The sequence below is a fragment of the Folsomia candida genome, unplaced genomic scaffold, assembly GCF_002217175.1.
Source record: "Folsomia candida strain VU population unplaced genomic scaffold, ASM221717v1 Fcan01_Sc016, whole genome shotgun sequence".
In the NCBI taxonomy this organism is placed as follows: domain Eukaryota; kingdom Metazoa; phylum Arthropoda; class Collembola; order Entomobryomorpha; family Isotomidae; genus Folsomia; species Folsomia candida.
The window spans coordinates 2743418-2803550 of NW_019091208.1; the positions used below are offsets into that span (position 1 = coordinate 2743418).

General features: G+C 37.8%; 3 protein-coding genes and 3 long non-coding RNA genes across 11 annotated transcripts; 2 read left to right on the forward strand and 4 right to left on the reverse strand.

Moving 5' to 3' along the window:
• Positions 1-5288: 5288 nt before the first annotated feature.
• LOC110856530 (ATP-binding cassette sub-family A member 3-like) lies at positions 5289-16379 on the reverse strand. Its single transcript, XM_035857198.1, has 29 exons — positions 16095-16379; positions 15345-15519; positions 15042-15251; positions 14848-14951; positions 13997-14152; positions 13748-13788; positions 13478-13677; positions 13269-13412; positions 13097-13132; positions 12842-13023; positions 12508-12769; positions 12295-12449; positions 11832-12198; positions 11485-11749; positions 11350-11423; positions 11030-11286; positions 10345-10966; positions 10156-10281; positions 9839-10084; positions 7079-7393; positions 6885-6992; positions 6788-6816; positions 6482-6722; positions 6338-6392; positions 6223-6275; positions 6065-6167; positions 5764-5989; positions 5571-5702; positions 5289-5475 (listed from the first exon to the last, which is right to left on the reverse strand). Exons 1-29 carry the CDS (start codon positions 16293-16295, stop codon positions 5377-5379), a joined length of 5184 nt encoding a protein of 1727 aa, XP_035713091.1. The 5' UTR covers positions 16296-16379; the 3' UTR covers positions 5289-5376.
• Positions 16380-22760: 6381 nt separating this feature from the next.
• LOC110856611 lies at positions 22761-26138 on the forward strand. Its single transcript, XM_022105104.2, has 4 exons — positions 22761-23169; positions 23736-23838; positions 23902-23996; positions 24548-26138. The coding sequence occupies exons 1-4, from the start codon at positions 22999-23001 to the stop codon at positions 24815-24817; spliced, it is 639 nt and encodes a 212-aa protein (XP_021960796.1). The 5' UTR covers positions 22761-22998; the 3' UTR covers positions 24818-26138.
• Positions 26139-26530: 392 nt separating this feature from the next.
• Positions 26531-32159, forward strand: LOC110856594. Of its 6 annotated transcripts, XR_004836350.1 has the most exons (9): positions 26531-27345; positions 28473-30321; positions 30410-30428; positions 30551-30640; positions 30722-30797; positions 30928-31041; positions 31121-31195; positions 31340-31493; positions 31554-32159. It is a non-coding gene; the product is annotated as an uncharacterized LOC110856594 (long non-coding RNA). The 6 variants fall into 6 exon arrangements; XR_002548579.2 differs by having other exon boundaries at positions 30410-30640; XR_004836347.1 differs by having other exon boundaries at positions 26532-27345; positions 28473-30428.
• A 189-nt stretch (positions 32160-32348) lies between these two features.
• On the reverse strand, positions 32349-32846 carry LOC110856531 (deoxyuridine 5'-triphosphate nucleotidohydrolase). Its single transcript, XM_035857135.1, has 3 exons — positions 32689-32846; positions 32475-32617; positions 32349-32390 (listed from the first exon to the last, which is right to left on the reverse strand). Exons 1-3 carry the CDS (start codon positions 32786-32788, stop codon positions 32364-32366), a joined length of 270 nt encoding a protein of 89 aa, XP_035713028.1. The 5' UTR covers positions 32789-32846; the 3' UTR covers positions 32349-32363.
• A 15549-nt stretch (positions 32847-48395) lies between these two features.
• Positions 48396-49050, reverse strand: LOC118437781. The gene is made up of 3 exons (XR_004836351.1): positions 48940-49050; positions 48687-48876; positions 48396-48621 (listed from the first exon to the last, which is right to left on the reverse strand). It is a non-coding gene; the product is annotated as an uncharacterized LOC118437781 (long non-coding RNA).
• An 88-nt stretch (positions 49051-49138) lies between these two features.
• Positions 49139-49937, reverse strand: LOC118437782. The gene is made up of 3 exons (XR_004836352.1): positions 49823-49937; positions 49503-49603; positions 49139-49276 (listed from the first exon to the last, which is right to left on the reverse strand). It is a non-coding gene; the product is annotated as an uncharacterized LOC118437782 (long non-coding RNA).
• Between the last annotated feature and the right edge of the window lie 10196 nt (positions 49938-60133).

The following is a 60133-nucleotide window of genomic DNA, read 5'->3' on the forward strand; positions in this document are numbered from 1 at the left end:
AAAAGACCTTAAGTATAATGAGTTTGTTGAACTATGCAAGGTATTTTTGGTGAAGAGTAGAGATAATGAATTTATATATTTCTGAGGAATATAGTTTGTAGTTGATTAGTATAGACAGATGTTTATTTGCATAGTGCGTTATAACTTGTAAACCAGTCTGATCGACTGAATGTGACTAACACTTGAATAAAGGTAAATTGAATTGAATGAGGTTGTGTACGGTTTGCCCAGCATGTTGAACATGACGTGGATGAGGATCACACAATCCAAGGCAATAATTGCGAATAAAAACAGAATTGATACTGGAACCTTGTCGTGCGAAGTAATCAAGATGTACCAGGAAACAGTGTCAGCAGCAACGATACAATCACAATCGGCATTGACGGCTGACACCAGCCATTGTTCTGATACGTGGTTAGCAGAGTAAGAATTCGATACAAGTATAAATGTCCATGGCTGTGATCAAGGTCACGTGTCTCATTGCTAGAAAAATGGAAGCAGTTCTTTACAAAACAATTTCATGATATTTTGCAACTTTTCTCTTAAATTCCTCAAGTATTTGAACTCCGTGTAAATTATTTCTGGCATGAATTTCTTGCGTGTATCAATCAAATTTGACTCCGGAAGCTATAAAATCTTGCCAATATCTCCTAGAAATAGTTTCTATTACGTTTTTAAAGACGTTGGACTCATCGTCAGTGAAAAAAATTTTGATGGTAGGTAGGCCTTACTCGTATCATTCGTTTTGGAACTTCCGGATGTTTTGTTAGAATTGAAAATTGAAGAACTGAACCAATTTTTGGACCAATCCCCCACTAAACTATCAAGTGATCAATTACCTAGGACGAGAACCCTATCAAACCTATGTACATACACAAAATTTAAAAAACATATTGGAAAATTGATATGCTTGAATTGATATTGAATTGAAGTGCTTGTTCAACGAAAATTATGCATTGTTATGCACATGGCAACAATACGAACTTTAACTAGGAGCAATTGAAATCCAGCTTTTCATTCTCACATTAACTTACTAAAAGAAGCCCAATCAGAATTATTTTAAGGAACTAACCGACCTGGATGTAGTATTTTCTAAATCAACGGTTAAAAATATTAAATATTCATGCGTGCCTTTCGTCAAACACTTACTGTTTCATGACTTCCAGAATGAACAGCTTGATTTCGACCGGGTATAATAATGGAATGTACAGACCATAAGATAGCGTACTGATGATAACCAGCCAGGTATAATACTCGAAGACTCCAATCCCAAGCCTCGTCAAGAATGACGAATCGCCATCGTCGTCCCAGTCCTTACAGTCCAGAATCATCATGCTGCTCAGCAGGGGAGGCATGCAAGGTTTCACCAAACCCAGCAGTGAAACTGCTAGTGGCAGAGAGACGACCAATGATACCGCCAAGAATCCAAGTATTACAAAATATGGGCGAACACGACTGGTTCCTTGATACAAAGCGCAAACATTTATGCACATGTACATGCAAAATATTTTTCCATGAAACGCTCTACAGCAAGGAGTCTAATAATGCGATGGTGTACAGTGTAACCCTCCGACTTGGCTGAAATTATGTGGTCCCAGTCAATAAAACTAACGTATCTAGAGGAATTTTGTGCGACAGTGCGAATTTGTAAAAACATTTGAGGTCAAAATTAAAAAAATGAACGATTTTTCCTTTCGGAGGGAATGAGAGAGGGATTTGCTTCCGCTTGGTAATAATCGTCTTTTTAAACTTTGACCTCAAATATTTTGACAAATTTCGACCATCGCACAAACTGCCTCAAGAACCCTCGGTTGTGTTGAGGTGGACCACACAATTTTAAAATTTCAGAAAAATCCTGGTATTACACTTCACACCATCGCATTTGTGTAAGAAAAGCCAAGCCAGCAGTGTGCTTGAATGAATATTTAATTCATGCATCATTAAATAAATGAATGCGAACATGGATGGGGCTAACTCATACAATGTAAGTTTCTTAGATACCTTCTCGAATAAGCTTCAGTTCTGTTTCCATGCACGCATTTTGTAATATTACGATTTCTTCCTTTACCCTCTCGACGTGCAGTAATGAAACAAGAGTAATTCCATGAAGGAAGCCGCTGTAACCGACGAGGACTAATTTCCAGTCGATGGAACATTTTTGGATGTGACATTTTAACCACCCCATGTACTTAACTGTGAACGTCTTCGTTCATACGTTGAAGAATATCCGAAGAACTGGTCATTAATTTTGCACCAATGGTACACAGAAGGCTTATAAAATTTGAGTAGTAACTTGAGAAAGTTAGTGGAAAAATTGAGTGCGAGCAACACTATTTATTATTAAATCACTGACCGATTTCTCGGGAGTTGTAGGAATTCGAGAAGTATAATTTACAAATTTTACAAAATACTGCACATACTTAGGAGGGCAAGGGCAAACTGGGGATGGATTTTAGTTATTGCTTTGGTATGGACTGCCACACAATATTAATCAACATTTGGTTTGAAATAATGTATACGTTCCTAATAATTTTTCCTGTGTACATATGTATTTAATTTCTTGCCTTAACCGGATTCATCAGTAAATTCCGATTTTGAGAGCCAAATTCTAAAGTTAGTTGAAGTACCAAATTTCCAATTTCTCATCTATATATTGGGTCGAACTGATAGGAGAAAGCAGAAGACATTAATAAATTAAATATTTAAGTTCAATATGCAATATGATAACCCATCCAATACTGAGAGGCAATGAGGTTAAACAATGTTTAATGTAATATATGTGCGGATTAATCACAATTCATTAAAATAACAAGCCACTGGATGGCAGTATGAAAGGGTGCCACATATGGTGATTTCTTGGATTTTTAAACAAGGTCAACATAGAATTGGATAACATTCTACAGATAATTAGTATTAAATTGAATTTCTGAAGGGTGGATATTTCTTTCCAGGATTTAATCTTTATGAATATTTACAACTAACAGTTTAACTTCTATGTTGATTAAATATATCCTTACGCTATAGAATGTAGTTGCAAAAGGTCTAAGAATTTCCAATTGCCAGCCGCGGGAACCAGAGGTGAGGAATTATAGTTTTACTCGGGTCATACGGGTTTGGGCGGGTTGGGTAAAAAAAATAAGAACTAAGAATTAAGACCGCACTCCATCGGAGTAACATCGTGTTTATTTACGGCCGGAGATTTCCCCTTGTACAGTACTTTAGTTCTGGTGAGAGATTGCCAGCCAAGCGGATTGGAAATTGCTCATCACTAGAATACCGTGTGTATGTAAGGAAAAGCGTTTTCTTCTACATGTAAGGTTGTGCCTCTTGTTATAGTGCGTGACAGGTTACTGCTTACCATAATACATAGCTCCTCCATAAATTTTCAGCTGAATTGATTAATTTCAACTATAATGATTAATGAATTTTTTTGTGATAATTTTTGACAATTAATTGATAACTAAAAAAACAAAGACTTGCAAATTTGTTATAATTTTGCTTGTTAATTACAAGTTTTATTTATTGATGTATGAATGACGTGTATATCCTTTATGTTGGTTGAAGCATAGTTCAAAGGAAGGAAAATAAATTATTAGTTGCAACAGTTGCACAATTTAGGGATATAAATGCGTTCTGAACGACGCAAGTTTTGAGGAGCAGAACGACTCCTGTTCTGCGGTTGGGGAGGTACGGGTGCTGGTGGAGGTGAGTGGAATAGTGGGGAAGCAGGAAGCTGACAGATGTCAATGATATTAGCAGTCGTTTTGATTTTTTCGGCGAACAAAACTCGTCATTCCTAGCAGTGTGGCGGTGGTAAATAGAAGATTGTCGTTGTCTAGATATTGCACAATGAGTCCCGGCTTTAAATTTATTTTTATAGTAGGTTTTCAGCGCATAAAAAGGGTCAGCTCCAAGTGACCTCTAGGACCATCAGACCAAAGGGCGACTGAATAGCATGTACAAGAAGAGATTAAGATGCTCGTGTAAACGGTAGGGAGTTGTGGAAAACCCCAGAACCTATAGCTCTATCCAAGATGAGTAATCCATACTCATCGTCTCCTTGATGAATGAGAGGTAATTTATATAGAAGCGAAAGAAAACGATTATATACCTTGCCGGCTTATTGAGTAGCTGGGAAATGAGGCATAGGTCTGGGATAAAATGATGAGCAATACTTTTGAGACAGTAATTGGAAATTATTACTGACAGTACTGCTCAAACCGACACAAGCTGCGAAGACGAATGTAGATTGAGAGCATTGAACACAAGCTTTAAAATATTAAAAGATTGTTAGATCTTACGACAGTCAAATCAATTATTTCAAACTAGGCAATTATTTCAAACCTTTCCTTAAAATCTCAAATTATGCAACAAACACTCGGATCCAGACATATGTATAAAAAAACTTTAGAAACGAAGGACTACGCGTGATTTTAGGAGCTGGATGGCCACGGGCTTTTATTTTTTAATTTTGAAGATTATTATGGAGTAATAATAAATCAATAACGTAGAGTTGAAAAAATGACCTTCAACCACTTTTGGGGCCAGAAAATCGAAGATCTCGACAGCCTGATTTTTTAAGCGATCCCGGGTAATATTTTCAAAACGGTTGCAAATCGCTGAACACAACCAATTAGGGAAATTAAGCTACTAACATAAGGTCAACAATATATCCATTCCTAATCCATTATCTCATAGGGAAGCAAAATATTTAAATATAGGCCAAATTTGTGTGATTATTTAATTTATTTGTTTATTTATTTTTGAGATTTTTGGTTATGAAACTGTCGAATACCCCAGTGGCTTTTTTATTTCATTCGACCTACACGGATAGTAGGTACACCAGGATGACAATAGTTAAGCCCAAATCGAGTGCAAAGAAATCCGTGAACATACAGAGCCCAAAATCACGCGTTAACGTTTTGAATGATTAACAAACAATAATTTTAGCATGAATTATGTCCCGCAAAATAACCAGATATTTAATTAAAGCTAACGTCGCAGAAGAAGCATTTCAAATTTTCAGATGATGAGCAAATTGACTATATCGTGAAGGGGCACGACCACTCCCACCTACACACGCCCCCACACCTCGATCTCGTCACCAGATTTACAACCTTTGTAGTCAATTACAAAATTTGCAAATGGGTTTTGCAGACAATTTTTTGCACTTTGCCATCAAAACACATTACTGTGTATGCGAAGAGTTAAGTTAGAACTCATATTTGAACTATCATGGAAAAATTATCCCTAGTTAGAGGCGTCAAACAATGACATGTAATTTAAGGTTTGATTTTTAGAGAAATTTATTATTTCTTAAAAGTCCATATATGTAATTATTGTCGAGACAGACTTGAAATTAAGTAAATTCTACAGTTAACATCCGAATACAGATGCAACAAATTTTCTAAATCGTGACGTTTGCTGAACCTCTCTGGGAGCAGTATACTGCTTTCGGGCAAACGATAGGAAAACCTAAAATAAGATAATATATCAGTAATCCAGAAGTGGGTCATATTTGGACCAAAATTATTTTAAGCAATAATTGACTTCAAATAAATAAACTGTACCTCCTCAAGCGTCGTTTGTTGGACTGAATAATCTTCGATGTAATCCACAAAGCGATTTTTAATTTGCTCCATTCTCTCAAAAACTTCGTCTAACCGGAATGCCGTTGATTGAATGTGAAATTGTACCACGTTCTTCAGAAAGCAATTAAATAATATAATAACCATAAAGAAAATAAATCACGTATTTACACACCTGATGATGATCTTTTAAAATACATGGGGAAAATTCTGAAGTGACTTGATCGACTAAGCGGCGGACAAATCCATCCAATTGCATTTGGTCTCCAGGCTTGATTTGCATAGTGAGGGTATAACCCTGAGCAAATTTATTCTTCAAGTGCTGCACCCTGCCCATGCACTGGTATTCCCCGTTTACCATAATGCCCAAACGTTCACATAAAAATTCGCATTCCTCCATACTTAAAGGGTCATGAATAATAATTAAATTACTTATAATTTTCTTAGGTTTTTCTTAGTGTGCAGATTGTATATACCTATGAGATGTCAATATAATAGATTTTCCCATAGATTTCAATTTTGAAATTATATTCCAAAAGTTTTTGCGAGACACAGGGTCAACTCCGCTCGTGGGCTCGTCTATCATGTTATTTTTAATTAATTTGTGAGCTAAAACTATATTATATGATTTTACCTAGAAGCAAAATTGGTGGATCACCAACCATCGCCATTGCTGCAGTCAACCGTCTATCGCAGTAATATGAAAGATGAAATTAGGTGAGTCTTTAAACTAATCGCATTTAACATACCTTTTCATCCCTCCAGAGTATTTATGACACTGCACTTTACCGCTATCAAGTAGACCTTTTTAAAAATTATAAAAAATCTACATATCTAAGTCGTAGTCCACAATATATATATGTATGTTTCGTTCCAAATATATTATTTTATACCAAAACGATCCAACCAAGTCGCGCAATCCGAATCGATATTTGAGCTCTTCACCCCTCTCAATCTTGCAAACAGCTGGAGCATCTGGAAACCGGAAAGCACGCCAATGATCCCGTCAAATTGAGGACAGTACGCGATCTTAGATAAAAACTCTTTCCTATCACTTTGTAAGGAAAGATTTTGCAGCCAAGCGTCTCCAAAAGATATTATTTCGTCGCCAGTAAGCATTTTGAATGTAGTTGTCTAAGGATTAAAATTAAAGTCCTGAAGTAAGAAATAGGATCAGAATAATAAAATCTAGATTTTACCTTTCCGGCTCCATTAACTCCGAGCAAACCTAAACACAAATGAGAAACACAAATGTAGAACTATTGACATAAAAATTTAAAATGATTCTAAGCAAACCAAAGCATTCGCCGTGATGCACCCCAAAACTTAGTTTTGAGACAGCACAAAAGTTTCCATAACTTTTTGAAATATTTCCAACCACGAGTGCATCTTCTGCAGTTTTCCCTATTTCATTTCAAGGAATAAAAGTAATTAGTAAATAATTAATCATTTACCTTAAGTTCAAATGGTTATAATCTTCATTCACTTACCTCGTTCAATTAGACTTTTAACTCTTGCATTCTCCTCCAGTACATCGTTATCAACCGTATTGGATATAAAGTCCATAGCATTTTGTTTCCACACCTTATTGAGAAGCCTCTTCATCCACCCATACTCTACAAGCATAAGTATGCTTGTGTAAATGACAGCCATGAGCCCCATGAAAATCAACTCCTGTCCAATTCCAGGCAGACTTGGTGGAACATACACATAGTACCCAGATTCGTAAATAGTTCCATCGGTGTACGACCAAACTAAATGCGGGATCGGCTTAAAACAGGGCACATCAAGTTCCACACAGTTATCTAGTTAATAGATTAAAATATTTAGCTTCTGCATACCCTTATGGTGCATCTTAAAAGTATTGAGCATCGGCCAACGTTAATAAATCCAAAAGGCTAAATGGCCGACCTCTCCATAAGCTATAACATGTAAAGTTTCGAAATTAATTGCACGGTCATTTCCTGATGGATTTTAATAATGCCGCCCTTTTTTGAAAACCTTGGACCTTGGGGAGAAATATATATTTTCAGATTTTTCAAATTCTGCCCCACCCCCTCGAAATCTAGGTCACAAGGTCAAAAAACAAGTAACATTTCTTTATCGGATTTTAAAATTTTACGATTTTACGATATCAATTTTCTCAGCTCGCCAAGGGGATTTCAGTGACGTAGTTAAAATTTAGTAAACCACACCCCCTGGGGGCGTGGCCATTGGTATGCAGTGAATCAACATAAACCTGGTCGTGTGACATATCAAACTTCTTAGGACGTTAAGTAGATTTCAGTGGTATAGTTAAAATGTAAAAAGCCACACCCCCTGCCGGTGTGGCTATCCGTATCCAGGGAATCTACTTCAAGTGGGCCATGCGGCATATCAGGTTTGTCAGCTTGCCAAGGTTGGCGAAACAAGTCATCACGCCGCGTGTAAATTTCCCAAGCTCGTTACGGCGATCAAAGTTATGTAATTCAATCAAAGTCACGCCTCCAATTGGGCTGGACTGTTCAACTTCTACAAAACCAAACGATGTGAAAAGCTATTTTTTAAATATTTATTGCAGCATCTCCATCATTTTGCAGAATAATTAAAATTCGCGAACTGCGTCCCGGTGTGTTGACGGCAACGACTTTTCGAGATTGTCGAAGCCATTTCAGATGACTCATAATAAAGCGTCATTTTTATACATCCATGGTCATCACTTTCAAGAAAACTTAAAATGGAAACCACACCACCAGGGGTTGTGGTCGTCGTACTTGGGTGGTTACCTTAGCGATGAATTCCATGCTACTGATTATTTCGCAATTCGCATTATCTGGTTTCCAAGATTTGCACATATGTTTAAACCACACCCATTTTGGGCGTGGTATTTTAAGTTTGAATTACGTAACTTTGATCGACCTGAGGTGGTGGGAAAATTTGCAGATCACATGACATTGTTTCGCAAAATCCACCGGAAGCCAACAACCACACCCACAGGGGGCGTGGTTTAGCATTTATTAAGCCTTCCGTCGTGGTCGCCTTGGCGAGCTGAGACAACAGCCATGAGGAGGTTTAGGTAGATTCACCGAATACTTATAACCACACCCACAGGGGGCGTGTCTTTTTAAACTTAAACTACGTCAATGAAATCTACTTGACGTCCTAAGAAGATTGATATGTTGCAAGACCAGGTTTAAGTTGATTCACTGCATACCAACGGCCACACCCGCAGGGGGTGTGGTTTACTAAATTTTCACTACGTCAGTGATATTCCACCAGGCGAGCTGAGAAAATTGATATGTCACATGACCAGGTTTAGTTAGATTCACCGAATACTTATAACCCCACCCACAGGGGGTGTGGCTTTTTAAATTTTAACTATACCACTGAAATCTAGCTAACGTCCTAAGAAGATTGATATGTTGCAAGACCAGGTTTAAGTTGATTCACTGCATACCAACGGCCACGCCCCCAGGGGGTGTGGTTTACTAAATTTTAACTACGTCACTGAAATCCCCTTGGCGAGCTGAGAAAATTGATATGTCACATGACCAGGTTTAAATTTATCCATTGGATACCGATAGCCACACCCACAGGGGGTGTGGCATATTGAAATTTGAAATACGCCACTGAAATCTCCTTACCCGCCTGAGAAAAATTATATGTCGCATGGCGTGCATTCGTAAGGTATTGGCAGAAGCGCCGATAACCACACCCCCTGTCGCCATGGGGTCTACGACAATGGAATGTCGTTCACATAGGGGGCCTTGGTAAGATTACGTGTATTGGCGACGTTGAATTTCGGAAACTACGGTGGGGGGAAATTTTTTTACTAAATTAAGTGTGTTGATTTGACATTTTACCACCCCCACAATGACTCCAAAGCAGGGGGTGCGGCCTACTAGTCGCTGAATATGATGATCTGACTATTTTCGCCAAGAATTTATCCCCAGGTCCGTCGAATCCAGTCGTAAAATTTTAAAATCCGATAAAGAAATGTTACTTGTTTTTTGACCTTGTGTCCAGGATTTCGAGGGGGTGGGGCCGAATTTGAAAAAATTGAAAATATATATTTCGCGCAAGGATCCAAGGTCTCCAAAATGTGCGCCATTTTGAAAATCCATCTAGAACTGACCGTGCTATTAATTTCGAAAGTTTACATGTTATAGCTTATGGAGAGGTCGGCCATTTAGCCTCCCGAGAATTCCCTTGCTCAGTACTTTCTGGATGAACGATAATTCTTTAACATAGTTCCAACTAATATTACTCACCGCAACACGCTTTGTAATCATCGGGTAGGTAATAATTGTCGCCGGTTGATTTACAAAGAATATTTTTAATATCGTCAGTAATTACGCTGCATCTGCTATTTTTTGTGGATATTCTTGCATAAACCATCAGGGATTTTGCCACACCAAACGTAGGAAAAATTCGGCCTAGCCATCCAATTATTTTTGACGTGTTTACCAAAGAAATGTCATCTTGTAAGACAAAGACTCCAATAGCAAATCCCGTTCCTGAAAAATATTATTAAATAAATTGGTATACATTGTATTTTCCTGCTTAGCATAATAATGTACTTTATTACCAGTGATAATATGTAGTATCGTTAAAAGTGCAAAACCGCCGGCGGGAGTTTGTGACAGTAGAGAAAGAAGATACGAAAATGAAATTGACCCAACCCCGTAAACGGCCATAATTAGGAAAGCAGCTCCTAAATATAGGATAAAATTAGAAATATATCCACGCCCAAGAACTTTTAAAACAAAATATCTACCAGCTCCTCCGTGGTTGGTGAATGCACGATAATCTTCGAAAATGAAGAGACATGCAACCATGACCGAGATGCAGATAAGCGTCTGAAAATAATCCCAAGTAAATGCTGATCCCCAGAAGACAAATGGATTGACCCCAGTCATTAACTGTAGTTGTTTGCACTTGCTTTTCCTCTCTTCAATGGGCATAACGACGAAGCTCGCAGCTAGCAAAGCTAAACCTATGGACACCAACACGCCAACTACAAAAGGGGCCACCTCGGAAAAGAAAGGGTCAGGCGATGCTGCATCGTAAATTTCCTGCATCCCAGAAGTCAAGGGGTGGTTGATAACTTCAATCCTTTTGGTTCCACCGCCACCGCTCAAAAAGTCCAGCATGGAATTTGTAATCAAATTGACAGAAAGAGGCTGGACGTGGCTAGGAATACTAGAGTACATTGCATTTAGGGATTCCACAGAATTTAATTCTGCTCCCACCAGGTGTCTTTGAAAATACGATTCCTCTTCATCTCGACCTAATCGCAAGAATTCAGAAGTCAGATTTACTCCTTCGGGTATTGGATAAGACTCCACGCCTTTTGACGAATCTGTAACTACAACTTTCGCATAACGTTCTCCCAAATCCTGGAAACGTTCAACAATTTGTTGTCAGTTTAATTTTATTTAAATTTATAAAATATTAAATACCTTGGAGTTTTGGTTCCCGGATATTGAAAATCTTGCAATTTGATTGTAATACGAATTTAAACTGATTACAAGCGCCGGAGTACGGTCGTTTGTGGCATAGGTTAAGTTGGTAATGAGCACAGCAGCAATAATAACCGCAATTGGAATAACCATTTGACACACGGTTAACTTCCATCGGCGAAAGGAATACATGATTTTCTTCAGCATGAGGCCCCAAAACTGTTGAAACAATAATGCCACTCCAGTTGACCTTCCTCCTGAAAGGTTATAATTAGCCAGTCAATATTTAGCAAGTACTGTTAAGGGTAAATCTTATCAACCTGAGGTTTTGAACGTTGACGGATCAAATCCTACTACATTTTCGGTTTCTGACGAATGACTCAATTCTTCGACTCTATACATGGAAAACTATATGGTCACTGAAAACATAAATATTTAGGTATAACAAGTATTACTTTATAAACACGTCATCCATGGTAGTTAAAGATATTGCCACATCAAGAATTTCCAATCCGTCTTGCTGAGATAGCAGTTGGCGAAACATTGTAGGGAACTGCGAGGTGGTAACTGCCGATGGCAAACTAATTTCTAAAACGGTCACGCCCTCGTTCAGTGCATTTGACTTTATAAATGCATCTGGAATATGTTGTTGAACAATTTGCAGGATAGTGTTGACAGTTCGGTCCGAACCTAACCCTAACGATAGCGTGTAACCGGTCCCTATGAAGTGGAATAAAATTAAAAATTGGCCTGAATATTCGTAATTTATTAACGTTGTTGTATGTCAAAACATTTCAAGTACCGTAGTATTTTTTGAGAAACTGCGGACTCCCACAACATTTCACCTGCCCGGATGCCATAATCCCTATTCTGTTTGCAAGACAGTCAGCCTCCTCAAGGAAATGTGTTGTTAAGATAATCGTTCGTCCATTCCTTATATCGAGAAGCAAGTCCCAAATGAATCTGCGTGCTTCGGGGTCCAAACCACTGCTGCACTCGTCGATAAACAAAACTTTGGAATCTCCAATAATAGCGCCACCTAGAGACAAGCGTCTTTTCTGCCCTCCGGATAAAGACATAGCCAGGGCATTGGTTTTTTCCACTAGTTGCAGTTTCTCGATTAATGGAGGAATTTGGCCTTCTGCTTGAGAGCTAGTTAATCCTTTTGCCTAAATAAAGTGAATTAGTAATGAATGCAAATAAATTCAAGAAATTTGAGTTCAATCTTTAATGACACCCAATCTTAAAAATAATTAAGAGGTTACCATTCCGAAAAATTTCAGTGTTTCCTTCACCGTTAATTTACTAAACAGCAGGTTGTGCTGAGGGCAAAGTCCAAGTGTCTGACGAATTTCGTCCATTTCTGTTTTTATATCTTTCCCATTAATCAATGCCGTACCTCCAGTCGCACTCAGGAGTCCTACATATAATGCCTTCTTTATTAATGAACTCATTGTAGAAAAACAGTTGTAAATTACCCGTAAGAACCGACATGGTGGTGGTTTTTCCTGCACCATTGTGTCCCAATAAGCAAAATATTTGCCCCTCATAAGCTTTAAAGGAGACGTCGTCCACCGCCAGCTTTTCTTGAAATTGTTTTCTCAATTTCAGTACCTCCACCCCTACCTTGAGATCTGGATTCGCTTTTTCAAAACTTTCTCCTTCTGAGGAGGATGTTTCTGATCGCAACGTCGCCACATCTTGATGCATCTTATCTTTTCTAAAACCCCATGTTGATGGCTGCATTGGAAAGGTTTTTAAATTATTTAGTAGTATTTAGACGAAACAAAAACATTTCCATAGACTTTTTACCATGAAGATAAAGTACCAAGGCTTGCGAACTCCGTACTTTGTGGGAAGGATACTTTCCAAATACATTGCAAGAAAGATATAAAGTATGGAAGCTATCAAAAGCATCAGCAAGACATGGCCAAGGGCCAGGGAATCTATGGAACTAGCAGATTTTCCAATATTTTTCCATTGCGCGCCAATCCCTTAATTGAATAAATTGTGTATGACAATACGGTAAGAAAACACCTTAGTAACAGTTATCATTGTATAGTATACCTTTCTTTGCCTCAAATGCAGAAAGAACTTTCAGTCCTATTAAAGAAAGATGTTTCAATCAACGAGTAGTTAGATATCCGAGTTAACCAGATTCGATCCAATCCAATCCTATCTAACCCAACAAAATTGGATCGATTCGGATTAGATTTTGTTGCAATAAATAATTTCGAACCATAATGCAGTCCCATATTTGGGCTGAGGCAAAGAAGCATTTTAACTGCTAAAGAGAGCCTTGAGTATCTTGATTCTAGGGGGAGAGAAACCCCATAGTAGGTCACAATCCAAACCACAATTCCTATCGTCGTAGCTAGAGTGGCTAAATAATTAAAAAATAATGTAATTATATTATACTATTTATAAATTTTTCCTTTTTTTCCATACGTCTTTCAAATATGGATGAAATCAAGAAGCAGTACGATGTCGCCCAGATGGCGTAGCAGAATAGAAAGAACCACCAAATGGTGGGGTCACTATTTTTTAACACGCCTCCAGTACTAGAGTTGAATGGAATGTACAGCAAAATGATGACCAAAGTAATGCTAATGATCAGCACAAGGAGGGAGTTGATCATCCAGCCAACCCTGCAACATAAAATGCTTATGAATTTAAAAGGAAGAAAGGTTCAGCACAAAATATTGTCGAAATAATAACCAATGCATCCAGTTCGGTATCCCCGTCATTTTCATCAGCTCCTAAGTATTTATATTGCAAATTTTAAATTACTTAAGTATTTAGTGAACCGCTATAAAAACAAAGTTCTAGGCCACACGGAACTGCCTTTCGGAAATTCGAATTTCGACGCCATCTTGCACTCTCCACCTCCCACTATTTTCTACAAAGGGTTACCATCGCCCCTTACATACGTCGTAGTTCGCCCTTAACAAATAAATATAGACTTGCCTTGATTCCAGTCTCTTTTTCAGAAACAATCCCCCGTACGATGGACGGGACGATGAAGATAAACCCAATAATCATAAGTTGAGGCATGAAGAGAAAGTAAAGTTGATTAAAATCAAACCCATCACTTGGAGGGCATGGCATTTGATTTGTGGAAACCTAAATAAATAAGTAGTTAAGTAGTTAACTGGTGCAGGGCTAATTTTTGTATTAGTATATTTAAATAAGCTGTTTCGAACACAATGCAGCAAAGGGACGAAGCGATATGGTAATGGCATTTGAAAACTATGTAGATGTCAGAATCAGAAATCCCCCCAAAACTTCATGTATCCAAAACCGTGGAGACAATAAATTCGACATCTGGGACCGTTGGTCACATCCCCGTGGCCCATATGCCTAATGACCTACTACGCCCATTTTCGAACTCATCCGTACTTGAAAAGTTAGGGACAAGTTGGCGAAACCAGCATGTCGAAATTAGAATCCGTTCTAAAGTTATCCTGGATTCAGACAGACAGATGACGGACAGATATACGGACGGACGGATAGACCGATGACGGTGGGACGGATGGACGGAGAGATGACGGACGCACAGACGACGGACGGACGGACGGACGGACGGATAGACAGACGACGGGCGGACGGAAGGACAGATGACGCACAGACGGGCAGAGAGAGGCACAGCTCAACAGACAGATAGATGGACACATAGATCGACAGATAGGCCGACGGAAAGTCAGATCGACAGACGGATCGATAGACATACAGACGGACAGACAAGACCTTTCCATAAAGCGATCTCGCATCGCTTCACCCCTTCCTAATGTAAGTACTTATATAATTGATTTACATACGTTATATTTGGGGAACGTTCCAGTTATCATTTCCGTAAGAATTTTATCAACCATAATTTGTACACCGATAAACCCAGAATATTCGTAATTGCTCCCTCCCATACCTAAGCAAACAATTTGTGCAAAAATAACACAGAAAATATAAAGAAATTGTTTACTATGTTCAAATATTCCCCTGTTTTAGTTAAAATTACCACAATCGGTGCTAAATACAATCCAGGGCATGAGATCAGTCGTTTCATAAAACCGATCAAGGAACCTCAGTTTGTAAGAAATTTTCTCTAATTTATCGAGGCCGTTGATAACCACGGCAAATTTTAACTTGTCAGGGTAATAAGTTTGAGATTGTTCTGCGACATAAGCCTCCAGTTCTTTCTCGGTATCAAATCCCAGCCAGTTAACTTCTAAGAAAAAAATTAAAATACAATTTCGAGAAAATACCTACATATATTTTATTAGAAGGGGATAGTATTTCAAAACTGTTTGTCAGTACTTACTAATAATTATGTTTTCATTGTCTGTCATATTTGTAAAAAGCTGTGTTTCAAGTTTTCCCGTGAAATCCTTCACTACCTGAGTGTTTGGAGAATATCCAAAATCGATCGTCCTATTGTAGAAATAATCGCCGCCAGAATAACCCAATAACTCGCTTTGTGCTCGGACCACGTGTTGCTAAGGCATTTAAATATAGGTGGAAATATTAAATTTTGCTTTTATCGAATGTAGCGAATGAGTGAAACCGACCACTTTATAACATTTTGCGAGGTGACATATGTACATATCAAATTTTACATTTGGTGTTAGTTATCAATTGACAAATAGGTATCTAGAAATTTCGTGATATGTGAGGTCAAAATGAAGGTCGTAATTTAATTGACAAATTGACATATATATGTATCAAGTTTAATAGTTGGTGACCTTTCGTGACCTATAAGGTCAAAAACGAGGTCATCATTGAATTCGGGATTAAATTTCAATTCAAATTGACATATCTGATTTGACGTTTAGTGACCTCTTGACCTTGATCTGTGTGACATACAGTATTTATCTTCGAACTAGACCGTAGTTTTTATAAGTATTTATGTTCCAAATTTAAAGTCAATGTTAAACGGACAGACGGAAGGACGGACATATCAATCTTATAAAGAGGTTTCACCGCTTAATAACTTTTCGTTCAAGTAAAAAAAATGAAATTTTAATTTTTAATTAATTTTAATTTAAGTTTGATAATTAATTAATTAACTAACCTCCTCAGTTACAGGTGGGAACACATTTTCCCTGATCGTACCGCTGGGATCACTTCGAAGTCTGGCTCGCATATAAGCCATAAGAATTGCGAATAAAGTGGGCAGAATTATTTCCAATGCGGTCACGATGTATTGGCGTTTCCGAAGAATTAGGTTTTTCCATACGAGAAGCCATAATCGACGAAAAACACTCTGCCCCATCTTCGCCAAAGTTTGGGAAAATTTCCCAAAGATTTAAGAGCAAATTTGTATGTAGCGAAAAATATATGTATGTACAGTGTCGGACAGATGTCTACGTCCACATAGTCGCGTCAATTTCATTTTCAAATTGTCACTGAACTACTGAACCAATTTTCATCATTGATATATAAAATTCTCACAAATTTAACGTAATTTCATAGCACATTATTAGTTTTCCGCTAAAAAATTTATTTTAGGCCAGAGATGTATTTTAATTCAAAATGAAAACAATTGGATGGACAAAAATCAACGTCCAGTCAGAGAAAACATACAAAAAAAACTGTAATTTATAAGGAATGTTATAACAATTAATTTTTAATATTTGGTTGGGCCTCCGTTCGCTTTAAGGACGGCTTCAAGGCGTCGAGTCATAGAGTTTACCAAATTCTTGGTCACATCTTCAGAAATGGTTTCCCAAACTTCACGAATTCTGGATTTTAGGCCCGGAATTCCTGAAAAAGATTTTTTTCTTATTTCTCTTTCAATGTGGTCCCACAGATGCTCAATGGGATTCAAGTCTGGAGATTGGGGAGGCCATTCTAGCTTCGGAATTTTTTTTTCTTGAAGTATTCCATGGTGGACGTGGCAGAGTGTTTCGGATCGTTGTCTTGTTGGAAGGCAAATCGTCGTCCAAGTCCAAGTTTTCGAACAGATTCCTGGATATTACGGTCAAGTATTCCCTGGTACTTGTATTGGTCCATAATTCCGTCAACAAATTCCATTTTTCCTGCCCCACTTGAAGCCATGCATCCCCACACCATTACCGACCCGCCGCCGTGCTTAACTGTGGGGTTGAGATTTTTTGGATTCAAAGCTTCTTTTGGATATCTCCACACTCTACGACGCCCATCTGACCCAAAGACATTGAACTTTGACTCGTCAGTCCATAAAATATGTCCCAGAATGTTTGTGGCTTGGAAATGTGGTCTCTGGCAAACTTCACTCGTTTGGTTGCATTCCTCGGTACAATAAGAGGCTTCCGGACTGCTCTGTGGGATTTCAAATTTCCCTTATTCAGTGTTCTTTGGATGGTCATAGGACTAACCTGTTTGCCGAACATCTCCTTGATCTCGGTAGATAGCTTTGGAGCACTAAGTGAGGGTGTAACGTTGACTTTGTTGAGCACGTGGCGTACTTCTCGGTGAGCCAAAATCGGTTTTCGACCACTTCTGACCTTGTTTTGGACTGAACCATTAGCTCTAAAGTTCTTAATGATTGTCTGGATGGTTGTTCTTGCTAATTTATACTTGGTCCCTATTTGTCTCTGCGACAGCCCCCCTTTTTGTCCACCCTTCCAGTCCTGAATGACAAGATCTCGAATAGCGATAGGAATTTCCTTGCGTGTCGACGCCATCATATTTTTCTGGAAGAAAATTATTTAAAAATTAATGCGGCATATGTTATTGATAGATTTATTAAGTTACCTGATTTTATAAATTGGAGAGATTTTTGTTGTTGACAATTAAAGTGAAGTGGACGTAGACTTTTGTCCGCTCAAATTTCATCCTCTCTCGCTCTGCACTATGATTCTCAGTTTTCCCAGAATTTTCAGAAATAACTCATATGTTTTATGAAATTACGTTAAATTTGTGAGAATTTGATATATCAATGATGAAAATTGGTTCAGTAGTTCAGTGACAATTTGAAAATGAAATTGACGCGACTATGTGGACGTAGACATCTGTCCGACACTGTATGGATCGGAGATTTCTGAAGTGGGAATGAATCATTTGCTGAGTAACGGGTAATTAATATGTGGCAAATTGTCTGTAAGTGGAAAAGGTTGCGATTACGGGGTGTGTTATCTGCATAAGTGTGTTATCTATGTACGTATGTACGTATATATATTACTTTTTTATCTGAAACATGAACAAGGCACATATTTCATTTAATTGACGTGGTTGCAACCAAGGTTCGCTACTAGGGTTTTGTGGGTTGGAGTTTTAATGGTTTTTGTGGGTTTTCTAGGGGTCATATCTCCGAGAAAACAATCTAATTCTTAATCGGGTTTGTGTGGATTTTACCAGCATTTTTGAAAAACTATTGGAAAGAATGAGACAAAATTATTTAAACTACAATTTACATCAAAATATATATGTATGAACATCTGATTTTCCGATTCAGTATGAAATTTTGAGCATTTTATAAGTGACTTAAATTTCCAAGTATTATTACATGTTCCCTATTTCGTTTACGTGTGAAACATGAACTTTTGACTTAAAAGTCCAGGTCTATAAAAACATTTAGTATACTTAGCATGCCAAATTTGAATATTTATGTAGTTAGGTAGTCTTACTTCCATTTTACTTTAATTTTAGAAAATTTCCTTCAACCCGCCCCAAAATCTAATGAATCCCATAAATACCACGGAAAGAAAACAGGGGTTGTGTTTTTTCTAGAAAATCCCGATGTTTTCGGAACCCTTGTTTGAACACAGTCATTTGAAAGTACCTCGTAAAATTTGCGGATGTACCTATATTTGCCAGATTAATTGAATCCATTGGGTAGATAATTATTGTACAATAACCCACAATGTGTATGGCTCAAGTGTATTTTAAATTATAAACGAACTTATTAGTTGAAGAGTATTATATATTCATCATTTTAAAGTAAATGATGCGTAATTTTTGCCAAATTTGTTCCTATAATTTGACTCATATTAGATATAGCCTAAAGGGTGTTGAATAAATTCGCCAACATTTCTTACTTCAAAGAAAATGCTCGCTTTTGAAAAGTAAAGGTATGACTAAAGCCAACTTGTTTTGAGAGAAACCTTAGTAATTGGTCATTAAACAATGGACTTTAATAATGCCCTCAACTCTTCGAGTCAGGCTCTGTGCAGCTTAATATTAGCTGCGCACAAAACCCACATACTACCACAACTTCAATATTAAACTTCATGATCCTCATTAATGATTGACCGGATTTTTTTGCTGTTCTATATCCTCTATTTTGTTAGTGTAATTTTGGATATAACGTAATTTGAGATTCATCCGTGCAAAGGATGTGACGAGGAAATTCTTTAGGTCGTCGAATACACACTTTTTTAAAGAGCTTATGCGAATGCCGTACGGTCAGCATTATTTTTGGAGGACGAATGATTTTTTTTGGTTAGTCTGCAAGTTCTGTGACAACATTACGCAGATCCGACGACAATTTTCACTATAATGAACTATTCATATTTGATTTTCGTTTAATCCGTTTTCCGTTTTTCCACTGCCTTGCACCATTTGGACAAGAACTTCTAGTTTTCGGATAAATTTCAGCATATCCTTTGTTTTCTTGGTAGATCGAACCAACTCGGGTTGTTCATGCTGTTTTTTATCCTTGAAAAAGTTTTGTTCGCGCATTACCACGAACTTTTACCAGTGCATCCGAATTTTGGTGGAATTTGTATTTATTTGAATCTCCCGCTCCTAAGCATGGCATGCCAAATGTTAAGATGCTTATAATTAGGACTTGTCTTGCCTCCAACCATGGTAAAAATTTCAAAGAGAAATATTAAAGGGATCCATAATTATAGCCGTTTTGTTCCGAGCCCGGGCCGAAAAATTGATGTTTGCGAATTAAATCAACACCCTTTAAAATGAGGTTTGGTCTAGTAAAAATCATTTCAATAGAGTTTTTCATAGATGGGAATTTTTTGTGATATTAAATATCTCAATTTCACATTTCTGACCATTTGGTGCTTTATGTAAACTTTCGCAAATTGCGAAATATTTTAAACCTTTCTGAAAATCGTCTGGTGGTCAGATTTTTGCGAAATCCAGTCACCTACAAAATAATGTTTTAATGTATCATCCTGTATTCGCCCAGTTGGGAACGTCCATAGTTTACGTCATCATTTTAGCGTGTGGGTGGTTCAGTTCTTCCAATCCTCTCTGTTAAAATTACGTATCCCATAATGTATGCATATCTACATTCGGCGGGTGATTGTTAAAATCGAGAATTTTTGATGACGTGATATATGAATGGCCCCATTCGCAGTTTGTGCTACATATCTGACTGCCTTCTCTTCGCTGACTTGGTTATTATAACTGATAAGCTAGTTGTAGGTTATCTTTCACACTCGTAAAATGGTTAGTCATACATAACTCATGCATGTTTATGTCATGCATACTTGTCCATGTGGTATCCCTTCCCGTGTAACATGGAGCATATACACAGGTCCCCTGAGGAGGATGGGGGTTAAAATTCTCCGAACATCGAACACACCATATCCATGTTATAATTAACATGGGAAGGATAGGATGCCTTGCCCCCCACCCTTCCCCCACTCAAACGGATCACATGCTTCCTGCACAGTCCCTATCTTGCATTTCATTAGTCACTCATATTAAATTGGTATTCAGTCCAAAGTGCAACATTCCACCAGAAGGCAAAATAGCTGAGTAGAAAATTCTTAGAAATGTTTTAAAGCTAAGGGGTCGTGCACACGGCTTTAGAGGAATTTTGACCCTTACCTCACACGGTGCGACGATACATATTTTCAATGTCGTAATTACAGAATAATATGCGAAGGATAGGTTGCCTTGACCCATAGCATTACTCGAAACGATCACATACTTTCTGCACAGTCCCTGAAACTGGGGACCCGAAAAGAGACAAACTCGTAATTAAACAATCTTATCTCGTAACTTTTATGCAGTCCAGACCATTGAATGGCAGAGTAATCTCAACCTCACTCATTATCAAATTTCTGTTATCAAACTTCTTAACAAATGCAGGACTGTGCTTCAGTGAAGTGTGGACAGTTAATCATATCATGGAGACATCGGTACGGGAACGTTCATATATTACGTCATCATTTTAGTGGGCTTCGGTCTTCTTATCTTTCCCATGTTAAATTTCTATATCTCTTAACCTTTTAAGCATTTTGACCATGTATGTCATGGCGAACAATTTTACACGAAGTGCCGGACGAAAACACAACAATTAAAAAGATCCGTCCTTAGTTACATATATCAATTTTTTACGAAATTTATTAAGTAATTATTGTCGACTTTTAATCACATCGCAACGTTAAAATATTCGGATTACATCCAAAGACTGACTTTTTCTCGAGTCGTGATTTTTAGCCCGAACCAGGGCTTATGTAATTGTCATGTCAGTCGAACTGTCGAACGAGTTAACCAATTTTGACCAAATTTGGTGCAGACATGTATCTGGGCAATGCAACGACCGAGTTAGAAGATGGGTTCGATCAGAAAAGTTTTGAACCGGTGGGGGTCATATAAGTGGGTAGGGTATTTTGCACCAAAATTTCAAAATTGTTGTAGAGAGCTGAAATATGATACAGAGGTTGCTAATGGCTCCTAATAGAAAAAAATAACTTCAGGTTGGAAAAATTTTAATCTTGAGGGACCCTGTGGGGTGACCCATACTGATTTTTAGAAATTACTTTAAAAAGATGAAATCCGGCACAATGGTACTTAATGGCTTCTAATTAAAGAATATGAAGTTAAAAGTGAGTAAAGTGCAACCAGAGTGACCCTATGGGGTGACCCATACTGATTTTTCAAAATCATTATATCGAGCTGAAATTTGATATGGAGGCTGAAAACCACTGCTGGATAGCACATACATACAGCTTAGAGCTTCAGGATGTTAAAGAAGCCCACTGGTCATGGTGGTCAAGACACATGATCTGTAACTTGCTCAAAAATTTGGGACCAAATAATAGAAACTATCTAACAAACTTTTAACCATCCACAACACGGAAGTTGGTGATATTATGTTGGTCAATTCGGAAAAAAATTTAGAAGCGGGCTCTGACTTATTGAGTCAGGGACTATGTTCCTGACTCGGGCTATATGGAGTCTGCACTGTAGGTTTTATCTATTAGGAGCCATTAGCAACCTCTGTGCCAAATTTCAGCTTTCTACGACAATTTTGAAATTTTGGTGCATAAGACCCCACCCACTCAGATGACCCCCACCGGGTAACCAGTTAACCGATTTCGCCCATCTTCGAACTCGATTCCTAACTTTGTCCAATATGCACATGGTAAAAATTTCAAGTCGGTAGCTTGTGTTTAAAGAGAGTTATCCTGTTTACGGACGGACGGACGGACGGACATGACGGTTCCATAAGCCCTGACTCGGGCTAAAAAGCTGTGGAAATTATTATTTTCGACTTCCATGTATGTCATGGTCAAAGTATTTTCTTGCAAAAACAATCGCCATGACTTTGATGGTATTGGTCCTGCAATGCAAATTTTTGCGACCATGACTAACATGGTTTTGGTCTTTCGATGTGTAAAAAATATGACATGAACACCATGGTTTAGGAAACTTGGTGTAAAATTTTTCTCCATGACATTCATGGTTAAAGTTCATTCCCCATTTTCGACTATAAAATGTAAATGCTTAAAAGGTTAATATCTATGTTTAACGAGTGGTTGCTAAAATCAATAATTTTTGATCACGTAGTATATGGATGGCCCCAATAAGCAGAGACGTCAATCCTGACACGTAGACATATCAAATCCCTTCCGTGTTTAAAACTTAGTCACATCACAAAGTCAAAACTAATCTATAAATTCTCACTTCGTTCCAAACCTTCCACCAGTTACAGCATCAAAAAATATTTTGGAATAATACTCACCTCAAACTCTTAGAAATTATAAACTAAAAAGATTTATACTTATAAAAAATTTGTTAAAATGTCCCAAGCACAATTATTATCCGTCCCCCGGCCCCCCGCCGAGGTCAAGAGGACGGCTGTAGGGTCAACCCGCAATCCGGAGACTTTATTCAGACATTTCGTCCGAGAATATTCCGAATGCGGTATTTCTCTCAAAGCTGCAGCTTGTTGCGTCGCCATTTTGGAAATTGTAAGAAAAATCGGGATTTTTTTGGATTTTTTAAATAAAAGTAGTCGCATTTCCAAAATATGATACAGCTTTCTTTCAACACAAGTCGCCGAGCTGGGAAAATCTTGATTAAAGTGATTAAGTTTAGGATTAATTAATCTTAATCCATAATCTTAATCAAAACATTTTGTCATTTTAGTAAATACTTTTATGTAATCTTAATTTTGTACGCCGACTCAATTAAGTCTAACTTTTAATTTCAATACCCCACTTCAATCCGAATATGTAAATTTATATAAAACCAATTTACCACAAAAAACTCTAAAAACAGGAAAAATTGAATCCATAGAAACTAACATTATTAATCTAGATTAATGAATTTCCAATTTTTAGTCTTAATCCAAGTCATCATAATAAATTAATCTTCATAATTTAATTTAGCAGCTGTCGGATAATTAAATCTTAATCTCTGATTCGGGAATTTTTACTCTCAAATCTTACATAATTGCCAATTTCGAAATAGATTAGATTAATTTCCCAGCTCTGACATACATAATTTTTAATTTGTATCCATATAATTTTTTCAGCTCTTCTTCGCCTGTATTATGCTGACTACGTCGTACTTCTACATTTTTGGTGAACGTCACGCACGTCTCAATGCGATCGTTATTGAGAAGGAAAAAAATTCTGGTTAAAGTTCATATAAAATGCTTACTCAGACAACTCCTTAATCAACTTTCGCATTTTTTCCAGTCTCGACCATCTCCGAGGGTCTCGTGATTTTTGGATTTGTCGTCGCTGTGATCCTGGGTTTAATCCATCTCAGACTTTTGACTGGAATATACCAGGTGAAATTTCCCTTGTATTTGAATGTTTAGTTCAAGACTGGTGACTGAAATTTGCGGGGACGTCGTCCATATTCTACGTCGTCATTTTATTGGACGGGTAGTTCACTTAGGTTTTCTTATCGTTCCCATGTTGAATTTCCCTATCCCCTAACGTTTACGTTGGGTGGGTAGGTGCTAAAATCAAGAATTTTTGATAATGTAATATACGGATGGCCCCACAATAAGATGATTTAGAGATTTAAAGAAATTCCTATTCTGAGACGAAATAATAATTCATCTTATTAATATGGGATAGATAGAATTTTCTACGTGTGAGGGTCAACTGTAGAGTTAAAGATCAAACAAAATTGCTTCTAAAATGAGGCGAAATGTATGGATGGTCCCAGAACAAATTAAGTGGAAATTTCAAGAAATTAATATTCTAAAACAAAAAAATATCTGGGATAGATATTTAGAATTTTCTGATTTTCTTGGTGTGAGGATCAACTGTATTTAGGGTTAAAAATAAAATAAAAATGGTTTCATAACACTTTTTTAACATTTAATTTCAGGCAAACTTCGAGGCTATCACGGGCTGCTGGGCAGCTATGGTCGCCTTCTTCATCGCTTTTTTTGGATTCATGATTCTTGCACATATTAATGAAGGTAAAAATCTCCACATTCCGAAAGAAGAAGTTTTCATAACGTTGTCCAGTTTCTACGCAATTTGGCTCGTGGGTTGCTTCCGAGTTGAAATGAAGGTCAAGATGGAAGCCAAGAAATCCAACAACGCTGACAACCTTGATACTCTTAGGATGATTGAACTTATTTTATTGAACTGACATCAAACTGATAATTGGACTCATTTATTTTTGTCAATTTACAGTACGATGGTGTCAAGTGTAATCCTCCGATTTGGGTCAAATTTTTAAATTATCTACATACGTGGCCCGTCAAGTTAATCAACGTTTATTGAGGTAGTATCTGCTATGGTTCGAATTTCCCTAAACTATTTGAGGTCAAATTTGAAAAATTGACCAAACGCCGGAAGCAAACCCCACTCTAATTCCCTTAGTAGAGAAAAATCACCCATTTTTTTAACTTTGCCGTCAAATATTTTGCCTAATTCCCGTCATCGAACAATCCGCCTGAAGAAACGTTGCTCGAATTTACTTGGACCACGTAATTTTAAAATTTTAACTAAATCAGAGGGTTGAACTTCACACCATCGCATTGCTAATGGAAGGTTGTAGTTCCTGGCCCGTAAGTCTTTATTCAGTTAAATTTAAATATAGGAAAAGTGAAAGGATAAGGGCTCACTTGTAGTACTTAGAGGGGCCGGATTAGGCCTTTTTGTCAACGTTTCGACCTCAAAGGGTCTTCTTCAGGACGACGAAGAGGATTCTTGAAGAAGATTCTTGAGGATTCTTGAGGTTGAATCCTCTTCGTCGTCCTGAAGAAGACCCTTTGAGGTCGAAACGTTGACAAAAAGGCCTAATCCGGCCCCTCTAAGTACTACAAGTGAGCCCTTATCCTTTCACTTTTCCTATTATATTCTCACTGCACAATTTACATATTAAATTTAAATATATACAATCAAATAATTTACATATTTATGTATACACATATTATTATTGTAACTTAAATTCCATACAAAAATGTACTTTAATCCTGCATATTAGATGTTTTCATTTAACTTTTTTAATTTGTTACTCGTCATAAAAATTCTAAAATCTTTGTGAAATGAAATGTTAGTTAGAAAAATATGTTTCTCTTGTCAAAGTTGTAAACATTTTTCAATAATACTTAAAATTAACTTTGACATATTTTATTATAGTAGTAGTAGTATCATTATTTAGTATAAGTTAATTTAGGTATAGCCCAGCTTATGTGTAATTCTATCTTCATCCACCTTCAAAAACGTGTGCCCTTTACGTATAAAGTATTGATTCTAAAGGTCATAATTTCGTGTCCTAACTTCATAATTTACAAAGTATTTCATTATTCATTTTGTACAAAAATCAGGTCTACACAAGATTTTTCCAACATTTCAAAAAAGTGTTCTTAGTTATCACTTAAAATTGATTAGTGTAATTATGGCTTGCTTATAAAGTGGAAGGAGATACTCAATAAAATTTTTCAATAAATAAGGGATTAAATTGATTTTATTTTGGTGTTTGGAAATTACTCACAAGGGGGGTCTCCCAACGTATGCTCACAGATTCGGATCAAATTAGTGTTAATCGATCACAAATATATGCAATTAGTATGAAATTTGTAAATGAATTATCTGCGAATGCGCAGGTTTGGCAGAGATATTTGCATCCAAAGCAGGAAAAAATGCTTAGCAAATTTGGAAGTTCAAACTTCTGCCAACCCTGGAGGGTTCTTCTCTTGTTATGCAAATATCTCCGTTAAACTTGAGCTTTTGCAGATAGTGGCATTTGAAAATTTCATACTAATTGCATATATTTTTTGATCGATTAACACTAGTTTGGCCTAAATCTGTGAGCATACGTTGGGAGACCTCCATTGTAATCAAGTATGCTGGAGGTTTATGTACATAAACCGTGAAATTGGCCACTGCATGTTACCACATTTTTTCGCTATCAGGAATTCTGGAGCTTATCATGCAACAATTTCAAGCTTCCATATCTTATCTTGTTGCTAACCTAAATACACCATGACGATGTCAAGTAAATGCGCAGTTTACTGCAATTATATTCAGTCCTCACACCCACTCACTCAACTTTATAGAACGTAATAAAACTAGTTTAAAATATTGGACTTCATAGAAATGGATCCTGACGTTCCTGCAGAATCACTTACATCTTGGTTCGATTATCTTAAGCCTAGTACTCAGGACGAATGTTCACGCGGAATTTCATCGTGCTTAAATTCTGTTAAATTTTTCGCTGGAGAGAAATTCGTAAGCGGGCAGAAAATACCATTATTCCACGTATATTTCGCTCAATTTTCACTCGTAGGTACTCAGGTCATTTGAGCTGAAAAACAGGTTTCATTTTGCCCCATTTTAAATTAACCGCCTTGCCATTGAGTTGAAACTGAGATTTTGAGGTTGCTCCGCCCTCTTATTTTGAACTCAGAGGGCCGCGAGTCACTTTCCGCTCACATTTCACGTGAAAGAATTGCCTCGATTTAACGGAAACTTTGAGCTTACATTGAGCGTAAACTGCTCGCGCGGAAAATTCCGCACAAGTTTCACGCGAAGACCTGAGTACCACTCGGGCTTAAATTGAGCAGAATTTCTGCAAAAGTCGTTTTCCGCGCGTAAAGTCCATCGTGAGTACTAAGCTTTACGTTGGAATCTTTTCTTGGATCTGGGTCATATGGCTACGTTTTCAAAGCGGTAATTTTAAGTTTCTATTTGAAGTGTTTAGTATATATGTACATATATACATATGCATATCGTCGTTGAAGCTGCCAAAAGGGCCATCTACATTTTGTGTCAATTGCCAAAATGGCCTTCTCCCAAAACGAAATTTTTCAGGAGAGCATAAAAACAAAAAATACCTATAAAACGCAATATTGCTATAATTACGCACATATAGACAACTTTTATCCACTCAAATAAATTGTTAACAACAAATGAGTGTATTTACAACTATTTATCAGTTTATTTACTAATTTTTACGAGACAAATCGTCATGAGATGCATGTAACTCAATAGCAATAACAGATTTTTAAATTTTGTTCTCCGATTTTGATGCCCTTTGCATATGTTGTAGTACTGGGGGAGTGTAGGAAAAGTGAAGGAGGGTTTGCCTCCATGGCCCCGTTTGCGCCCCCTCAAAGAGTCAAATAAACCTGTTTTCGCTGGTTTAAATCTTCACCAAAAATTCAGTTTTTCTCATATTTCGAAAATTCTGGTACTATTGTAGTCCCAAATAGTTACTTTATCATGCACAGTATCAAATTTAACTTCTTTGATATTCTGATTTTTTTAGAAAATAAAATTTCGAAAATCTTTCGAAAATTTAAAAGATAGAATTTGATATCGAATAGGATAACACAACTATCCAGGACTAAGGAAATGTAGGAAATGTCAGAATCTGAAGAAAATAGGATTTTTGGTGAACAATTAGGCGAGCGAAAACAGCGTTTTCTTGCTTTTTGAGGGGGTGTAACAGGCGCAAATGGGGTCATTAAGGGAAACCTTCCTTCACTTTTCCTGCACTTACCTAGAATTACCACATACCAAAAAATCTTCGGAATCAGAGATTCATACAATAAGGTGTCATATGCACCTCAATTACTCTCGCTTCCAACGCTAATTTAGGAAGTTCCCTTTCTAAGATTCGTTGGTTGGACTTATCTTGTTCAGAAAATTCTGTAGAATTCATTGACCCTAAAATCTCAGTACCCCCCAAAAGTGGACTTGGCCCCTTTGCCTATTGACACAAAATGGAGAAGGCCCTTTTGGCAGCTTCAACGACGATATTGAGCTACAAAAATTATTTTTCAAGTAATATTTAGACACGAAATCGTAAACGTTATCTTAAATTTGGAATAGAGCTGCACCGAGTAGTGAAAAATGAGACTCGGCCGATTACCGAGTACTCGGCCATTCTTGAAACGAGTACTCGGCCCAGCACCGAGTAGTTCATATAAATTGAGCAAAATTTAATAACAATGAATATCTCCCAGCGTAATCTACCTAATTTTGATGGTATTAGTGTCGTTACAATTATTTAGACAGGCTAGGCGGAGATATTTGCATACAAAGAGGTGAAAATGCGTCACAAAGTTAACAAATGGTGCAGTTTTCAAATTCAGTCTCCTATTCAGATACAAATAACTATCCGGATACAAACATAAACGTAATTCACCTACGTATAAAGAATCTAAATTTGTAGCTGCAGTGGCACGATCCTGTTTAGTTGCGAATTTATGTGTTCGGAAACTAAACGCAAACCACGAGCTACATCATGTCGTAAGACGATGACTACCTAACCTGACCGAGTTGTGTTCTGCATGATGGATTCCTTTGGTCGTCTCAGCCCACATTTGCTTGGCATAAAATGTAGGGGCAGATTCGGAAGGACCTGAAAAAAAATTAAAAATTTTAGCTCCAAAAAAACCAGCAACTGCAGCGCCAATAGCTAGTTGTCGTTTAGAACGCGCAGGGGGAGAAATTGTCCCATTAGGAATTATGGTCCTCGTTTCGCGTCGACCTTTCGTTGGAGAAAACAAGTTGCCGACGTCTGACGAAGTGATGTTGGTTGTCACTTCTGGCAGTGGGTTCTCTTCTTCCGAGCTTTCTTCATCGATGGGTGGGGTGGGGGGAACTTACGGGGGAGATGGGCGTCGACGAATGTTGTTATCGTCGTTATTGGTGTTAGTGTTGTTGACCCGTTGGGGTTGGGAGGCTGGGTTGTGCTCCTCTAACGTGAAATTAAGAGGATCTGTGGGTTGGTGAATTTTAACAGCGCCACCGGTCACCGAAGATATCATTCTATTTAGATGATCAATTAAGGAAGCAATGTTAGTTGTTAAAAGTGGTTTAAATACGCAAGGAGCGTGCCATTTCACGGAGCTCGAGCAGTGCGTCGACATTGAATTTGAATAATAAGAGTGCTGGGGGTAAAGGAAAGGTGCAATTGAAAGTAGATGGGAGTGGTTTCGGAGTACACAGTGACAGAGTCAGGAGTCATGCGTATGTAGGCGCCTGATACGATGTGCGTTCGTGGAGAAAGCATGACATCTCCTCCCGTTCCGCTAGTAGGCAAGTCCGTAAGGTAAGAGGATGGAAGAGTAGATAATAACCCCAAGAGGAGTGAAAGTTCTGAAAATTCCATTTCTAGGGAAAGTAGAAAAGCATTTAATTAGTTTGGTGAGAACCGAACTACTGGCTTAACTAAGCGACCATAGCGCGTTCTCGGGTGGTCACTGTACGCTGGTGTTGGTGTTGTGGCTAATACTCGAGGCGGAGGGAGTGAAGATGAATGATTGGGTGGGATAAAGGTGGAGGTATCATCAGCGATGGATTCAGATATTATTGGGATCTCGTCATTGAAAGAAACAGAATTGGCTCGTGTAAGTGGAGTATTAGTCTCGGTGGGGATTATGGTGCATCCAGTGAATACAGATCACTTAAAGAAGGATGAAGATATGGTTATTGTTTCAGTATAGGGAAATGGGGTTCCAAATGCTGTGATTGGCTGACGGTTTTTATGGGCATCCGCCCATAAAAACCGGGCCGTGGCACAACTCAATTTTTCCCAATCTCAATTTCCCCATTACTTGGAAATCTCACTCCTTTCTTGGCACCAAAATCAGGTGTCTCCTTTACCATCATTCTTGCTGCCAAACTCGGAAAAGCTGAGTAATTAAAAGATTATTTAATATCCTACAAATTAATTTTCTGACATCCACTCAACTACATAAATCGCTTCAACTCACCACAAGTTCAGCTCTAAACTTCAACTCTAGGTAAGTAGTAAAGTAATTACTATTTTCTTTTAGCAATGAACGGTGGGGACGCAAATATGGTGGTGACACGTTCATTTTTACGAGTGATTTCGATGTTAATTTATTGTGGTTTATTGGTATAGGTAACTGCTAACGACAATTTTTCATCGATTAATTTTGCGACCTCTCTGCCGTGCCCTCACCAGAAATCTGTGTCATATCCGGCCAAACTGGTAAATGCAAACTTTAACTCTCCAAAAATAAGGACCAAGGAATTTGTATTTTGTAATGCACTATATTTTGTTTAATTATAGACTCAATTACCATGAGATGTTGCTCGTGACCTGGTAACAGTGTGAAATTGTCGGAAACTTCTTTAAAGTTTACCAGGTTCGGCCATAATATTAAACAATAACTTATATAATGAACGGTGGAAACACATACATATACATAATGTATGGTGAAAACACGCTCATGGCTGGAAATGAATTGCCACCAAATTTATTTTTGTGAATTGCAGATATAACATTTGTGCAGATTGTTTCCCAATTTTGTGATCTTTTACCCCTGCATCCACCAGAAATCCGTGTCTTCGCCGGTCAATTTATCCAATCTATCAGTGTGTGTTTACAATGTAAATTCAAATTATTCACAGCCACTCTTTCGTTACCAATGTGTAGTCTATAACTAAAACGTGTTCAATTTTATTACAGATTCGCCTTGTCGGCCAAAGAATGGTACTTAAATGAATGGAACTTTGTCAAGAACATTAAAAAACTTCGTTTAAGGTAAATTTTATTTTGATGTTAATAATAGTTTCTATCTAGAACTAAGACAATAATGAACGGTGGAGACACATAAATATGGTGGATACACGTTCATATATGTTGCAAGCAGGCTTTAAATTAATATTCGCTTGTTATTTTTCGCAGGCTACCAAGATGGTCAGAATATTTATTTGGATGTAACAAATCATCTTTTCAACATGGTCCGAAATAAAAAATGCTGCGTTCCTAACTGTCATAATTCATTAAATGAAGAAGATCACAATTCGTCCTTTTTCAGTCTGCCAAAGTGCCCGAAGAGGTATAGTTTCCCATGCAAAATAACTTATTCGTCTCATCGTTAATTTGAGTATTTTTAAAGGTGTCAGGAGTGGTGTGACATTCTCGACATCGATAAGGAAAACGTGTCACCTAAAACGATTGTATGCAGCAAACATTTTCATCCACCTCCAAAACATTGCAGACTTGTTAAAGGAGCTTTGCCGATTGCTCCACCTCCCTTCGTGTCCTCACCGATGGGGGGTGGGGTGAATCATCAGAAGCTTTCCCCCGAGGTGAAGAAGAAGATTAAGAGTATAAGAAATAAGCTTTACTACAGGAGGAAGAAGAAGGACCAGAACCTTATTAAACTCCAGCCAGAGCGGTGAAGACGCAGCTTGAGGAATGGTGGCCAACAGTACGCCATCGTCAGACTTTGATTTCTTCGCGTCCTGGTCGCGTTGACGGGCCCTCCTTCTAGTTTTGTGATGCAAAACCGTTTTCACATTCTCCAGCTCGTCAAGGTCACAAATGTGGAGCAGGCGTTTGATGAGGCCGACTCTTTCTTCTCCTCGTGCAGTCGATGCCCAAGCCACCGCCTCATCTTGTACCGTCCAGTCTCCCATGATTTCGACAAGGTGGTTGGTCAAGGCTTAAAAAATAATTACAATTAATTTAAGCAATTAATAAAAAATACCATTGCAAAGGAGGACAAAATTTGACCCATAATTTTTTAAAATGTATCGAATGAAAAAATACCGATAGAAAATGTGAAATCGGATATTTCGGCGTTCTGGCAGAAATTCATGTGCTTTAATTACCGTTAGCGACGGCCCAAATAATTAGCGCTTCAAAAATGAAGGTTTTTGAAGCTCTCGAAGCAATTGTCGTAACCTTGTATTATGATAAATTGTCAAACAATCTTGGTCTCGTCCAAACTCTGTAACAATCAAAATTTAAGGATTATAAGCCGTTCTTAAAATGCATTTTGTTGTTATTTTAAACGTATTGAATTATATATTACCTCCAACTCTACAATTTCAGGGTAGATCTTCTCACAGATCAATTGTGCCACGCGATCACCTTCATTAATTTCGAAATCGGCGTCCCCAAAATTGAACAAGATTACTCCCACATTTCCACGGTAGTCTTCATCAATCACTCCAGCTAGTAGATGAAATAAATTTAGTTGCTAACACTCCTTTAATCAACCTATCATTCATCAACTTGATTATTACCTCCAACATCAAGCTTGTTCTTTAAAGCAAGGCCTGATCGTGGTGCGACTCGACCATAATATCCGGACGGAAGTTTAATTTGAATGTCCGTCTTGACCATACAGGAACCACGGGCAGGTACAGTGTATTTGTAAGCACTGCAAAAATAAAAATGTATTATGATAAATTGTCAAACAATCTTGCCTCCAACCAACTCACCTAATAACAACGATGATGACGGTGGTGATGCTTGGTTTGGTGTGACCTTATCACTGTCGTTAAACTTAATTTCGCAACGTCAATTAAAATATTATTGGGAGAAAAGATGTTGAAGAATGGAGTGAGATGTAGGGCAGCTGACGACGTGGAGTAAGTGGCTACGGCTTCACCTGCGCGGTTTCACAAATACATGAGGATATTTGAACTGTGAACCAGCCAATCCCATCATTCCAGCCCCGTCCTATACTGAATAACTAACATTGGAACTGTTTATCTCTATAGGATACCATGATCATTGTCGTGCATCTAGAAAGTATTGAGCATTGGCCACTGTTAATAAATCCAAAAGGCTAAATGGCCGACCTCTCCATAAGCTATAACATGTAAAGTTTCGAAATTAATTGCACGGTCACTTGTTGATGGATTTTCAAAATGGCGCCCGTTTTGGAAACCTTGGACCTTGGGGAGAAATATATATTTTCAGATTTTTCAAATTCGGCCCCACCCCCTCGAAATTTAGGTCACAAAGTCAAAAAACAAGTAACACTTCTTTGTCGGATTTTAAAATTTTACGACTGGATTTGATGGACCTGGGGGAAAATTCTTGGCGGAAATAGGCAGGTCATCATATTCAGCGGCTAGTGGGCCGAACCCCCTGCATTGGAGTCATTGTGGGGGTGGTCAAATGTAAAATCAACACACTTAATGTAGTAAAAAATTCCCCTCCACCGTAGTTTCCGAAGTTCAACGTCGCCAATACCCGTAATTTTACCAAGGCCCCATACGTGAACTACATTCCATTGTCGTAGACCCCATGGCGACAGGGGGTGTGGTTATCGGCGCTTCTGCCAATACCCTGCCAATGCACGCCATGCGACATATCATTTTTCTCAGGCCGGTAAAGAGATTTCAGTGGCATCTTTCAAACTTTAATATGCCACACCCCTTGTGGGTGTGACTACGGGTATCCAATAGGTAAATTTAAACCTGGTCATGTGACATATTATTTTTCTCAGCTCGCCAAGGGGATTTCAGTGACGCAATTAAAATTTAGTAAACCACGCCCCCTGTGGGTGTGGCCGTCGCTATCCAGTGAATCAACTTAAACCTGGTCATGTGACATATCAATTTTCTTCGTACGTTAAGTGGATATCATTGACGTAGTTAAAATTTTAAAAGGCACGCCCCCTGTGGGTGTGGTTATAAGTATTTGGCGAATCTAACCAAACCTGGTCATGTAACATATCAATTTTCTCAGCTCGCCGGGGGGATTTAACTGACAGTTAAAATTTAGTAAACCACACCCCCTGTGGGTGTGGCCGTTGGTATACAGTGAATAAACTTAAACCTGGTCATGTGACATATCAATTTTCTTCGGACGTTAAGTGGATTTCATTGACGTAGTTTAAATTTAAAAAGCCACACCCCCGGTGGGTGTGGCTACCCTCGCCCTGTTGGGTTTCCGAATTTCAATTTTTCTACTAGAATTTTCTGATCAATCTATGAAAAATGATCTGTTTCATCGTTTGTTTTCATTTAATTCAAAAAGTGGCTGACAACCACACCCACAAGGGGTGTGGCTTTTCATGGTTGATTTACACCACTGAAATCCCCCTTGAGTTGCTGGGAAAATTGATATGTCGCATGACCCTGGTTACGTAGATTAGCCGAATCATAACAACCAAACCCACAAGGGGTGTGGCTTTTTAAGTTTGAATTACACCACTGAAATCCGCTTGAGTTGCTGAGAAAATTGATATGTCGCATGACCCTGGTTACTCAGATTGGGCGAATGCTAACAACCACGCCCACAGGGGGTGTGACTTATTAAATTCTAACTATACCACGGAAATCCCCTTGACGTACTGAGAAAATTGATATGCCGCATGACCAGGCTTACGTAGTTTCACTGGATAGGGACAGCCACACCCACAGGGGTGTGGTTTACCAAACTTTAAGTGCATCACGGAAATCCCCTTGGGCAGCTGAGAAAATTGATATGTCACATGACTAGGTTTAAGTAGATTCACTGGATAGTGACGGGCCCACCCACAGGGGGTGTGGCATATTTAAATTTGAAATATGCCACTGAAATTTCCTTACCCGCCTGAGAAAAATGATATGTCGCATGGGGTGCCTTGGTAAAGTATTGGCAGAAGCGTCGATAACCACACCCCCTGTCGCCATGTGGTCTATTACAATGGGATGTCGTTCACACAGGGGGCCTTGGTAAGACTACGTGTATTGGCGACATTGAATTTCAAAAACTACGGTGCGGGACAATTTTTTGCTACAATAAATGTGCTGATTTGACATTTGACCACCCCCACAATGACACCAGCGCAGGGGGTGCGGTCGATTAGTCGCCCAATATGATAACCTGACTATTGCCGCCAAGAATTTACCCCCAGGTCCGTCGAATCCAGTCGTAGAATTTTCAAATTCGATGAAGAAGTGTTACTTGTTTTTTGACCTTGTGACCTAGATCTCAAGGGGGTGGGGCCGAATTTGAAAAATCTGAAAATAGATATTTTTCCCAAGGGTCCAGGGTTTCCAAAACGGGTGCCATCTTGAAAATCCATCAACAACCTACCGTGCAATTAATTTCGAAACTTTACATGTTATTACTTATGGAGAGGTCGGCCATTTCACCTCCCGAGAATTCCCTTGCTCAGTACTTTCTGGATGAACGATAGGTCAGCCGGTCGCTCACTAATTTTACGCAATCGTTTGATATGCACTATTTGAGATGTGAATGGAGAGGAAAGGTGAGCAATTTCATAATTCTGGGCTGAAAGTTTTCTAATAACTTTGTACGGACCAAGAAAGCGATTCGAAGGTTTCGAGGACGTACCAAAATCAGGCTTGATCTTATGTAGTGAGCATCACAAAATCCCCCAATATTAAATTCAATGGAAAATGATGTTTATTATATTTTGCGCGATGAGTCTCTTGTTTACCTAAGATAGAATATTGAGCAGCTATTCGAGCAGCTTGTAAGTCAAGTAAATATGTAGGAGGTAAACCTTCCATATCTAATCCATTTTCATATGGTAATAACGGATGCGTACCATGACATAAATAGAATGGTGAAAGTCCGGTAGTTTCATTAATCGCATCGTTAAGACTGAACACTATGCTATGGAGAAAAATCTCCATTTAGAGTTATTCTCATTCACATAACATGTGAGTGCTTGAGTAATTGTACGATGCGATCTCCCAACTTCACTCGCAGTTGAGGAATATGGTGTATAAATATAAATATAAATATGGTGTAAATAGCCGTGATATTTAATTGGCGAAAGAATGTTTTCGTATAATTAGCATGATCGGCAGAGAAGTTGTCCAAAGTGAGCCGACGCACCAAAACGACAAATCACTGACTTTAGCAGAAATGACGCGACCGTATTTTCTATATAATTGGCAAAACTTTCTGCAACTATGAATTTGGTAAGCTGACATACACAGACGAAAACATATTTATGCTTACCCGGGCGGCTCGGAATAAATTGGCAATGTCAGAAGATGGAGGTTGGAATTTCATGGGATTTATTTATGCCAGGCACTAACGTGTTTGTACTCTTAGCTTTGGCACAAATAATACAAGATTTAATATACTCGGCAATGTCTCGCAATGTGATGCTGACTCAAAAAGTAAGTCATCAAAATTCGTGGGATAGTGAACTGCTCTCTTAGGCCTTTGTTTGGGAATTGGTTTATATCGTGGGTGTGGCTTCGGGACAGAAGGGGAAGGAATTATGTCGGGTTGTGGTAAACCAGAAGACGTTGGGACCGGTGATTTGATTGGGATATGAAAATTAAAAGCTGGAATAGCTATAACAGGTAAGGGGCTTTTGGGGGTTGGTGGCAAGAGGTTACGCTTATACAGTCAATGGAAAAAGTATTGGCAACCCCCACGCCAGCTAAATGAAATGGGTTCTAACCAGTGGCGGATAAATAGGGTATGTGGGGTAGGTGTGACATAGGGGCCCCCGGGTGCGGAGTGGTGTATATACATATTACTATACTCAAGTTTGGTCAACGAGTTTCGAAAAATAAATTTACTGATACTTCGGATAAATTAGTATTAGGTTAGTTGCTATTAAGAACTCACATAACTATTAGTTTTGGAAAACTACAAGTAGGTGGTTAGGTATTTATGTATATATTTTGAAGGTACATACATAATTCGGTTACAATTATTTATTGCCGATTTGGAATAATTTCTCACCGGTCTGTTATAAATTCATAACGGGTCAGTGGTAGACTCAAATATATATCTTCGATTCGATTCTGCATGTCACTGCAACCAAGTTATTTCCAGTGTGTAGGTAGAGTATGTAATCCTGGTAGTTGCTTTTTTTTGGTTTTGGACATTTTTTGCAAGCGAGTCCGCAAAATTTTCGCAAACTTTAGTGGCCTAATAATAAATGTGGGGGCCCCTCAACAGAGTGGAGACATTTTTTCGCCAAAAACTGATTTTTTGTATTCTTGAAATATAACGAATATGTCCCAAAAATTATATTTCAAGAAAATTTGGCGATAATAAAGTTTCATATCTGTCAAGTGGTCCCAAAAATTTATTATCAAGCCTAAAGTGTGCGAAAATTTCAGAGGTGGGCAAGATCAAAGTTTTCGGGGATCAACAAAAAAGGTCAAGATCAATTTTTGATCCTCGCAAGATAAAGATCAAGATAAAGATAAGTCTGTCGAATACTAAAGATCAAGATCAAATGCCACATCAAGATTATAAGATCAAATCATACAGTATGCACGGAAATTGAAGTCACCATTACGTATTTTTAATTGCGATATGATCCTGTCAACTTAGATCTACTTACAACAGCATATATTCAATGTTTATATGGTTTTGTATATTGCAATTGTTTGAATTTCGCCACGGTCACGATTTTAGCCCTCAAAACCGTTTTTGGCGAAAAATTCCTGTGGGCGTCACAAAAATTGTACACGGTCGTACGATAGCTCATTTTCTTCGTGAGGCCTTGCCGCAGCCAATAAAAAATATTACAAAGACCAGAAAAAATCATCCATGAAGTTTTCGTTTTGGCCTCTCATTTTCAAGTGGTAAAAAATTACGACCTTTGACCTGTCGATGACCTTAAAAATCGGCGACTCGGAAATAATCGGCTATGAGTTTATACAACTGCGTGCGAAGTTTCTAAGATCTAAGTTGATAGGATCATATCGCAATTAAAAATACGTCATGGTGCCTTCAATTTCCGTGCATACTGTATGTAAATTCCAACTATGTTGCAGATATTTTATATATATAAACCGATAAATACATACAACTGCGTGTAATGTACATTGTACATACGTGTAGTGTGTACACTACAAATACTAGATAACCAAAATTAGTTTTCTAACTAATTTTAGTTATTCAAAGCTGACAGCGTGGACGCTATTATAATTTTGTCTGGTTATATCTATTGGTTAACAGAACGTTTACCGTGATTTTCTAAGTTGCCTTTATACTTCATTAATCATTTCTTTAAAAATTAAGCAATAGTTGAAGTATCAAATTGTCGCAAATTGTTGACGAGCTAATAATATTCGCATGTAGGAAATAGATCGTCGTTTGAAGAACTGGTTCCATTAATCAGTAAAAAAAAAACTAAACCTCGTATTTTTCGTTTCCTTGAATATACTTTAATGTAATGGATAAAGAAAATAAGAAATTTTACAAAATTTATGCTTTAGAATGCTACTTTTCATATTTTTAATTTTGAGTTTGAACTTTGATCTTTGATCAAGATCGAAGATCTTACAGAGCAAGATCAAGATTAAAAGCGAGATCCGAATATCATAAATCATGATATTATCTAGATCTTTGATCTTTATCTGATATCTGAAATAATGATCTTGCCCACCTCTGGAAAATTTTGCGGAATCGCAAGCAAAAATGGTAAAATAAGAATGATGTTCCCCTCTATATATTAATCGGTGTCTTAATCTAGCTCGCATAATTGACGCCAAATTCCCCACGGGTCTAGAGAAATTTCATAGCAAGTTAATATTCCCCGCCTATTTTGATCTTTGAATTGGGAATTATTGAGACGATAGTTCATCAGTAGTTCGGATTAAAAGTAAAGACAAATAATTTAAGTTCGCTAATAACTTCGGTCATTTGTAAAGCGATACGGTCTGGCTTAATTTTATCTTTTGGAGCGGTGCAACGTAGTGTAGACTGAATGTTTTCTTTAAGAAGTTAAAATAGTTCGATTACACTACCACTATCAAAAAATGTCGGCAATCGGAGTTCTTTGTAAGAAAAATCATTTTCCCTATCAAGTCAGCGAGAATAATTTAGTTAAATCGACAAAATGTTCTTGCTGAACATAGTACACAAATTAACAGAAACAAAATATTATAAAATCAAACATAGTTAAAAATTTTAAATATCACAAAAATCTCCCACCTAGGGGCCCCGAGTTGGCTTTATCCGCCACTAACTATAACCTTGGAATGCACTATACAATTAGCATGAAAATTTGTACGCATTTAGAAAATATAAAGTAGTTTTCGATTATAATCATGTTTTATTGATTAAAATTAGATGAGCACAGTTTTTAAATAATTTGTTGGAAAATTTGCAAAATTAACCCGCAAAAAGTATAGGCACCCTCTAACTTAAAAAAATTATAAATCAAAGAAACGCCAATTTTATTGCGTCAAACTGCTTCTAGTAATGCATATCATATCCCCTCGACGTAGTACGAGCAGAAATACGCATTGGAATTGATTCGAAAAGTCTTTTAATAACAAGTTTTGACATGGCTGCCTAATATTCTTTCGAAATTTTGGCCAGCTCGTTTTTCGACGAGTGGTTTACCACCAGTCTTTCTTTTCTGAACCCGGACAATCAGATTCACATCGGGAGACTGTGCAACCAACGAAAGAAGCTTAACCTCTTAGGTCTCCAAAAACTATCACCGTTAATTGGGGTAGCTGTTTTGGGTCACTGCATTTTTAGAATATTAAATTCCTCACATGTCAGGTTTTTGCCAAATAATTTCACATTATCGCTTGGAATAATTATTTAGACCTCATTGGTCATAATTTCATTGATAATGACCAGCTAACTACGCAACGACCTAGTCATTTAACCCCAAACCATAATCGATCCTATTATGTGCTCGACTCCCAGACGGCAGCATTCATTTTTGAGAGCCTCATTTTGCATCCTCCAAACTCTAACCATCCAACCCGCACCGAATAAGTTAAATTTACTTATGTGAGACCTCTAGACCCTTCTCCATCCATTGGAAGTCCATTTAGGGTGATATTTAGCTGATTTAAATATCTTGAGTTGGTTCGTTTTGGGGGCCTACTCTTCTATCGGGCTACTGGACCCTGAAACCCCATGGTAAGATTTTTGATTGATCACAATATTGTATAAATATCGACTCCATAATTTGTTCTCAAATTCTAATTGGTTTTGGGTGTTGAAATCTTCCGATTTCAAGTAGTTTGTTTCTTGATTCATCAGCTGCTTTTGGGCGTAGGTGATTTTTTTTCTTTCCCATAATGGAGAAGTAGAAATTAAAATTGTCATTTTATATTTATTGGGTACATTTCAAACAGTAAATATGGAAAAGTATGTTTTCTCTTTGATTTTTCGATATCAAGGTTTTTTGCCAACAAGAATTGATTATTTCTCGCCGCGCCTAATATAACTCGTTTGGTGTCGCCATTTTGGTTCCAGACAACACAACTGCGGACTTAAAATGTAGCTAACGTCATATTTTGTCGCCTAATTAACTTACCGTAATGAGTTGTGGTAGATGGTTACGAAAATTGTTTCGCGTAATTAATTTGGCCACATGTTGCCAATACTTTTTGCGGGTTAATTTTGCAAATTTTCCAACAAATTATTTAAAAACTGTGTTCATCTAATTTTAATCAATAAAACATGATTATAATCGAAAACTACATTATATTTGCTAAATGCGTACAAATTTTCATGCTAATTGTATAATGCATTCCAAGGTTATAGCCCATTTTATTTAGCTGGCGTGGGGGTTGCCAATACTTTTTCCATTGACTGTATAACTCTGTTCCCGGAGGGGAAGTAAAAGCTACCGCTGTTGCAGCGTGATCAGTTAATTGATGGAAAATTGAGAGTGGGGCTGGTATTTTCTCCGTCGGTGCAGGTGTACCAAAGAAGTTTACTGTGACTTGTGGCGGACTACTGGTGCGTGGTAATGTTGATGGAGGGAGGATGCTGTGAATGCGTTGTCGTTGTTGTACAGTCGGAGAATGGTGAGGAGGCCGACTTTCACTTTCTGCTCTTGTGCGCTTTGTGGTGCATGGAGATAATTGTTGAATAACAGCAGTGAGAGTAGGACTTGCTAATCGTCCCGGAGGTTTAGGGATTGGAGAAGGAGTCTCATCCTCTGCGATCGGAGGAATCGACAAATGAGGGGGTGGGGTGTGACAACAGGAGAAACGGATGACGGTGGGGGTGATGCTGAAGAAGATGGCTTAGCTGATGGTGGAATAATTCCGATCAATCTACCTGCAGCATATAATGACCAACGGAGCAGCGTCTTTTTTTGTCTTAATTGCTTTGCATAGGCATTAACATCACGTACAGAGAAAAGTTGATCGTCCGGATGGACTTTTGAACGCGTGGACTCTGCAGGAGTCCTTGAAATATCGGGTTGCTCAGGGGAGAATTCTGGGCCGCTTGCAGGCGCGGCGGAAGATGATTTTGGCCGGGGGGACAACCTCAAAAGTTTCCCCAGCCGCACGCGCCTTCGGCGCTCGCGAAATTTCCCGCGCGAAAATACGGTCAAATTATAATTTGTATTTGGCACTTACATAAATACAGTATACATACCTATGTATAAAAAGGCTGTCTTTTTGCCAGTTGTGATTCCTTAATTCCTGTAAATTCCCTTTCGCAGTTTTTATACATTTTTGGTGTCTTTTTGCCAGATAGCATGAGTATTTGAAAGCCTTTTACCTATTAGGATCATGTTGTTATTTACAGGGTGTTAATAAAGTCCGATCCCATTTTTCCTGTAAAAAAGTGAAGGCTAGTATAAAAAAAACTACCCGTGATACTTACAAAAAATGTTCGACATATTTACCTTAGTATTTGGTCTTGTTACCATTTACTTTAACCATGCCCTCAACTCTTTGTTTAAGGCTCTGTGCTAATTTTTCCAATGTGCCTCTGGAAATCGAATTCCATACATCTTGAACTTTTTTTTACTAGCTCTTCCCTCGTCCGGGGTTGTGGCTCTTTGTATACATTTTCCTTAAGTATGGACCACTGGTTCTTCAGGGGATTCAAATCTGGGCCGTTAGCGGCCCACACCCCCTTGCTCCAGACCGTTGAAACTTGCGTCTTGATGAGACTCAAACTCGCTTTTGCTGTATGGGCTATAGCACCATCCTGCATGAAAACTATTTTTCTTTCATTCGGAAATATTTCCTTGTTCCCCATGCTATCGAAATAGATAGGTAATATTTTTTCCATATAATGCTTTGCATTGACTGATTGGCCTTTTGGTATGATATGTAGAGGGGTCACGCAACGTGCACAAAATCCACCCGCTACCATAACTTTAAGCCCGAATTTTGGGATCGCTCTTGATGGTACATCCGATTTGTTTTCTGTCCTGTAACGAACATTTTGTTGGTTCAATTTTGGATATAGTTCAATAATAGATTCGTCAGTCCAAAGGATGTGACTGCGCAATTCTTCACCAAGTCTTTTTTCACTCAAATGGGCACTTTTCTGAAGGAGTTCTTCAAATTTCAGACGGTCATCGATATATTTTTGTGACATGAGAGGTTTTTTTGGTTAGTTTGTAAGCTGTGTGACCCCACTTCGTAGTTTTCACAAATTTTTGCACGGTCACACAGTTAATTTGCTTCTTCTTCTCTTTATAGCGTTTTGAGTCATTTAACTCCCTTGCTCAATTACGTAATGAACTACCGGTTTTCTTGCAAAGTCTGTTTTTAATCATTCTTTTTGTGGTAGGTGACACCTTTCTGGGTCGCCCTGGTCGCTTTTTGTCGTGGACAAAATTTTTATTCTTCCATTTCCAAACAGTTCTGCGGCTGCAGCCCAATTTTTGCACAATTTCTGTAGGTTTAAGCCCCTGCTGATGCAATGTTTGTATCTCAACTCTAAGATGCTCATGACTTACACGTTTAGTTGTTCCTCCCATGGTAAAAATTTGAAATAAATAACTTCACTGGTTCAAAAGTTCCAGCTGAATTTGTAACAACCACGCTCCAAAAAATGCATGGGATCGGACTTTATTAACACCCTTTATGTACTAGCCTATGAGCCCGCCTAAGAGACGGGCCACATTTACAGTTTTTAATAACTATATTAAACGAATTAAAGAAAGGCAGAACATAACCGGAGCAATATACAAATATCCATCTAAATTAAAATTCCAGAATAAATCAACAGCAAATATAATTCAGAAACGGTATCATAACGGTATTTTTATTGAGCAATTGAAAAATGATGAATTTTTTTGTTTACCCAAATGGTTCTGAAAAACTGCAACATGTTGTCTTTGCCGAGCTATCATTTTGCCAACTTGGGTTACTAAAAATTTCTTGGAAAGCGTAGGACATAACAAATGGCGACACTAGGTATTTGCAAACATTTTGAAGTTCAAAATCTTTTTCAGATTGACAAAGAAGCCGTTGGGCAACTGGGGAGTTTCCAAGTTGTTATGTATCTCTTATTGTTAGTTCAAAGATTTTAACCAAATTCGTCAACAAAATTAAGGAAATAAATGGCAAAAGTTTAAACTCAAAATAATAAAACCGAAAAAGATTTTTGAGATATTTATTACAATCTACGCGAATTTTACCACAGCTTCATATCAGTTCCTTGAAATCGAAAATAATTTGTGAAGAAGTTTTTCATTATTTCAATACATAAAAAAATATTTTTTGCTTTCTCAACGAATAAATTCTTATGAATATAATGTGATCTTAATCTCAATTTTTTTCGGGGGGACATTACCATTACTTGTCCCCCCGGCAAATTTTCTGGGGGGACATTGTCCCCCTGTCCCCCTGCTTCCGCCGCCACTGGCCGCTTGTCTCTTTATCCTCGTCTGAAGCGGAGGCGTCAGGGACTTGGGTGACGGCTTGGGGTAAAGCGCGTTGGTATTTTCGAGGAGGTTGGCTCATAAAATAGTAAGTTTGAGTACAAGGACTAACACAGTGGTAAGCATTATAATGATAATAGCGTTCATGCAAAAAAGAATCTGATTAGTATTGAAAAGTACGCTGGAATAAACCGTAGTAACGTTAGAAGTAGCTCACCCTGTAATATACCTGGCACCTTTGCACCTTGGCTGCAAAATTATAGTAGTTCAACAAAATAGATCAATAATTTTTAAGCAATTATGCACCAGTGGTGCATAAAAACGAAGCATAAAATAGATCAATAATTATTATGCAATTATGCATCAATGGTGCAGAAAAACGAGGAAGATGACAAAGTATTTTGCACCACTGTTGGAGATTAACCGTGGTGGGTCAAATAAAATTTCAAAAAATTTGTGTCAAAATTATATAATAAATTCTCCCGGCTATTCTGTACCATTGGTGCGTTTTGCATCAATTAACCCAATTGTTTCGCATCATTTTGTGTTACCGATTGTTAGATACCAACGGTGCTATTAATTTATTAAAAAATGGACCTGATCCATTCTAGTGAGTATCAATTGATGCTCATCCAATTGTTTCGCATCAGCTTGGATAACCAACTGTTCAATACGAACGGTGCTACCTATTCCAAAATTGTAGTGCTTCCTCGATCCATTTGCACAATTAATTCGCACCATTTGCGCCACCGATTGTTCTATACCAATGGTGCGCCTAATTTATTCTATAATGGTCAGAGGGATTATTAATTAGCATCAATTGATGCAAAAAACTCGTTAACACACAGACAGACGGACGGACGGACAATAGGAATTCAATAGCTCTCGTGCTACGCAGGGTGAGCTAATAAACCGTAGTAACGTTAGAAGTAGCTCGCCCTGTAATACTTCAGTGACAACATAAGTTGGTATATAAAATTCTGCACCAATGGTGCAAAATAAATGGACACAAAAATGCACGATTTTGATGGAATTTTATACCAGTGGTAGAAAATAAGCGGACAAAATAGATGCATAATTTTCGTTGGGTTTTGCACCAATGGTGGAGAATAAGCGGGGAAAATACACCCAGAAATTTGACATGATTTCGACTTTTTTAGCCTCCGTCGTGGGGATGTATATCTGTCGATTATTCTGCACTTTTGCTGCGTGTTGAATCAATTCTCCCAATTGTTTGTCACCATTTTATGTTATCGCCTGTTCGATACGAATGGTGCTATTAATTTCCTAAAAATTGGACATGGGCCTATTTAATTAGCATCAATTGATGCAAAAAACTCATTAACAGACAGACGGACAGACGGACAGACGGACAGGAGGAATTCAATAGCTCTCATGCTACGCAGGACGAGCTAATAATCAAGCGGGGTGGACCTGAAGACATGAGCAGCGTGCATGTTACATCGCAACGAAGGCTCAGAGTTGAAGGTCACGGGTGGACGGGAATAATTATTTGAAACTGGTTTAGGATTACGAAATCTCATATATGGGCGTCTTGGAGTGGGAGTGGGAGTAGGAGAATTATTTTTGGGACGGGGATGCGCCATGACTATTATGTATGAATTGTATCCAACAAGTTGGGCTTTTATGCCTGAGGGTTATTTTCAAGGTGAAGAGTCTCCACGTGCAAGTGATCACGATTCGGAGATTTCACTTTTTTTGTGTACGTTTGGAAGGTCACCCTGCATTTAATCAGACCCATGCAATGTCATGCAACGCCATGCACCAAACCTGTTTCCATACGATTAATGCAAAACTGTTGCTATGCACTGATGTGCACCAAGGAGGATGAAATGGAATGCGCCTCGATAAAAAGTGGCGTCCTTTTTTTGTCCTTATGCAATTGTGGCGTAGCAACAACACCAAAGACACTCAATTACCAAGTGATATACTCATATCCGAATATGCTTCATATATGCTTAAATATGCTTATCACTCTGATTTTCGCTACATCTCGTAAATCTCGGTAACCCTCAAAAATGCGCAATAATTATGAGGAAGTCTCAGTCTCAGTATCAAACAGAAATACGTTCCGGAGTCATTGTGAAATCGTACTAGAGAAATAAAGGTTTCACCATACCTCAGACGTTGAAACGGGCGTCCCCAATTCGCGGTCCGGATCGACGTGCAGAGGGGTGGGGGGGGGGCGGTTGAGGAACAATGGGCGTTGTTAGAAAGATGTTCTTCGGTATCCTGGCAAGGTCGCCAAATTTTGTTCCCGAATATTTACGTGTTTAAAGCTGTGGATGGGTTGGATGCAGAAATGAGTCGATGTATGGAGAAGAGATGTTGTGAAACGGAAAGTGTATTTATTACGAGTTGAACAATAAATGAGGATGCTGATGCATCCTCACAGCTTACATTACTACATACATTCGCTTAAGGGCATAAGATCCAGTTCTCGTCTCCCAGAACTGGATATTATCTCCTATTCAGTTAATACATTTCATGCATTACTATATTACATATGTATATCAGGCTCTCTCATTATTCCGTCGTACTGGAACAATGCTAATAAGAAATATTTCCTGGAGCGACTTGAATAACTACTGTTTTAATCATATGAAAAAACATCCCGCATAAGTATGGGAACGTCTATGTATTGCGTCATCATTTTAGTGGGTGGGTAGTTTAGTTCTTCCCGTCTTTCCCATGTTAAAATTCCGTGTGGCTTAATGTTTTCGTTGGGTGGGTGGGTGCTAAAATCGAGAATTTTTGATGACGTAATGTATTAATGGCTCCAAGAAGTAACCACCTCAATCCTGCCACGTACACATATCAAATCCCTTCCGTGTTTAAAGTTTACGAATCTCACAAAGTCAAAACCAAGCTAAAAATTCTCATTTCGTCCTATCCAAACCTTCCCCCTGTAACAAGATCAACTCTTTCGGAATATGCACATTTTTAACATTAATAATTAATATACGTACATACATACATATATCGCAAATTTTTGTAACTACTTAATAACTACAGAAATTAATTCACCGTATTTTATTTTAGGTCAGTGGAAACGTCAACTTTTCCGCCGTGAAATTAATATTCACCGACATGTTAGGAAACACGTCAGACGACGGAGCCGAGAAACTACGCCTCTCCCGAGAATACCAGTTAATGAATGGAAAGAAACACGAAAATTTAGTCGAAATCCTGAAATCCACCGACACGCCTTTCACCCTAGAAGATATCAACGTCTTGCTAAATATTCCCTGTGTCCTGAGAAACGACGACGTTACGGAACACCTTGAGAGTTTATCTCTCCGGGCAAAACGAAGAACGCACATTCCGACGTTATGCATTCAAATGGAGTTATGCGGTAAGACGTTTTGATAAACATTTCAGAGATGGATTTGATTTCCAGGGGGATGTCAGTCTCATAGGAGCGTCGTTATAAAGGGATAAGAAAGGGCTTCATTTATCTTTCTGGAAGGTTCTTGAAAAAAGTCAAAGGATCTGAAATGGGGCGTGAAGAGACGGTCACGGCAACGTCGTAATTTGGTATCTATAATGTGACCAGACACACTCCAACCAAAACCACAGGCCATTATTGGGACCTCGTCCTACGCTGTAGGGTTTCATCATCATCGAAGAAATAAACTCCATTCAGAGCCCAGTAGTAAAAAAAAGTTCAATAATAACGATGGTCTAACTTCTGGTTGAAAAATAGATATCTCTGTGCTGATAAGAATCATACATACACCGCATAGTTTTCTTTGACATACGTGTACAAGGAACGGCTTAGAGAAGGAATTAGAAGCACAAGCTGGTCAATAAATATATATATAATTATATTGGCTCGGTACGTGATGCGAGTTTTCAATAAAATCATTCCACGAAGTAAGAGGGTTACCAATTGAGGTTGCGGTCTTGTTATTTAGAAAAAGCAGGATTCTCCGTTATAAAGGGATAAGAACGGTATTCTTTTGTTCTCGCTGGGGAATAAAAAAATACATATCAGGAAATTCAACAATGTGGGCAAAAGCCTCCATCCTACAGGTTTTTAGGGTTTATGTACATATTTATGTGATTTCGCCTTAGTTTCGTTGCTTTGAAAGATTATGTAAGATCAAAACCCAGATTGGGGTTGAAAAATTGTCAACCGTGAAAACCACTAAGATCCAACCATCCCCGGCAAATTAAACCCGTTTCGAATTGAAACTCGTCTTTTTTTACCATACCTGAAATAGATTGCCTCCGCGCCGCCAGCTTTTTTCGGACGAAGAACAAAACGGCGGATGTAATCAGGGCTGCGACTATTAAAACCGGCGCGATGTACGAAATCATATTATCGTCCGGAGCGGGTGACTCAGTAAGTGATAAATCGTCCATCTCGTTGAAATATAGCTCGTCCTCGCCACCTTCACAATCCACTACGCCGTCCTTGACTTTCTCCATAGGAATGCATTTATCACCACACTGGAATTGCCCTGCTTCACAATTGTATAGCTGAGCACAGAATATTTCGTTTTCGTCATTTCCCCCAACACAATCCACTACCCTGTTGCACAGTCTTGTGAGTGGGATACAGTCTCCTTTCCCACATGCGAAGTTATTTGGACCGCAACTAAATAATACCCAGATATTGATTAGGAATTGTACATTTGTATGAATTTCCTAATTTTTTAATACCGATCACTGTCACGAATCCAGGCTAGCGTATCGTCCGTCCAAAGCGAAAAGTAGTACACATCACCAGGGTGACATCTTCCAGACTTGTTTCTGCTAAAATAATTATTGGCGTACCCCAATAGATAGTATCTTCCATATATCCAACTGGCAGGCCCAAAGTCTCGCCAGACGCATTTCATTACAGCATTACCTAAAATAGCATGAATTCAGGGTAATCGACAAGTTTCAGAGAAATCATTTCATCGAGTCAAACCTTCATCCACAGTTGCACAGAACCTGTTTTCGTAAACGTTATTAATTTTGAATCCCACCCACCGACGAAGACATTTATCGTGACGCTGAACGGTAAGATTTTGGTAAACCACGACATTCTTTGGGGAGCCCTTCTGCAAACCAGCATATAAGACAGAGCGATCACTGCTCTCAAATATTTCAACTTTATTGAAACGTTCCGCAGAGAGTGGGAGACAAACTGGCTGAATATTTTCCGAAATTTTTATTGGATGTTTGAGGTGGTACAAGACTGCATTGTGGTCTGCATTGGTCCAGTGTCGCTCGGTAAATTTGGGATGGATTGATATATGACTGATCTAAACGGAATAAATATATTTTAATTTAATAAATTTAGGATGAAATAATTTGGTTGAAGATCTCCGTTAGGGAGGGTCCACACATTGCGTCATGATTTTAGTGGGTGGATGGCATATTTCCCATGTTAAAATGTCCCTTAGTGTGTACGTTGGACGGGTAGATGTTAAAAATCAAGAATTTTTATGACGTAATATATGGATGGCCCATGAATAGGCAGTCACTTACAGGGATAACAGTCCTAGTAATACCCAGCACTGCATGGTAGTTTCGGAACGGAAATATCGTCAAATTATTATCATTGTTAGGAGCAACAATCCCCAGTGTACCTTCGGAATAGATTCAAAATGTTAACTATGTAACAATCAAACGAATTAATGTCTGAGGGTTTTCTAGTCAATTAGTCAATCTAATTAATTATCTAATTAAATAGCATGCGTAAACAAGGCGACGCGTAATTAACAAAATTTTTCGTTGCTTAATAAATTCGGCATAAGTAACGAATCTGGTATCTATTTATGTATGTATAAGTAAAGAAAACGACATACTCGACATTACAATCGTTGTGCAGAGATGATGCTCCCCGAAATATCTGTTTCAATCTCCCGTCCCTCATCATCCGTCACCCTGATAATGGCTGACCAAGGAAGAGAAATCCTCTGCTGCTGGCCAGAAAGGGTTTTTTGGTGAAAAGTGAATTTTCCACAGGACGTGTCCAAATACTAAAAAAGCATAAACCATTATTAACAGAGGGTGGATATGTATGTATGTAAATTCCGCAAAATATGCATGTACTAAATATATGCTTAAAAAACGTGAAAATATGCCCACAAAAAATGTTTTTCAACTTAAATTTTCTACTATCTTTATGAAAATATAATTTTGGAAAAACCTTATTTTCTGAATTAAGAAACATATTTTGACATAAAAACTTCGAAATGTCTTCTAAAAATAATCATATTTAGAAAAATAGTCGAAATATACAGGAAAACTTGTATATATACCCAAAATACTCACAATATGTATGAAAATATGTGATATGTACGAAAACCCTAAAATATGTCAAATATGGAAAACTATATTTGAATTTTTTTCGATCATGCTTAGATGTAATTTCAGTATAGGATGTTTTAATACGATCCGATTTGGTATAAAAAAAGTTTTAAATACATACATAGCCGCCATCTGATTATTAAACGTGATATATAGTACTTGCCTGTGACCCAGTCAGCCCCATCAAACAAGGGACCAAATAGAAGAAGAGCGCATGCCCATTTCCCATTTCTCGTGCCCTTATTTATTCCTCATGGATATTAAATCTCAATAATTCAATCGAAATGTGAATACCACTTAACTTTCACAATGAGAAATATTACGCTCCTACGCTCCAAACGCAGATTTCGCTTGTCGTTACTTGTCAGCAGAGTATCCTATGTGAAACTAAATTTGAGCCAGCAATGGTTATAAAGGGGAGTCACTACACTCTAAGAAATTGGGTGAAAGGCGTTACCACCGGAAAGAGCGAGGATCACCGTAATGGTGATACAACTATCACCAAAATCTATCACCATTGGTGGTGATAGCCGTTACCACCAACTATGGTGGTGGTTCCTATGCTCTATAATCCATCTGGTACATAATTGACGATTATAATCGCCGGTTATACTTCACAAAATTTGCTGATAGTACGACGGAATCAGTAAATCAATTTGTAGAAAGATTGTCGGTAAAGCAATTATCTCTAATATTTTGATCAATCTACATAAATCAAACTTTAATTAATATCAAACTTTAATTACTTTCAGTCAGTGTCCTATCTCATGACTGAAAACTATTCGCAACTTTAATTGCTGGTGCAATTCCACAATGACGAGCAGCATAGGTTTTACATATATACGTATATAAATACATACATGTTAAGTATCTCTTAAAGCATTTAAATGAAGCAATAAATTGTGAAAAATGCGACATTTTTGTATGAAGTAGCGAAATTATTTTTATTTATTCATCACCAGACAGTGAGAAATATGATGGTGGTATATCACTGAGCGGTGATAGAAAATTTCGACCATTCTACAATCACAATTGCGGTAGAGTCACATATAGTCACCGCTCGGTGACAGAATACTGGTAAAATTTCTTAGAGTGTATCAGCAAAAATAAAACTATGTGGTCAGTGGTATTTTAACTTAAAAGATTTCCCACATTTAAAATGAAAGGGTATGCGTGGCGAAACAATCGTTCCTAAAATGTGCATCGTGTACGAAGCGATCCGTGGAAAAAAATGGCAAGGTGGTTGGGCTGTGCAAGTTATTTGTACCAGGAGGAAGGCTGGGCATACTTATCCGTGTTGTAATTACGCATGTATGTATTGAGCATCACCAATAACTGCCAGACTTTCGACTTAGGTTGCTATCAATGCAATGTGGCACTGCGAAAGATTCAGTGGCGGATTAATAGTGTTGGTGACCTAGGGGCCCCCGTGCAAAGGGGGCCCCCGGGTGCGATGTAGTTAACAACGAAGTTATCCCATCAAAATTGACGAATGCTACAGAAATTGAAATACTGTAGTTATGTAAGTATTATGTATCCATTTCACAATTTGTTTGTGAAATTCTGAGCAGAATATTACATAGATAATTTGGAGATATTAATTCTCTTTACTTTTTTGATGTGTTGACAATTTTCGCATATAATTTTTGCATATAATTTTCGCATATAATTTTCGCATATAAGTTTTAGTAGACTAATAAAATTTGGGGCCCTTATAATTTTTAGATTTTTGCCTAGGGGCCCCGTGAAGGCTTAATCCGCCACTGCGTAAGATGAGAATGTACATATTCTCAACCAGGCAAATGCCAGACAGCTAAAAAAATCAGGAACAGGGAGCAGGCTTAGGTTAATTATTTATTATTAATTATTTCCGATTTTTACCCGACTAATTTCAAATTTTTCACGCACAAAAATAAGCGAATAGAAAATTTCGAGCGTGCCGGAATTTTCAAATAAATTTTCTACTAAAATCAGAATTTTTAAATACGATCTAACGCTTTGAATTTCCGACGGTTGTGGTTGTGCAGAATACATAATAGCGGCACAAATTTTCTGCAGGAGTATGTATGTCGATAAAACAAAAATATGCAGGTATGCAGAATTGAATATGCCTTGTGAATTTCTGTCGGGAAAATTTATCCTTCGTTTAATTTACTGATAATGGAGGTCTCCCAACGTATGCTCACAGATTTGGACCAAACTAGCGTCAATCGATCATACATAAATATAATTAGTATGAAATTCGCAAATGGAACTATTTGCCACTGCTCAAGTTTAGAGGAAATATTTGCATAAAAAGAGGAGAAAACGCACCAAAAGGTTGGCATATTTTTAATTTTCCAAATTTCCTGCGCATCTTTTCTGTTTTGAATGCAAATATCTCCGCCAAACCTGCGCATTGGCAGATATTTAGTTCCATTGGCAAATTTGATACTAATCATATTTGTGATCGATAGACGCTAGTTTGCTCCAAATCTGTGAGCATACGTTGGAAGCATACGCATTTGGAGCATACATACGTTTGGAATACCTCCATTGTAAGTGCTTTGACTTTTCAAAAAAGTCAAAATTATTTTTAACAGCACAACCATACCTCACACATTCCTTACTGCACGCATAAAAGTGTATGTACATACACCTTCATTATTATCAACAGCACACAAACTACACGAGTATTTAAATCCGTATTTTATTATTCAAATGCATGTGTGTAGCATACTCATGAGCAATGAGTTTGCTGGTATTGTATTATGAGTTATCATTGACTTCGTCTTGTTTAAAACTCCTTCGCCGTCATCGTGGTCGACTCTTCTTTCTTCTTTATCACTCGCCTCACAAGTGATTGACAATCAATTATTCTATTTTACTCGTGCTTGTGGTAGTTGATGTATGTACTTGCGCAACGACTGACGTCCAGTTTCCCAGAAATACATTCAGAATTCTGCTATTTCTTATGTACTTACGTAGATACACACTCTTAAGAATGGGGTTAAAATTATAACCAAATAGTAAATGTACATATGTAAGTCTACCGCAGTGCTTATAAATAAAGTTGTCACAGAGTGGTTATGAAGTTTCATCTACTTGGTATCAAATTGTAAAAAGAGCTAATATTTATGAAGGGCTGAGCTAAGTAATATGAATGATACATGTGGCGCCGTGTAACATGAGGCATATTCATAGATAGGTCACATGGGTCAAAGCTCTCTCAACATGGACCACACACTGTGTGCATGGCCCCTTATCAAGCGATACTTCTACACATGAAGGACCAATTCGTCCGTAGAATTTTGTAAATGGTTAATACAAATATCCAGATTTCTTTATCATGTCATTGTGCATATTTATTTAATGCGGATGCGTACCTATTAGGGCATCCAGAATCGGAAAATTTTGAAAACCGGTTTTCGATTTTGCCGATTTTGGAAAACTTTTGTAAAACCGGTTTTCGATTTTTCCGGTTTTTTAAATTTTCGCAAAACCGGTTATTTTCTCTCAATTTTTAGCGAAAATTAGTTATCGAGAATGTGCGAAAAATGTATTCGTGGAGAATTTCACCCAAAATCCTAAGTTAAGCATGATTTTGTATGAAACTATGTGACATTGTTGTTATACAAAATTAGATTACTGTACTCTTATTTTTGTTTGTATCGGAACAAAAAAAGTTGTTTATTTTTGGGGGCTTTTCTACTCTAGATATTATTATTAAATGACGATTTCCATCGGCTATCGCCGGTAAAAAAGGTCGTATTTTATTTTCTGCAGTTTTAGCTCAAAAACCTGCTCAGAGGGTCCGAACTATTCAATTTAGACAGTTTTTAAAATTTCCACGTCCTCCTGTGTGTAATGGTATGGGTGAAAGCACTACCTTTTTCGACAAAACTTGACAACTTTCTCCTTCGAATGTGACGCAACCAGTAGGCCCACAGCGGTCAAACTTCGCATGGACAATCCCCTGGGTAAGCTTTCGGGTCATCCTGAAGCGCTAGGCCCTACCCGTACTCCTTGACCTCAAAATGACATTAGCTCAAGTTACAAATTTGGTTCATCCATCACTATTTTTTAAATAGCTCGCATTTCAAGAATCCCCAATCGATTTTCTTCATATTTGGTAAAAAATGATTCGAATAATTTGTGCTATTATATTCGTTAAGAATTTTTAATTTTTCTCTAAGGTCAACACATTTTTTCAAAAGGTCAACAGGTCAAGTCTCACATAACCCCATAAGTGGGGTATCGTTGGACAGGTCTTGGCGGGAAGATTCAGAATATATATACTTTATGGGGTCTGGGACCACCCTCCAGTTTTCTAGAGACTGATATTTATTATTGAGCTTGGGTTTTCCGTGCATGCTGACGGTAACACAGGAGCAGGTTAAGAGCTAACATAGCGATAGATTGAGGAAAACTCGATATTGCTCATCGGTCTCTAAAAAACTAGAGGGTGGTCCCAGACCCCATAAGGTATATATATTCTGAATCCTCCCGCCAAGACCTGTCCAACGATACCCCACTTATGGGGTTATGTGAGACTTGACCTATTGACCTTTTGAAAAATTTGTTGACCTTAGAGAAAAATTAAAAATTCTTAACGAATGTAATAGTACAAATTATTCGAATCATTTTTTACCAAATATGAAGAAAATCGATTGGGGATTCTTGAAATGCGAGCTATTTAAAAAATAGTGATGGATGAACCAAATTTGTAACTTGACCTAATGTCATTTTGAGGTCAAGGAGTACGGGTAGGGCCTAGCGCTTCAGGATGACCCGAAAGCTTACCCAGGGGATTGTCCATGCGAAGTTTGACCGCTGTGGGCCTACTGGTTGCGTCACATTCGAAGGAGAAAGTTGTCAAGTTTTGTCGAAAAAGGTAGTGCTTTCACCCATACCATTACACACAGGAGGACGTGGAAATTTTAAAAACTGTCTAAATTGAATAGTTCGGACCCCCTGAGCAGGTTTTTGAGCTAAAACTGCAGAAAATAAAATACGACCTTTTTTACCGGCGATAGCTGATGGAAATCGTCAAATCCTCTAAGCATTTTCTCATATTTATTATCATGCCTAGGGTTCTACAATGTCCGTGTCAAGAAATAAATGTCGCGTCATGTCATATTTGTCATGTCGTGTCATATTTGTCATAAATGTCTGACATTGACACTATTGATAAATGTCTGACAAATATGACAAATATGACATTTATGACATGTCAGTTATGACATTTAGAACCTCCAGATTAAATTTAAACGATATGATTTCCGTAGATAATACAGCGCTAAGAATGATTCATACTTTCAATTATATTCCTATTCATGTTTTATTTTTTAACAAACATGGATATTTTTAACATATTCTAAAATGCATTTAGGTATCTAGTTCACTTTCCGAGTAAGGTTCGGCTATTTCCATGTCAGAATTGTCATCGGACTCGGAATCTGACGCCACATCTTCCTGCTGATGCGGCTCAATAACGAGACTTGTTACCGCTTTTTTCAGTTTTTTTGGGTACCGCTGCTGATTATTCCACTTGATTCTCATAATTTGTTCTACAGTTGTTGTCTAATAATCGGTTTCTATTTTTTGTGTGTACATTTCCTTGAATTGAGAAACTTCTTTCAGCTCCTGCACTGGGAATTGATAAAATCCTGACACCAACAGTAGCTAAGATACTCGCAGATTGGAATGATAATAAATTATCCCAATACAAATGAGGGACTCTGTGCAAAAGCATCGAATTTCCAAATATGCCTTCTTTCCTCCTATAACTGGATATTTGACGGCCGAGTTCTTCCTTGGCTTCTTCAGTTGGAATGACTCCAATATTTTTCGCATAATCTTCAAGTTCTGAAAGTGTCATCAACAGTTTTTCTTCGTCTTCGACAAATTTTTGACCTCTATACCTTGGATCCAAAAAGTTAGCTAAGTAGTGAATTTTCGTTAGTTTGTGGATATCAGTCCTGTTCTTAAATATTGTTTGACATTTTTTAATTTCAGAAATATTTGTGGCATTTTTTAGTATGTCAGAATTGTCCCCGTTTTGTTCAAAAATTCCCCGCAATTTTTCAAATTCTTCTACCACGTCCGACAACGTACACGAATTTCCTTCCGTAATTGCAATAACTGCAAAAATAGTTTACAAAATGAAGAAAGATTAAGAAAGAGCTTGGTTTTCAATAAAATATTTATGAAAACTACCATCACTAATTGCTCTAAAAAGTGGAGCCACGTGTTCGAGCTTAGTCCAAAAAGAGTCATCCTTTAAAGCCATTCGAGTGGAGGAAGTGAAGTCAATCTCATGAAGGATAGATAGTCTTTCTAGGACAGGTCTTGCTCTCAGTAATTTATGAAACATATCCCTGATTCCATACCATCTTGACTTCGAAGGAAGGGTTAGAGTGACACGAGATTTTGGCGTATTTCCTTTTACTCTTTCATCGTCAATCCATTTCTGATATTCATCATAATATCGAGCAAGTTTAAGTTTGGACTTCTTAATTTCTTTGACAACGTTGGTGGACTTTTTAAGGAAACGATTGATACTAGGAATTTTTGAAATATCTTCAGCTAGCAGATTTGGCATATGTGCACCGCAATTGATGGACAAAATAGTTTCCTCATTAGAAATTACGCGTCGTGCTCTCACAAAGTTGCTTCCTTGGTCAGTGACAATCGCGACAATTTTTCCTTGTCCATGAGTGGCCTGTACTTCTTCTATTACTCCTTTAATTACTGAAGCCAAATACTCTCCAGTCTCCCTATTGGCCCCTGGAATGTGTGCAAAATAAAATTATAGTCAAATACGTGCATATAAGGCGAATCGTACAATTTGTGGTATATTTTATAAACATGTGTAAGTACTCACCTGGTTCATAACTCTTGTAGAAAATACAAGATGAGGGATTTGCCAAAATTATGTTGATAACTGGAACTCCCCGACAATTTTTCCACCCGTCAATAATGATTGAAAGGTGCCGGTTATTAGAAATAGCATCGTTTACACAAGTAAGTGCGTCTTTATTCAGTGCGCTCAAAATTGATGTAGACGCCTGTTGCGGAGAAGGCATGACGAATCCTGAGCCCAGTTTTTGAAAAAAACTATTCAAAACTGGATCTTGTAGCCAGTTGAATGGGATGTTTCCATTTATCATGGCATTCACCCGGATTGTCTGCAGTTCTTTCATCTTAAGTTTCGAAATAGCGTTAATTGAAAGAAGCCTTGATTGCGAGAAGGACGAATGATGTCGTTTTGCCGTTGTAGTACTGGGAATTGTAGTCGAGAGCTCGTCAGCATTGACGCAGATTTCCTCGACCAACTCCAGCTCTTGATTCGAGTCATCCATTTTCTGCACTGCCAGCGTTACAGGTCTTAGACTAGTTTGTCGCAATTTCAAGTCCGTCAGATCTGCAACGTATTTCTGCCGAAATGCGGGTGGTGCACTTGAACAGGTGGACATATGTTCCTTGCACCTTGTGGCATGTTTTGTTATTGTTTTATGATTACAGTGTCGGCAAGTTGCCTTGTCACCTACAACCTTCCACTCCAGCCAAATTCGATCTGCCGTTTTCATGGCGCTTGAAATATATCTGAAACAAATAAAAAGGTTAAATAGATAATATTGCTTTGATGCCACAAACCGAATTTTCCATTTAAAGATTACGAAAATCTTTACGCGATTTAGTAAATCCTATTATATAATAGTAACTTACCAATTTATCTGTCCTTGTAATACATGAAGATCAATTATAACGGTGTACAATAATTAACAAGTTATTTCTTCATCATCGATCAAGTCAAGTTGAATCAAAGTTGAAATGTGCACAGATTGAATAAAGCGGGGAAGTTGAGTCAGTATTAAGAACTCGATGGCTCTGAAAATGTCCACTGACATGTCATAAATGTCATGACATTTATGACATTTATGAAATTTTCTGTATATGTCAATTTGTCATAAATGTCTGACATTGACACCATCGGTAAATGTCTGACATTTATGACATTTGACATTTAAGACGGACAAATATGACATGACAAATATGACATGTAGAACCCTAATCATGCCCCATCCGAAATTCATGCTCTCGTATTTTATACAGGGTGGTTAAAATGTCACGCCACAATGGAAAATTTTTCAATGGGAAAAGTCCCTAAATCTTCATTAGCTACAAGATTTTGGATTAAGATTTTTATAAATTATTATCAAAACTGATGACAAAATTCTTAAAATGTTGCATTTTAGAGGCAAAATTTTGGTAACTAATGGAAATTTGTGGATTTTTCCCATCGAAAAATTTTCCATTGTTGCGTGACATTTTAACCACCCTGTATTTAGTCACTCATAAATATTGTTTTGACCCAGAAATCGGCATGCATCTTTAACCAATAATGGCTGATATTTCACTCCTTATTTTAAGACATGCATGCGAGAGAACGTTGAGATTATGTGCTAATAACGCAAGCATTGCGTCAATGAGTGACTGAGTCATTTTACTTACACAACGTTTAATTCATTACGCATGTAGAGTTAAGCCTGGTGGATAACTAGATTCCATCTTATAATATAACATCCTATGTTTTTGCACAATCCACATTATTGCGCACACTCGATCTTTATTCAATTATGGAACTTTGACTCCACACGACTAAATTAAGTGAGATGATACAATGCTATTCTCATTGGACTATTGGTACCCATTTTTGTGCAATAATTGTGCAAAGACGACCCACCTAAAAGTATGGACGATAATGATAATGTAGAATTAGTTGCCTTTTAATTAATCCACTATTAATTATTACGACAACCACTTTTAGTTTAGCAAGCGTGAATTGTCCAGGATTTTAGTTGAGTATGAAGATGTGAACTATTTCTCTTATTCAATAAATCACTCAATTCTGCATTGAGGGGAATGTGAGACGACTTATTCGGGTTATTTGTATAAAATCCTAACTGTATGTATCAGTGCATCAAATTCGTGTGTTAACAATATCCCAATTTTATTCGGTCCAAAGTTACATTCATTATGCAGAAGGCAAAGCTGGGTAAGAATTCTTAGAAATGTTTTCAAACTAAGGGGCCGTACACAAAGGTTGTGATCGATTTTTGCGGAATTTGGACCCCTGCCCCCTACCGTGCACGACCCATTTCATACTATACATGCGAATAGGATGGGATGCCTTAGCCCCGCTGGAAACGATCACATCCTTTCTGCACAGTCCCTGAAGCTATGCACCAAAATAGAGACAAAACAAACTTGGTAATTAAACATTCTTATCTCGTGAGTTCATCACATGGAGTATGTACATGTTAGCCGAATGAGCCGAATTATTATATTATTTGCTTATTTTTATTTTGGCGTTTACATTATTCAATTTCGTATCATTTTTATGTGGCTTTTATGTGATTTTTGTGTGGATTCTTATATATGTGTGCATCCCCAGTGTTAGGAATGCTATAAAAACTCTTATTTATATCTAATTTCCTCATATTTATTGCCTTTTTCTATCATGCATGCTCTCGTATTTCACATTTCCAAATTCATGTTCAGCAGTGGAAATTGCCTACTTCCACGAGAGGACAATTGTTGAGTAAAAAAATTGGAAATGTTTTCAAGCTGACGGACCGTACACAAAGCTTTCGAGGAATTTTGACCCCTACCCCACACGGTGTGTACATATATATAGATGCCCCATTATATCTATCTATATAATTAACATGGAAGGATGCATTGGCCCTTAACCCTACTCGACACGATCTCATCCTTTGTGCACAGTCCCTAAAACTGGGCACCCGAAAAGAGACAAACTA

Excerpts from the sequence above, each read along its gene's own strand:
- LOC110856611 (XM_022105104.2), top strand. The coding sequence starts at position 22,999 with ATGTCCCAAGCACAATTATTATCCGTCCCCCGGCCCCCCGCCGAGGTC. Across the intron at positions 23,170-23,735 it reads GCGTCGCCATTTTGGAAATT|CTCTTCTTCGCCTGTATTAT; the intron begins GTAAGAAAAATC and ends TAATTTTTTCAG. Across the intron at positions 23,997-24,547 it reads TTTTGACTGGAATATACCAG|GCAAACTTCGAGGCTATCAC; the intron begins GTGAAATTTCCC and ends ATTTAATTTCAG.
- LOC110856530 (XM_035857198.1), bottom strand. The coding sequence starts at position 16,295 with ATGGGGCAGAGTGTTTTTCGTCGATTATGGCTTCTCGTATGGAAAAAC. Across the intron at positions 15,520-16,094 it reads TCCCACCTGTAACTGAGGAG|CAACACGTGGTCCGAGCACA; the intron begins GTTAGTTAATTA and ends TAAATGCCTTAG. Across the intron at positions 10,967-11,029 it reads CCGGGAACCAAAACTCCAAG|GATTTGGGAGAACGTTATGC; the intron begins GTATTTAATATT and ends GAACGTTTCCAG.
- LOC110856531 (XM_035857135.1), bottom strand. The coding sequence starts at position 32,788 with ATGGTCAAGACGGACATTCAAATTAAACTTCCGTCCGGATATTATGGT. Across the intron at positions 32,618-32,688 it reads GAACAAGCTTGATGTTGGAG|CTGGAGTGATTGATGAAGAC; the intron begins GTAATAATCAAG and ends TTCATCTACTAG. Across the intron at positions 32,391-32,474 it reads CTGAAATTGTAGAGTTGGAG|AGTTTGGACGAGACCAAGAT; the intron begins GTAATATATAAT and ends TGATTGTTACAG.